Source organism: Sus scrofa, chromosome 9, assembly GCF_054392235.1.
Source record: "Sus scrofa isolate SSC_HxYL_T2T_F1_AM1 chromosome 9, Sscrofa_HxYL_maternal_Yorkshire_Landrace_v2.0, whole genome shotgun sequence".
NCBI classification, from domain to species: domain Eukaryota; kingdom Metazoa; phylum Chordata; class Mammalia; order Artiodactyla; family Suidae; genus Sus; species Sus scrofa.
In genome coordinates, this window is record NC_139391.1 from 3,723,088 (window position 1) to 3,794,249 (window position 71,162).

The following is a 71,162-nucleotide window of genomic DNA, read 5'->3' on the forward strand; positions in this document are numbered from 1 at the left end:
TTGGTTGGAGGCACACAGAGCTAAGCCTACTGCCCCAGGGATGGCTGATTGGGCAGAGGGACAAGCAGGGTGTGGCACCTGCCCTGATCAGGTGGCCCATGTTGTCCAGGGTTGCTCGTCATCCCTAAGCCTGTACATACTAGGATAGGAAATCTGATGTCCAGGGAGCTAGGAAACCTCATATTGCTCTGTAAGCTCAGACTTTTTATTTTCACAGGTCACATCCAGACAAAATACATTCTTTAGTGGACTCTACAGTTCAGTATGCTCTGTCTTCTACCTACTGTGGGTGTTGGCTGCCAAAACTCATAGTGGAGTCACTCCCTTTGGACACAGAGAGCTGACTTACCCAAGGTCACTCTTCCTTCCTGTGTGCAGAGGTTGCTCAGCAACTGGTCTATTAACAAATACAGAGACCTGGCCCTCTTTCTTCAATGTGATACAATAGCAGACAATACGAGAGGACTTTTTCAGCTCGGGAGCACCCCTCTTGAATCAGCTCAGGCATCTGGGGTAAATGGATCACAGTTTAACTTCTCCCTTTGCCCCATCCTGCTTCCCTCACTCTTGACATGTTATTCCCAAGTGTACTTCAAAAGAAGCTTCCTGCATGCCAGTCTCTGCCTCAGATTCTCCTTCTGGAGAATCTACTCCAAGACAAAAGCCACCTGTCTCGGGTGCATTGAGTGCTCTACTTATCTTTGGGGGCTGTGGCCGACTCACAGACACCAACTCCAACACTATAGCCAGTATGGGAGGAATATAGACCCAGAGACAGTCCATCCCAACAAGTTTCTAGTGAGATGAGCTAAGATCTTTTTTTTTCATTTTTAAAGTTTTATTGAAGTACAGTCGAGTTACAATGTTGGGATCATTTCTGATGCCCAGCAAAGTGATTCAGTTATACATGTGCACATCCATTCTCTCTCAGACTCTTTTCCATAGAGATTATCTCCAAATTCTGGATAAAACTTCCTGGGCTATACAGCTAGGACCTTCTTTCTTCTCATATCTTCTCATCCTCACACAAAGCCTTCCCTTTTTCCATCTCAGATAGAGCAGCTACCAGGTTAGCCCAGGGGCCACATTTTTCTTTGGGATAATGTCTCAAGCACAGGCCTTTCATTCTTTCATTCAATAAGTATTTCATCACAGTTAGTAGGGAGCCTCATCTATTCCACTCATTCAATAGATAGTAAATAGCTACCAAGTCCAAATGCTCTGCTAGAGGTTGTATTGCTAAAGCTCTTGTGCATTTGCTATGATATCAATTTCTACACGTTAAAGAGTTTTCCCTATGGTAAATGGTATGTTAATTTCCAATATTTTTAGACAATTTTTGCTGGTGTTGCCAAAACCTGGCCTCTGCTGTGGCTGAATAGAAATGTGGAGACAGAGACGGAGTTTTGGCGGAAGGAGCAAAAGAGAGCTTTATTGCTTTGCCAGGCAAAGGGGGCCACAGCAGGCTCATGCCTTAAAGACAGTGTCCTCCTTGGGTGAGATTAGGGGGTGGTTTTACAGTTTGGGGAGTTGAAACTAGGGCTGCAGACGAGGATCAGGGTAGAGGCAAGCTTGCATTGTCTTTCAAAGCTGGTGTTTCGTGGCCCCAGGACTAAACGTTCTCCTTCTTTCTGAGTAAAGAAGCCTTCATCAAATCATTCTTCCATTTGTTGGGGGTTAGATCTGCAGAAAAACTTGAAGAGATTGTTACGTATATTCCGTGACCCTACCCCAAGGCTGCACTATTGTCTCTGCACTGCTCCTCTCTGGTCTCTGCATCCCTCCCTTCTCTGATGAGCAACTGCCCTTTGGAACTTAGGGAAGATCATAGAGGCTGAAGCTTATTCCCTAAAAACAAGAAACAGAGAGGAGCTCCCCATTGTGGCACAGAGGAAATGAATCCGATTAGGAATGATGAGGATGCAGGTTCGATCCCTGGCCTCACTCAGTGAGTTAAGGATCCGGTGTTGCCATGAGCTGTGGTGTAGGTTGCAGATGTGGCTCAGATCCCACGTGGCTGTGGCTCTGGCATAGGCCTGAGGCTACAGCTCCGATTAGACCCCTATGGGAACCTTCACATGCTTCAGGTGTAGCTCTAAAAAGACAAAACACAAAACAGCAACAACAAAAAAAAACCCAACCCCCCCAAAAAAAAAAACAAGAAACAGAGGACCTGGAAAATCTTGTGCCCAGGAGCCCACAGGTCAGTTACATTACGGAGCCCCTTCATGTGCCAAAATTGTGCCAGCTGTCGTGAAGAATGACAGCTGGTGTATTGGTCACAACGCCCTTTATAAGTCCGTATGACCAGTTGGTAGTATCCGTCACCTTGTGCATCCAATTTAAGGCACGTTTCTCAGAATTATATTGCCATTTACGTTAAGGGAATCTGCATTTTCTTTCTTATCTATTTCTGATTTTGTTATCAGGATCACATTAATTTTCTAAAATGATTTTGAAAGTTACCAATTTTTAATATTGCACAGCAGTTAACACAGTAGAAGAAATATTTGCAAAGTTATTGTGGCCTCTGCCGTCATTGCTGAATGAGCCTCTGTCCACCAGTGCAAATTGGAATGTGGAGACAGAGTTTTGGGCGAAGGAGAAAACCATAGCTTTGTTGCTTTGCCAGGCAAAGGCGGCCACAGCAAGCTAATGCCCTAAAGACTGTGCCCTCCCTGGGGAGAGATTAGGAAGTGGTTTTATAGTTTGGGAGCAGAAAATAGGGCTACAGATAAGAATCAGGGTAGACGCAAGTTTTCATTTTTCACAGCTGGCATTTTTTTGTTTGTTTGTTTGTTTCCCTGCTGTACAGCATGGGGACCAAGTCACACATACATGTATACATACTTTTTCCTCCCATTGTTGTGTTGCAGTGTAAGTATCTAGACAGAGTTCTCAGTGCTACACAGCAGGATCTCATTGTAAATCCATTCTAAGAGCAGTAGTTTGCATCCGTTAACCCCAAGCTCCTCATCCCCCCCACTCCCTCCCTCTCCCCCCGGGAAGCCACAAGTCTATTCTCCAAGTCCATGATTTTCTTTTCTGCGGAAAGGTTCATTTGTGTCATATATTGGATTCCAAATATAAGTGATATCATATGGTATTTGTCTTTCTCTTTCTGACTTTTCCACTCAGGATGAGAGTCAGAGTTGGCGTTTAGTGGCCCCAGGACTGGTCCTGGTGGCCCTCCTCCCTGGCTTTCATTTGCTGGCGGTTTCAGTTCCACAGAAGGACTCAAAGATACTATTATGTGTGTTCCTTAAACAGAACCAGGACACTGCCCCAAGGCTGCACTGTTTCTGGGCTGGTTCTCCCAGGTCTCTGCCTCCCCTCCCTTGAATTTCAACCATGTCCAATTAGAGCCCAAATTCATGTTTTTGCATCTCCTAGAATACCCAAAGGATCGATTATTGGTCTTCCCGTTGTGGGTCAGTTAAGAAGAAGATGTGATGTCTGCGAGGATGCAGGTTTGATCCCTGGCCTCTCTCAGTGGGTTAAGGACCTGGCATTGCCCTGAGCTGTAGGGTGGGTCACAGACATGACTTGGATCTTGTGTTGCTATTGCTCTGGCTGTGGTATAGGCTGGCAGCTGAAGCTCTGATTCGACCCCCAGCCCAGGGGGAACTTCCATATGCTGCAGATGCATCCCTAAAAAACAAATAAAATAAAATAATAAATCACAAATCAATTATGCCATCTGGCTTCCATACTCAAGGAGAAATGACTCTATATTGTCACAGAAGGCACTTGATTACATTCTGCCCTAAAACTTGCCCTGACCGGACCTGTAGGCATGGAGTCTTGCGGAGTCCTCAAACCCAGAAAGCCCCCTCACTCTATAATCTGATTGAAAGGCTCTGCCCAAGGGGAGGGTCCGGTCCCTGAAGACCTCCAAACACTGGGGTCGCTTAGAGCTGGAGACCTCACCTCACCCCAGGGACTGTGTACTAGGATTGCATTTCGATTGTATTCAGTAAGTTAAATCTACAGGCACCAAATTAGCAACCAGACAACAAATACATTTGTTTATTTATTTCCAAAGAGTTTGGGTTTTGGAAGCTGCAAGGATGTTCACAACAGTTTGTTGTTGTTGTTGTTGTTTTGAGTTATTTCATTGGCAAGGATGCTGAAGCCCAAAGAACTCTAGGTGACATTCTCAGGTTAATCTTTCACCAAGGCCAGAACCTGAACTTAAACTTGGATTTCATGACTCATTATGCATTTCTCTCACCGCTGCACCCTGCTTGGTTTCCATGAACATATTTTTATTGTCATGAACTTCAGCTTCTGACATGTGGAGGAAGAAAATTCCCCATAAGAAAGAAAATGATTTAAGGTCATTAATAGGGACCCAACTTCTTGCCAACTTTTTTCTCCCTTTGGAAATTTTGTAGTGTCCGCGGGGTTTAAATGTGAGCATTTTTTTGGTTGTACTGCTCCTGTGGCAAACAGGTAGTGATGACAAACAAGGTAGTGATTAGTTTGGAGCCTTCAGGATATGCCTTCTAGTAGGGAGTGCAGCTTATGAGTAGTGGGGAAAATGTGCTTTGAAGGGCTGGTGTGGGAACGGCAGAGGACTTTGATACAAGAACTTCCAGGGTTTACTTCTATTTTGATCTTACTCTTGTCCCACTGAGCTATCAGGAAGATCCTCTTGGGGCTACATGTCAGTAGCTTTTAGGGTTAAGCATCCTAAGCACTCGCTCTCTTATCTGCTTTGTCCTGACCCCGTAGATAACAGGGTTGAGGGCAGGGGGAACAACCACGTATAGGTTGGCCAGAAGGATGTGGATGGAATGAGGGATGTTGTGGCCAAACCGATGGGTCATGAAGGAGAAAAGTGCCGGCAGGTAGAAGGCCAACATGACACAGACGTGGGAGCCACACGTGCTGAGTGCCTTGAGCCTGGCCTCCCAGGACGGGAGCTGGAAGACGGCCCTGAGGATCTGGATGTAGGAAAAGCCAATCACAGAGAGGTCAATATATCCCACCGAGAAGGCAATCAAGCCGTAGATAACATTGACCCTAATATTGGCACAAGCCAGCTTTGCCAAACCCATGTGTTCACAGTAGGTGTGCGGGATAATGCGAACTTGGCAGAAAGGCAACCTCAGGATGAGAAATATGAAGGGAGTCACAAACACCAACGTCCTCCCCAGGATGAGGCCGCCCAGGATGGCCATCACCTTGTTGGTGAGGAGCAGGCGGTACCTCAGGGGGTTGCAGATGGCAACGTAGCGGTCGATGGCCATGGCCGTCAGCACCACCGACTCCAGCCCGGTGCATATGTGGATCGTGTACATCTGTGCGATGCAAGCACCAAACACGATCTCCCTGAGGTGGAACCAGAAGATGCCCAGCATCTTGGGGATGGTGGCTGTGGACAGGCCAAGGTCGGTGCAGGCCAGCATGGCCAGGAAGTAGAACATGGGCTGGTGCAGGCTGCGTTCAGTCTGGATCACAACCAGGATGGTGGCGTTCCCCAGGAGGGCGACCAGATACACTGCGAGGAAGGGGAAGCCGAGCCAGACGTGCACGTCCTCCAGCCCTGGAATCCCGGTCAGAAGGAAGGAAGGAGGATGGAAGGGCGTATTGTTGGGCTGCAGCATACCTGTGGGCATGGCTTATAGATGCATGTCCGGCAGCGGGGATCTTGCTTCCGCTGGGAGACCGTAACCTCTTTCACGGTGTTGCCTATTTTCTGGAGGAATAGAAGATCCATTTTCTAATCCCATAATGCGGCAGAGGAGACCTAGAGATGAAATACGAGGCAGCATTAAGAAGCCCCTCTCACCACAAAGTATTTGTCTCATGTGCATAGAAACCCTGCAGAAAACTTGCACCCACTGCTATTCTGCACGTAGGTCTTTTTTCCTTCAGTCTCTAAGGAAGAACTTGCTTAGGGCAATAAAATGGCAAATATATCTATCTGTTCATCAGGATGTAAAGCCTACATAAGATGAGGAGGAGGATGACGTGCGTGCGTGCGTGCGTGCGTGTGTGTGTGTGTGTGTGTGTGTGTGTCTCTCTCTCTCTCGCAGGACTGGCATTCAGGGGGATGTCTCAGGGGAATGACACTTTCTTGCAAAACAGATATGAAAATGAAGAAGACTCTATGTGGGAGAGAACCCGGAAAAAGTGGAGGATTGAATAGCTGGGGTTTGAATCTGAGCTACAGCATTGGACTTACGAAATTCTGACATATTGAGAGACTATTCTACAATTTCAGCAAAACAGTAGCGGTTTCAGCAGAATTGCAAAGCCTTAGTACTAGTCTTTTCCAGCTCCAATTTCCAAAATAGTTCTTGGCCTAGATTTAATTACATACTTATTGGCTTATTTTATGATTGGTAATTCTTTTTGTTATTTTCTAGAGGTCTATTTATCTTTCTGTTATATTAGCTACCCCTGTTTATCGGTGTGTAGTCCCTGGGCCATGGGTATCAACATCATGTGCTAATTTGCTATAAATGCAAGTTATGGGACACTCGCCCAGACTCAGTAACTCAGAAGCTCCAGGGCTGGGACCCAGTAATAGGCTAATAAACCCTCCAGCTGATTCTGATGCTCTTTCCACCTTGAAAACACTACTAGACATTTACCATGCGGATACTATTTCTTTGAGGTCAAAACCTGTGTCAAATTGATCTTCAGGGTACACTTGATATACTGATAGGCAGAGATCAGCATTAATGAGCAAACGAAAGTAAAAAGCTTAGTGGAAATAATCTTTCCTATTATGATATCTAGGATCGTAGATAAACACAAACCTGGTTCTAGAGTAGTGGAGGGGTTCTCCAAGGAATTCCACTTGTATAGAAGTTAATAATAGAGGATGGGGTCAAAGGAGAACCTGACTCACCATGAGGTCGCATGTGGGGCCTCCAGTGATCCTCTGGGAAGTTCTGGAGCAGGAATGGTCCTGTGTGTTACCCCGCAGCGAGGCAAGGAAGTCAGTAATTTGTACTCGCCTGGCATCCTGTCCTTGGCCGTGGGTTACCCTGTGCAGTAGGCAGCTCTTTGGCTGAGGTAGCTCCTTGGGTCTGAGGACAATTCCGGGGAGAGGTGCAGGTGTGAGCTCCCAGAATCTGACATTCTCCCAGAATCTAATCATTTCTAGGTGCTTAGTATTGGTGTTCAAGCCACTCAGTGGGCAGAATCTAATCCACCTCCTGTTCTGAGGAACCATAGAGTCTAGCGAGTGGGGCCAACATTAATCAAATCCCTTAAACAAATGCAAAGTAACCACTGAACTCCTGGGAAGAGTTCCCGCGCTTCCCTCTGGGCTTATTTAACCCAGACTGGGGTTCATGGGGAATGCTTTCCTGAGGAGGAGTTTACTCAGCTGATAGCCGCAGAATAAGAATCCACTAATAAGTAGAGAGAAAAATGAGCAGAGGAAAAAAAACCTGTCTAGTTCATAGGAATGAGAAGTGCAAAGGCGGAGTGGTGGGACATTGCATCGTAAAGAGGAAAAGTCAGCATGGCGAGGGCTCAGAAAGCAAGCACGGTGTGGCTGGGATGAGCTAGAGGTAGGGAGAGATCATGTAAACCCTTGGGGTCAATTTTAAGATGCTTTCTTTTCACCCAAGAAATGAAGGGAAGAAATGGTAGGATTTTAAGCTGCAATGTAACGGGCTCCTATTTGCATTTCAAAACTATCCTTCTGGTTGCCCTGTCTAAACTGTAGTAAAGGCAGCTAGTGCCTCTGCAGTCAGATCCGTTAGGAGTTTTCATAGATGTCTGGGTTGAAGATGATAGCTTGTGTCATGCTCTTAGTGCTGGAGATTGAGGGAGCAGGTCAACTTTACAGCTGGCTCTTTTCTGGCGGAGTCTTCAGAAAGAGCAATCAAGTCTATTTTTTTCCCTTCACATCTGCTGAGCTAATTAAGGCTTCTATAATCTTTAACTTTTTTTATAATTCATCCCTCTTCGCCAGTGACCTTCAAAATTTTTCCTTTTGAAAAACACATGGCTGCTCAATATAACTATCAATAAAATGTGATTGAGGACTAGTGAGTCAGAGCATGAGCGATGGCAGTAGGGGCTCTGTGTAGAACGAGGGAAATGGGATGGAGGTTTTACCTATAACCTGGGACGTCCTCTGTTTGCCCCTCCTGGTGGCACTTAGGGGAGGTAGGAAGGTGGGCGTTATTTCAGTGGTTGGACTTGTCATCTTAATCTTGCAATAAAAGGTTAAGCTCAGAAGCTCCCGTTATGGCACAGCGGAAACAAGTCTTACTAGTAACCGTGAGGACGCGAGTTTGATCCCTGGCCTTGCTCAGTGGGTTAAGGATCGGGTGTTGCTGTGAGCTGTGGTACAACTGGCAGATGCTGTTTGGATCTGCTGTTGCTGAGGCTGTGGTGCAGGCTAGCGGCTATAGCGCCGATTCAACCTCTAGCCTGGGAATCTCCATATGCCATGGGTGCAGCCCTAAAAAGACCAAAAAAAAAAAAAAAAGATCAAGTTCATGTATTAAGTTTCTAAAATCTTATGTCTTACATGTGTTAATAACTGCTTCCAATTACTTACATTTTCCATCTACCGTATTTAGGATCTTCTGCCAACTTACTCTACCACCACCCTCTGCCCTCATCTGTTATATTGATAAGTGACCAGTTATTAAGCCTTCAAATCATTTAACAAGTATATCAGAATGCTCATGATCTGCCAAGTACTGCTGCAAATGTGGACAGTTCCACGGATTGAGTCTCGGTCGCCAATTCCACAAAGCTTAAATTCTAGCGAAGCCAGTATTTTGCTTCTTGGCCTCATAAAAGGCTTGTCCTGTCATGGCTATCCTTACATTTTTAACGATCTGTGTGGGGAAACATTCTAAAAAGTGCTTTGGTGTCTACATTCCATTACGGATTCAGAACGTTTATCGTCGTTGGCAACAGTCTTTGTCTTCCTCCCTCCACTGCCTCTGCGGCACCCTCATCCTTATCGTGGCCTGGCCGTTATCAAGGCTGTGACCTCTGCGGTGTTGTCATTTCCCCCTTTTGTGTGCTTAACATTTTCTTCTGTTTAATAAGCGCGTCCATGTGTACTTTTAAAATTCATCTCTGCTGCTACCCTCTGATGCTCTCTCCTTCTCTCCCTTTCTCAACCCCTCTTCCCTTTCAGACACTCAGTTTCTCAGGTAAACTGACGAGCGGCTCCCAGGTACTGTTCTCCATCCTTTGCTGCACAAGGAAATAACTCTTTGCCCAGGTTTTCGGGTTTCCATTCTCTCAACCCTTCTGTGCCCACTGTTCACCTACGCTGCAGCATCTCACCAGGATGACTGTGCCCAGTGTAAGAGGTTCTCTTCTGAGAGGGCAAACGAGGAGGATACAGGGAAGGAAGGACTTCATCTGTGCCAGTTAATGGGAGTTACTTCCGTCTTTCACGTGTGCCTAGAACGTTCTTTGTATCTATATACACACTCTGGGTTTGTGGATAGCACTTTGCACCCTTAGCGCTGTGAGTGCTTTGCTTGTGCTTGTGTGTTGGTGACTGATGTGCAGCTATAAATTCAAGTTCTTCTGCCTACAGCTCCTGACTCTTTCTAGCTATGTTGCTTGGAGACGGCCTTCTCTACGCAGACTGGCTGAGTCGCTGGAATTCCACCAGCCCACGAACCACTTTAGTTCCTGTCCCTGTGATCCCTCTTCCAGCGTAACCAGAACCTGATTCACCTGTGACAGCAGGAAGATAGCTAGGCCTGAGCAGAGAAGGGGCGCATGGGGCCAGATGGCAGGGAACCACGCATCATGTGAACAGCGGTGTCCACGGGCAGGCAAAGAAAAGCTGAATCTCCAGCATCTGAATGTAACCTGTTGCTCAGTATGCCCTCATTACAATGAAATTATAATAATACTGCTGATAAGTCCATTATGCTCCCATGCACCAAAGCCATGACACCTCTGATCAAAGCTAAATAAGGACAAAAATCCCTTCTTCCTTTGGGAAGGTGGAGCTTCAATGAAAATGAAGGAATATTAAATATTAAGTGAATATTCCTCCCATGCCATTGGATGCCCCTTATAACAGGCGTGCCAGAAAAACGCAGAGCGGCTGCTCCTCTCTCTGCCTAACTCTCTTAAAGAGGTATATTTCTCACGTAAATAAATCCTTATTTTTCTTTCTCAATTTTTGTCTTGTTTCTGAATTCCTTCTGTGACAAGATAAGAACCTTCCCTTTGGGGACACACTTACCCCTGGCAAGCGTCCGAGAAATGGTCCATGAAGAACTGGATGCCACAGACTGCAACCTGCATGTGCCTGAGCTCTCACTTCCAGTGCCAAGTTGTTATACAAGAACTCTAGTCCCCTGGGAAGGGTGTTCCCACTGTGGGTTGTGTCCCTGGACCTGCAGTATGGCACAGAAAACTTCCACGGCCCGAAGTGTAAAGTTCTGTACCTTCTGGTCGGAGATGCCTTCTGGTCACAGATCATCCACAATTTGCATCTTTAGCAAGTACCCTCCTGAACAGGTCCTGGGAGTCTCACTGGCCAGAGGCATAATGACCTCTGGTCAAGAATTTAAATCACCAGGTAAACAGACAGGGCAAGAGCACTCCAGGGAAAAAAATCCAGCATGGTCTCAAATTCAGCTCAGAAATACAGGTACATTTAATAAAGAGCAGAGTCAGGATTCTCATGTCAGTTCCACATACCCTGAACTATATCTGTTGTAAGAATTATGCTAATGATTTTTGTGAGAGCATAGTGCCTCTAACACTTTGTATGATATTAATTAATGAAAAGACAAAGATACATATATACTTATAAAAGGGGAAAGCAGCTTATCATCTACACAAAGAACATGACCTTTTTGTCCGGCTCTTTGTTCCATGACTTTGGTCAGTTTGAATTGCCATTCTAGCCTTGGTTATCTCACAGGGGAAAATGAGAAAAATATCATATGACTTAGGAGATTTTTGTGATGAGATCTAATAAGAGGATGCCTAAAAAGTGCTCAGTAACAGTTTATTAGAATTCTAATTAATTAATTAATTAATAATAAACACTGGCTATTAGAATTGTTTTATGGCATCGCTGGAGTTGATGTTTTAGAGTAAAAACTTTAATTTTTTTTTCTGCAATGCACTGGCTGAGAGATGTTAAGCACCTTTCTTCTCTGAGCCTCACGTCCCCCCAATAGAGTTACCAGGGTGATGAAAATGACAATTCACTTGTCACATGCTTTTTCTCTGAATTCAATGAGACAATGCATTTGCCTGGAATAGCAGTGTTCGATAATGGATCCCAGCTGTTATTAAAAAGTTATTTATCTTTATTACTTATGTTTAAATAGATGTTTTTGATGTAGAATTTGACTAGAACAACTACGCTACTCTTTAGCTCACTGGATTGCTCTTACAAAGGACTCATTTATTTAAGAAATGCACTTCGCATGACTGCTAGATGTCAGCAATGGCCACGTGACAAGCAAATATTCCTTGATTCAACCTACATTTGCTAGGCTCCTCCTATGAGTTAGTTAGCACATTATTTAGGTGCTCAATAAATATAAGCTAAATCAATAAAAGTTTGCTGGTAATTTTTGCATTATATGTATACAAGGGTCAAATCAACTACATTTCTTGAGCAAATAACAGGATATCTCATGTGAGCTGTCAGGTAACTGCAATTTTTCAGGGTACTTTACATATATCTTTACTTGTATAACTCCAAAGTGAATAACCATCTTTTCTTCAGGAAGCCTGATTTATTTTCTGATAAAAGAGTGTAAAGTATAAAAACGTAGCGACTCTTCTTGATCATTTATAATATTCTCCACAAAATGTGTTACATCTGGCTACATCATTTCATATCAGTTGTTTTTGAATTTCAATGCTAGTTAACACTTTAGAAAGCAAATGTTTTTTTTAATAGTCATGCATCTTAGAAAACATGCATCTTAGAAAACAAGTAAAAGAATACTGCTGGTGTGTCTTTGGGCACCAGGGGAAGAGTGATATGAGATTATATGAGAACATTTGGGAATATAAACATAGAACATGAAGACAAATACATGATTATTTTATTCATTCTTTTAAAAAAAATTAATCCTCGGGGTAAACATGGACAATTTAATTTCCAAGCCTATTAGTAGCACGATTTTTAAAAATCAGCAGCATTTTGGATAATGCCTGGTTTGTCTAAAAGGGTAAAAAGAAATTCAAGTCTCCTCTAAGGGGACTCTGAGAACAGACAGAAGGACAGAATCAGATATCATTGACGTAATCCTGAAAAAAAAAGAGTACAGAATGGCATCTGAAAGAAGAATATATAAAGATGCCTGTTCTCAAGGTTTTGTTCAGGATGGTTTTCCAGCTCTTCCTCTCCGTGGCCCCACAGGCTGGATGTCTTCTCCTGGCCTCTCCAGGACTGCTCCGTACTCTGCTCCCTGGAGTACTCAGAGTCATGGTCAGGACTGGTGGCCCCCTTTGCACTTTGGCACCTGGTTGAGTTCAGAAAGTAGCGCTAGCAGGAGTGGAGGAGGGAGGGGAGTCAGGCTGTTCACTCTGGCTTCCACCTGGTCTCTCTTTGCAGGTGACCTGAAGGTCATTATGGCTGGGTGGGTCCCTCAAAATAAATCCCAACTCCTGCCAGGTGGGTTTCTCCACGACATCTCGGAATCTCTAGATTTTAGGAACTGCTTCTCTTCAGGCTAGGAGTTCAAATATTCCTCATGTTTCCTATTTGTACTGTCTCTTGTGTTTTTTCTACACTGTGCCCGTAGCCTACCATAGCTTAGGGGTCCCATCTTGAGTCTGCCAAGTATTTTTTCCAAAACTGACTAATACAGCCAAAAGGCAGCCTTTTCATTTACTGCATATTTTTCTATTTAAACTTACCTTATATCATAATATACTATACATATAGCATATAACCTATACCTATATATATATATTTTACTGGTCTTACTTTTAACGCAGGCAGTTTTCTCTTTGAACTCCAATTGCTCAAAGCCTTTCGAACTACACTTGAATGTATACAAAGTAGCTAATTTTGTAGTTCTTGGAAAAGACACTTCACAAATGAAAATTTTAAAATGGCCAATAAGCACTGAAACTGTGATCAACACCATTAATCCCCAGGGGAATTAAACTCAAACCTACAACGAGATACTGATTCTCACTCACTAGAGTTGCTAAAATTCAAAAGATCAAAAAAAGAAAAGAAAACCACACTGGTGAGAATGTGGAGCAGCTGGAACTCTCATGCCTGTTGAGAGGAGTAAAAAATCACGAAACCATTTTGGGAAATTGTTGGTAATTTTGTTCAAAATTTCCAGGTTGGCCCCTGGAGGATGGAAGTGTCTGAGAACATCTGGAATTTTCCAAGTTTTTTTTCCCTCCCTTAGGCCAGGCTAACATCAATGCTCTGACTAAATAGTGTGAGCTTCGGATTGATGAGCCAAGTGAGGGCATCAACATTGGAAGAGATTTGAGAAGAGATTGTACCTGGATTACATATCATGAAAATGTGCTTCTTTAGGTTAGACTGAGTTGTGTCTGCTCTCAAGGCTGGTGAGGAATATAAAGTTGGAGAGAAAGACCACTAATATTTGATGAAGCTAGACGGGTTTCTGTATTCTGAGAAGTTCCCTGGGATTCATAAAGGGTTCCCATAAGCAAGGAGTATCTGGGAGAGTAAGGGATGCTATGGGAAATGACTTGTCCTGGGACATTTAATAAAACAGAATAGAATTAAATATGGAGTTTTGTCCTTCTGCCAGTATTTCCTCAACTATTTTTATGTTTTGTATATTTTTTCTTCTTACCATATCATATACATTTGCTATTAAGCCTGTGTGTAAATGCACTTAATATTGAGACACTGGCAGTTTCATGCCATGAGCTGTCATATACGAAGCATGTGTGCACACATGATATTACACACACCTTCATATACAAATCAATAGTCAAACTGCATACATATTATTCCCAGAACACTGGGGGCCTGCTCCAGGTCCAAGACAGTATTATTCTGACACAGATCATAGGAGTGAAATGGGAAGGTGGAAATTAGATACACGGAGATTGAATGTAAAAATGTACGTAGGACCTGACCTATCGCTGCATGCGGTGCCTGGGGTAAATTTTTTTTGGGGGGTGGGTCCTTGAAAACATAAATTATATAAAAAATGTATGATAAAATTCATGGACCTAGTGATATCTAGTAATTTATCAAGGACAATTTAAGATAATGAGAATTAATTATATATTTGGTTATGGTCCAGGCACTGCACATAAGGATTCTTTGTAGTTTCCAGATACTATTTCTTTCCTTCTTTCTGTTCAGCCCCATGAACTAAAACAGGCTATTTCTGGCCATTTCATTTCTCATGCCACAAAAAGAAGGTACTAACATGGTTATTACTTGCAAGGCCATGGATGTTCAGAGCAAAACAGGTCATCCTGCCTCTAGGGCTTCGAATTTCATTCCTTTACTTCTGACTGCATCGTGCCTTAGGATGCAGCATCTCCAGTACATCATCCACGAGTAACGGCTGCCAGTGACCCTCTCCAAAGTTTTCTCTGCTTCACTGGAGAGCACCACAAATGCCAGGCTTAACCAGATCTGCCAGGAAGATGTAAATGATTATTCTTTTCTATATACATTAAATCATGTTTACATTTCATAGCATGAATGCAGAAAAACAATCTTTCAACCACTTGAAATATTAGTCCCTAATGACTGCATTAGTTGACTAGAAGGCACACTCTTTCAATTCTGAGTGCTTTGCTCCTTTCACCCAGTGTCACCAGCTTGCTGCAGAGGTGAGGCTTCTGTGGGCAGAGAACAGTCTCATTCTTCCATGTCAAACCCCTACATCATCTGGAATTGTTTACCATTGACTCAGGATGGCATGTCATCATATGGATTGGATATTAAAAAAGGACATAGACTGAAAATTGTCAGTGGCGTGGCAGAACAAAGGCCTTAAACCCTTGGTAGGGGACAGGTGCCCCCACTTGAGGAGGAACGGCGGGCAGGTAGTGTGGAGTCTGTGGAGGCAGTGGGAAGATCACTCCGGGTACCAGCGCCAGGATGAGGAGGGCAGTGAGGTAAAGGATGTCTGTTGATTGTGCTGCCACCTGTGGGTATTGTAGTTGGAGGCAGCATGAGAGTTAACACAGAACATAGACAGTGAGAGGCAGTGAACAGCTTTCACACAGGGAACAAGCCCTGGTTTTGGGAAAGGACCATTGATAGACAAGAGCCCTGAACTCACCATCCATCTGCCATGAGTCATGAGTAAAAGTCACCTCCCGTCAGCAGGTCAGAACACTTCTGGTGGCTTCGTTTCATGTGATTTCCTGAGAGGAGGTCTATGCCATTCAGGAAGAGTTACCTGCTCACCAAGGCACCCTCCTGAAACATGGTTCCAGCTATGAACTCTCAGGAAAACCCGGTAGACATGGGTTGCAAAGCACCTTAACGCAAATGAACGAGCCAGTGGGTACTGGAAAGAGAGAATCTTAGAGATCTCTGCAGAAGAGAGATGAGGGCTGGGCCCAGGTATGCTTGGTCAACGTTCAGGGCACCAGCCTGGGCACAGACAGGATTGCTCTCCCCCAGCCAGGTCCAAGAGCCAGAAGTGGACTTAGACAATTTTGAGGGGACTACTCCAAAGGGCAGAGGTCCCCGGAGAAGGGAGCTTAGGACAGGGTCTCTGGTTATCCGGGTCCAGGCAGGGTGCGGCCGTTTGACAGTGAACCATTTCAGGGCCCGCGATCCTGTGCAATTCGATGCACATTGTGTACAATATTATTGCACATTAAATTTTCTACATTGACTTTCCCCCAATATCTTAATTAGGTTTAACCGGAAAGTTTCATTTTATGTGCCACATACCACTTCATGTCATTGACAGTAGAGAGAAAACATTGTCTTTATTTAGTCTGCTTATACAAGGTGCAGATATGGCCACCACGGAGCTGGCCAGGCTTTCTCACTCAGAATTCACGGACCATCACGAGGAATAGCATATACCATTTCAGTCACTCTTTGCTGCTTGCTCCTAAATTCAGAGCTTCTGTTGTCTCTTTTTTTCTCTTACCAACACCAATCTCTGTGCCCCACTTTCCTAGCTGAATCCCTACTGGAAGCTAATGCTGGATCTTCACTTATATACATGAAGTATTTTTACCCATTGTCTTCCAAGACTTAAGAGTTTGTGGTCAAAAAGCTGTAGCTGAGTGATCTTCTCTTGTTACATCAAAATGACGGTACATACCTGGTAGATTGCATGGACACAAATTCCCGCCTTTCCTTGAACCTTGGTTTTCTTGTTTGCAAAATACAGGGTTTAGATTAGATCTTTCCATCTTTAAAATTCTAGGTTCCCAGGAAATTTTAGGAGCATGAGGCAGAGGCCTAAAGTAACCCAAAACAGCTTATAACCCATGCACTCAGACCTAAGGATATTCCACAAGGTGTTAAGAGTTTGCAAGAGTTGTACTTAGTCAGTATTAAATTTCAGGGCAAGAGCTACCAAATTTACATAAATTGCAAAAGATATTGCTGTTTTCCATGTCTTCTTGGCTCTCTCTGTCCTCATCCCCTGATGTGCTTGGACCTTTCGCCTGTCTTTGTCCAACCTAGGCAGTGGTGCTAAAATATAGGATGTATGTGAGACTTCTGATTTCTAAGCAAGGGTCGTAAATTGCCTGGTCAGTCACAAACATCAATTTGGTTCCCTTTTCAATTAGTTTAACCAAACCACACTCTCCAGCTATGTCTAGAGTTTGTGAAAGAGACTACATCTGCAAAATCTACAGGATTAATAAATTAGAGTGAGATTATTTTGAGCTTGATTCTGTAAGTGGCCTTGTTCTTAAACCGTAGAATGATTTTGATTCCTTTCCAAGCTTTCTGAAGCACCGTGTGGCTGAACTGAAACGGTGTAGCAAACAAGGAAACGTTTAAGTAGAATTCATTTGGAGTTAGAATACATAGGATGTACAATAATTCACATCTAAAATGCCTTTGCTTCACGGGGGGGAAAACCATATCATGGATTCCTTATGTTCACAAGGTGGGTGCACGTATCCTTCCATCCACAAATCTTACTTTATTGAAGAAAGAGAGCGGGAGAGAGAGACGGAAACTAATCATAAAGGCAAAGAAAAAAAAATGAAAAGATTGAGGGATCGTTCAAACAAAACCGAGTCCATGACTCTAGAGAAGGAAGATAACATCTGAGGGTGACTGGGAAAAAACTTTATGTGAAACAATATATCCTAATTCAGGCATCATGACTAAACCATGGTGTGAGTATTTATTTATTTATTTGTTTGTCTTTTTAGGGCTGCACCCGTGGACTATGGAGGTTCCCAGGCTGGGGGTAGAATCAGAGCTGTAGACACCAGCTGACACTACAGCCGCAGCAACACCAGACCCGAGCTGTGTCTGTGACCTACACTACAGCTCGTGGAACGCTGGATCCTTAACTCACTGAGCAAGACCAAAAACGGAACCTGCATCCTCATGGATGCTAGTCAGATTCGCTTCCACTGAGCCAGGTTTTCTCGCTCTATACAATGAGATCGGCCTTCCATCAGATTCTAAACGTCCCTAAAGAGAGGACGTGGAGAAATGGGAGGATTCTCCCTTTTCCACCAACATTCCACTCCCGAACCACTGCTGCTCCAGGACACCTCCTTTTCTGTGAGTCCTTTCCCTTTGTCCAGATATATGGGAGGGGTGAGCAGAGTGGGCAGCAGTGGTAGCTTTGCTTTATCTGGTAAACTGAAGCCATTCCAAATAAAAATGAAAAATTTGGTTAGCACTATATAAGATTTAAGAGAGCTGGGATTATTAAAGTTTGAGTTGTATATGATTCTATTTCCCAGTCATGTCACATAACTCTTATTTCTGTACAAATATTTTTACAACCCGCTCTCGGATGTGCTTGGTCCTGACTCCATAGATGACTGGGTTAAGGGCAGGTGGGACAACCACGTAGAGATTAGCCAAAAGGATGTGGACGTACCGGGGAATATGATGACCAAAGCGGTGTGTCATGAAAGAAAAAAATGCCGGTGTGTAAAAGCAGAGCATGACACAGACGTGAGAACCACAAGTGTTGAGAGCCTTTAGTCGAGCCTCCCGAGAGGGAAGACGGAAGACAGCTCGGAGGATCAGCACGTAGGAAGAGGCAATCAGGACCACATCTACGATGATATTAGAGATCACCATGAGCCCATAGATGACGTTGACCCCGATGGGTGCACAGGCCAACCGGGCAAGACCCATGTGCTCGCAGTATGTGTGAGGAATGATGTGATGCCCACAGAAGGGCAGCCTCAGGATGAGAAACACAAATGGAGTCACAAGAATTAAGTTTCTTCCAACCACAACAGAGGCTAAGATGCTGACGGTTTTATTGGTGAGGATGGCGGTGTACTGGAGAGGGTTGCAGATGGCAACGAAGCGGTCATAAGCCATGGCCACCAGTAGAACCGTCTCCATGCCGGTGAACATGTGGATGAAGAACATCTGAGCAAGGCAGCCCCCAAAGCTGATCTCTTGGAGGTTGAACCAGAAGACGCCCAGCATTTTGGGGATGGTGGAGGTGGACAGCCCCAGATCTATCAGAGACAACATGGCCAGGAAGTAGAACATGGGCTGGTGGAGACTGTGTTCAGCCTTGATCACGGAGAGAATGGTGATGTTTCCCACGAGGGCGATCAGATACACAGCACAGAATGGGAAAGCAATCCAGAGATGGACCGTCTCCAGTCCCGGTATTCCCAGCAGGTGAAAGAAGGGGGGATGGAACGGGGTGTCATTGAGAGAAGGCATCCTCCTGAGGTGTCGCTGAACTCCGGTTGAGAAGCAAGATCTCACTGTCCTTAAGATCCGTTCTTATCAGAGTCCTGGGAAGATGGAAAGACCTCTACTCAGTACAGTGGCCGTGTTGGTAGAAGCAGTTAATTTAAAAACATTAGAGATTCTTCTCTTTCCAGAGGCTAATTGAGCAGTGCCCTGAATCTAAGTTATTGTTCCGAAATCCATCATAGGTAACGGTATTTGTGGCTTTTATTTTTTTGCAATATATGAGATCTTTGAAGGAACTGGGAATATTTCAAAAAGAAGTACATGCTTACCTTTCATGGCATTGCCTTCCATTCTGTCTCCAAGCCTCTTCTTGGTTACTTTTGAGAAATTATTGTACACGGTGGTTTTCAAAGTGCAGTCTGGTGTTAAAGAATCTTCCGTCCCAATTAGAACTGCTAACTTATGCCCTTGTGTTTTGATATAACTGTAGGATCTGCCTCATGGATCTGGTGCAGTCACAAGATATAAGGGAAGTTAATCAGAGGTTCTCTCTTAGAATTTTCCTCATTCTATTTCTCCCAGGAAACCACGTCTATGTTTGAGGCTTGCTAATCTTAACGAAAGGTGAGTTTCCAGTCCCCTGACTCCAGACTCCTTTAATTCTGTGATTCCTCGTGTTCTTACAGTAAGTACAGTATGTTGCCTTTTGCTCATCAGCTGTCCTGTTCTTACTCCTTACAACTTGTAACATCACCAATTACATGCAAAATTACATCTTGCCTCGGATATAAATTGAAAAAATATCTAGAAAATTTAAATGGCACCAAAATTAAAGTGCTGTAAATGAATCTTTCCTGATGTTTGAAAGTAATAAAGAAAATTATTTTAAGTTACAATGTCTCTAGAACATTGTACAAGTCTGCAACACCTAACATAACATGACTTTATTTATGAATTTATCCATTCTCTACCAACAAGGAGGCTGCTACTGTGGGCAAGGAACCCTGGGATATTCATTTTTTTTTTTTTTTTTGTCTTTTGTCTTTTTTGTTGTTGTTGTTGTTGTTGTTGCTATTTCTTGGGCCGCTCCCGCGGCATATGGAGGTTCCCAGGCTAGGGGTTGAATCGGAGCTGTAGCCACCGGCCTACGCCAGAGCCACAGCAACGCGGGATCCGAGCCGCGTCTGCAACCTACACCACAGCTCACGGCAACGCCGGATCGTTAACCCACTGAGCAAGGGCAGGGACCGAACCCGCAACCTCATGGTTCCTAGTCGGATTCGTTAACCACTGCGCCACGACAGGAACTCCCTGGGATATTCATTTTAATATCCCCGACACTGCCGGCAATATAAGGATATGGTTCCCTGTTTTCAGAAATTAGCTTTTGAATAGAATTAGGATTTGTAAATATGCATATCTTTGTGTATGTATGTACAAGAATGTATGTGAGTGTGGGTTTGTGTGTTTGTGTTTCTGTGTGTGTGCATGAGAGAGAGAGTGAGGGAGAGGGAGAGAGAAGGCCTACGCACTGCTCACTGACATGTCGCTCTTTTCTCACCTGTCGTAATCGTACGTGCTCTGTCGTGTTTCTTTGTGGCGAGAATGGAGAATGACACTTTGGAAAACTTCTCAGCAAAGCAGAGGCGACTGTCTCTTCTCTCCTCATTTGCGTCTTTTCTCTCTACACTGTCTCATTTCCGCTGTCCATACATCCTTAGTTTTCTAATATATGACCCCCGCCCGGCCCTCACTTTGGCAATATCACAGCATAGGCCCTGGGACTAAAGAAGGTGATTGGAGTCCCATCGTGTCCCTGGGACCCAGGTCTGTCTGTCCTACGGAGGAAACTTTATAGTGAGTGAGGGCTTCGCTCAGTATAGGCATGCTCCAGAATCCCTGAGCTAAGCCCTCAAAGTCCTCTGGGCATAAACATGGGCTCCTGGGTCCTTAAACCCATCTAACTATTCAGAAGTCTGTCTCCATGATGAGAAAACAGTCCTACAGAATTGCGTGGCCCTCAGTATTCTAACATGATCTCAAGGGGGCACTTATGCTGTAATACACACGGAATATTGTGTTATAAGATCTGATGAGTCTTCTAATATAACTCATCTTAGGATACATATGAAGAGTCACATTTCTGTGGCGAATGATCCTCTTCCCAGTTTAAGGGAAATACTAGGAAAAAAGTTTGGTTAAGGAGAATCCTGGCTTAAATAACGACGCTATTACTCCTTTTGTCAATTTTTTCCCCCACACCCACAGAATGTGGGAGTTCCTGGGGGCTGCAGTGACAATGCTGGATCTTTAACTCACTATGCCACAGGGGAACTCCATATGGGCAATTTTGATTACTTGTGTAAAGTAATGATATTGAAACAACTTGAATTATTGATCACATCTATGGTTCTCTATAAATTAATTAACATGCACAATGCACATACACGGTATCATTGGCATAAGCCCTAACTGACAAGTTGGAGTTGACCATCAGTCTTACCAGACATCCTACCAGTACAACCTACCTAACAGAAAAGTAATAAGCAGACTTTTTTTTTTTTTTTTTTGGCTGCACCCGCAGCATGTGGAAGTTCCTGGGCCAGGCATCGAACCCTCACTGCAACTGCGACCAGCATCACACTGTGGCAATGCCAGATCCTGCATGGGAACTTCCAAAGTAATCGGACTATTAAGACTTAACACTGAGGGACATGATGAATCCAGGTAAGCACCCACCTGCCATTGAAGGCCCAAATATTTGATCACCGAATGCTTTCTATCGAAAAGGGGACTTGATGAAATAAAACTATTTTTAAGGCGGGACAGGAAAAATTCAACATTATCGTCGCTGCCATTTGAGCCACCAACCCCTTCCCTTCCGTGTACATTGTTTACCTGGATTATACATTCACTAGATCCCCTTAGAAGACACAAAAATGTTTACTCATTGAACAAAAGAAAAAGAAAGTCCTTTGGAGATAGCATTTCTCGATTCTGTAGAGTTAAGATGACTCACTACTTGCTTTGTTGGACCATATAAACTATTAATATGTTACTTTGATGAATAACCTTTTGTCTCAAAAACCGTGCGTTGACCTCTTACAGAAAGAACAGTCCCTAGAATTTTCTGAGAGTATCTCCAAAGTTATAATACTCAGGTTGGCGCCAACGGAATTTTCTGTTCCTTTCTTAGATTGTCTATTGATTGTTTTCATTGACACATGATAATCAAAGGTTTTGGAACCAAATGCCCTAAGTTTAAATCCACACTCTTTCACTTACTGGACGGGTGACTTTCCCTCAGTTATTCACCTCTCTGTGCCCCAGTTTGCTTGCCTGTAAACTGAGCATAAGGTAATATTTTCAGTTGTGTTTAGAATGAAATGAGTATACAGGCTTACAGAAAAGCCCCTGAAAAATGAATGCTAGTTTGGGTTGTGGTTTTATGCTTATTGTTTTCCTGAAAACCATTCTCTGAGAGGAAAAATGATCAACCTTTGAGAGAGTGACCATGGGGAAGACACTAGGAGTCTCCACTCTGCAGGGATGACTTGAATGCTGAGGCGTTGGAGTGGGGAACTGAAGAAGTGAGTGGAAACTGGGAAAGTGGAGTTGATGTGGAAGAGAGAAGAAAGTTGGAGAAGAAAAAAGAAGTGAGGAGACATAGATTCTGCTGGAGAGCTGAGCCTTCTAGGAAGGTAACGAATGGGGCTGCAGCTGCTGGGCAGTCAAGGGTAATTCTGAGAAGAGCAGCACGTGGCAGGCCTGGGCACTATGCCCAAACTCACAGACAAGGCACCTGCTGACGAGGCCTCTGTCGATTCTGCAGCAAATCTTTCACTCCTCCTTCTCTATTACCTCCAATCGTCCTAAAACATTTAGAGCCCAAAACTTGTTATTCTTTGTTTAGTCCCAATATTTAGTATATAAATTTTCATTTAAAAAATAATCCTTCTCCTCTTCTCTTTCTTTTAAAATACTTAAATGTATGTTGAGATTTATCTCATATATGATCTTTTCTGTAAAAGGTTTACTTACTGATTCCAATAGCTATTGATAGGCATTCCAATTTCATTTTAATAATCACTTTTGGGGAGTTACCTTGTTATTTTATTTTATTTTTTAAATTTTTTTTTTAAATGAGAGTTGCAATGTTTATTTCAGATTCTCTCTTGTTTTTTTTTTTTTTTTTTTTCTTTTTTTTTCTTTTTTGCCACACAGGCAGTATGTGGGAATTCCTGGGCCAGGGATTGAACCTACGCTACACAGCAGCAACCAGAGCCACAGTGGTGAGAACGCAGGAGGCTCAACCCGCTAGGCCATCAGAGAACTCCCACCTTGTTATTTTATAATAATGACTCCATTGCATTTTTTATCTTCTATCAGATTAGAAATTTATTAGCGTTTTTGTATCCCTTTATATTTTTCAGTGTACAACATGAAGCCAGTCACATGGAAGGTATCCAGAAAAATAAACTGTTAACTAAATTGATGATAGGTTTGTGAAAACTCAGTGGAAACTTGCCCATATAAAATTGATTTTGTACTGCCTACGCAGGTAGAAATATTTCTCCTTGAGCTACAATGTTCAAAATGAATCAGAGTTGAACCTTCTAGATGATGATAATAATAAGAATAATATCAGATTCAATGTATTTAGTGGTTAGTATATATCAGAAATTAGGCTATTTTTGGCATTAGAGTATTTAACCAGCCCAAAAGATCATTATGGCAACCCCCCCCCCCATTTAATAAAAAGCATAGAAGCTGAAATTTAGAGAGATTAAATAGTCTGTCAAAATCTAGTAGCTAGGAATTAAGACATAAAATTTAAACTTTGGACCTATCTAAATTCAAAATTCATTTTTCCCCAACTCTTTCTCACTCACTTTTTGTTCCCTCCCTCCAGAATCTGAATCCATTTTTTGTCATCTCTCCTCTTTCTTTCATGTATATTTCCTCTCATGATCCCTGGCTAGATTCTAGATTCTGAGCATCATGAACCCAGGGGCTGTGTCATACACAACTCTGCTTCTCTTTCATCAAAACTGAGATATGACCAATAATATGACCTAAATAAGAAACTGAAAAAAAAATAAATGAGTGAACGAGTACATGAATTATAAGACATACAAGCAATTTAACCAAGGCATTTGTCTGCTTGACTGGTAATATCACAATTATATTTTTAGGTGCATTTTGAATGGAGGTGCCCTTGATGAAATGGAAAAAGACAGAACTCTTAGGCATGTCCAAAATGAAACGAAGCATATTGAAAAAATATTTAGTGAGTAGTTAAAGTTGGGAGATTTCACAAAACATCTAAATTTAGCTTGCCTTAAAAAAACACTGTAAACTATTGTAACCCTGGGCCCACATTACGCCATGGTGATAATGTGCTTAATTTGAGTGGAATTTGTCCTGTATGGGGAAGGCGTGCTTGGTCCAGAGCACCACAGACTCCGGGTCTTACACACAATGCACACGCTGACATTAGGCTGCATTCATTTCTTTACCTTCATGTTCACAGTAGACATGAGTCTGCAGACCTTTAAGTAAAACAAAATCTGTAAGAAATTGGTATGGTATTTCTTTATTCTGCATTCTCTTTTTTGGCAGAACTTCACACAGAAGAAATATTTCATAATATATACTTGAAAAGGCTTCAAAAAATCTGCATATGACAGGACTCGTGTTTTTAATACCATTTTTACAACCATCTCATATCTTTTACAAATGTCTTCTTTTGACTTACTCGTATCTTTTACAAATTTCTTCTTCATTCTATTTTTCTCCCCCCCTTCGCAAGCAATGCATCTCTTTTATTTATTTATTTATTTATTAGATGAATCTGCAGCATATATATATAAAAGTCCCCTGTCCAGGGAACAAATCTGAGCTGCAGCTGCAACCTATTATACAGTTGCAGCAATGCTGGATCCTTCACCCACAGCGCCAGGCCAGGGATGGAACCCACACCTCAGCAGCAACCCAGAAGGCTGCAGAGACAACCCTGGATCCTTAACCTGCTGCACCACAGAAGGAGCTGCTATGCGTGTATTTTGTGATTTATTTGTCTTGAGTAAAGAGAACCTTGTCTCCAAGTAAAAATTTGATCACACCTTCCCGGATCTGTTTGGTCTTGACTCCGTAAACAATGGGGTTCATTGTAGGAGGCAGGAGCAGATAAAGGTTGGCCACAATGATGTGTATGTGGTGAGGGATACTGTGTTCTCCAAAACGGTGGGTGAAAAAAGTGAAAAAAGCTGGGACATAGGTGATCACAATGGCACAGATGTGAGATGTGCAGGTGCTGAAGGCTTTGTGCCGAGCATCTGCCGAAGACAGGCTCACCACCGCCCGCAATATCATAGTGTAAGACACTGAAATACAGCACATGTCAAACACACCAATGAGGAGAGCAACCATCAGACCGTAGACAGCATTGACCTTGACATTGCCACAGGAGACCTTGGCCACGGACATGTGGTCACAGTAAGTGTGGGGAATGGAGTTGCCACGACAATAGGGCAGGCGCTTGGTAAGGAAAGTGAAAGGGACGATGAGCATCACACCCCTCAGGAACGTGGCAAGACCAGCCTTGGCGATGACAGGGCTGGTGAGGATGGTGGCATAGCGTAAGGGGTAGCAGATGGCCACGTAGCGGTCCAGGGCCATGAGCATGAGCACCCCGGACTCCATCCCCGTCAACATGTGGACAAAAAACATCTGAGCCAGGCAGGCATTGAAGTCTATCTCCTTGAGGTTGAACCAGAAGATGCACAGCATATTGGGTACCGTGGTGGTGCACAGGGTGGCATCGGTGAAGGAGAGCAGGGCCAGAAAGTAGTACATGGGCCGGTGCAGGGCCTCCTCGTGGCCGATGAGGTAGAGGAGCCCACAGTTGCCCACGACAGCAACGATGTACATGAAGCAGAATGGCAGGGAGAGCCAGACGTGTGCGGCTTCCAGCCCAGGGACACCACTCAAGATGAAGAATCCCGGGGTCAGACTGGAGCTGTTGGCTCCAGACATAATGACGGCCAGGAGGAGGGCATTTTACGTTCTTTAAAAGTGATAGTTTCCTGGACAAGGAAATGGCTTAGAGGTGAGTAGAGGGCTTGGAAACCAAAGGTAAAACAACAACAAAAAAGGTTTTTAGGAATGAGAAGTAGTGTTGAAGTTCCCTTGGTGTCACATTATCTAGATCATACTCCATCTCTGGTTCTTACCTAGTATGTGATGTTGATGAGTGGTTTAGCCATTGCGTACCTTCTTTCTCAACATGAAATGAGCATATTAGTTGTCTAAAGCTCAGTAACTTGTCAATATCATTCAATAAGATAATTTGCATATTGTGCTAAAACTGTGAATAATACACAGTGAATACTCACTAAATATTAGAGCAACGCTATTGTTGTTATTACTATTATTTTCATTTCTTTCCTCGGTATAAGCATCCCATGTGATCAACTCACCTTGATTAATAGATGTAAATGCGAATGGAGCCACTCAGACCTGCTAGAACTCAAGTGCTATTGTGCATTTTAGGGCAGGAGAGGTGGTGTGAGATTTTGAAAACCTCAGTTACATTTGGTGGTTGAGAAAGAAACTTTAGAAAGCAAGTGGTAGTTACTAGGGACTCCAAGAGATTAAAACATATTCTCCTATCTTACCTGACCTCACTCCGGTCCGCCAAGCACGGACCCGGAAGAGCTAGCCCATAAAAGCCTTGTGAAACCCTTCTTTGGGGCGCAGGCTCCAGAGAGTCATCTCCTCTGAGCCCGCCGACATAATAAACTTGAGTTCCCCAACTCAAAAAAAATATATATATATATATTCTCACATCTTAGGAAAAAAATTATAAATGTCTCAACCCCTGAATGAAATCCAGGGACATCCCATCCAGCTAAAGCCCCACAAGGCTCTCGCTAAAAAGGTAGCAGGTGAGCATGCGGCAATTGGAGCTCCTGCAAAGAGAGCTGGGGTATATGAGATGCCACCTCTGATGTCTGCCTTCTTCTAAGGTAACCGGAGGGCACAAAAGCTGCAAGACTGAAAAGACTGAGATACTAGAATATCAGAGGAGGGAGAATCTTAGGGTCTGCTCATCTGGCTTGTAAACTAAGACTGCTGGTGGAAAATTCTCAGGCTCTTCCAAATGTCAATGTCACATAACTAAACAATCTATCCATCTGCTTTGAATCCTAAACAGAAAAACAGACCAACTCAGTGCCAGTTCTCTCCCCCATGCTTCAGTAAGATTTCTCTTTACACCCTTTCTGCCAGACGATTCTCAAAGAGGCACGTGAATTCTGCTATTGGGTGAGCTATTTTTAAACTTAAAATATATTCAAAAGAAGAAAAATCTAGATGAATCAGGGTTTTCTCTTGGAAAATGTGAGAGCAGTGTTTTATTGCATCCCTATTTCTAGAGACATGGACACTCAGATTCCAGGCGTTTCCAGGACTAATTAGCTGGATGGACTTGAACACATCTCAAATCTTCCTGTTTACAATTTTCATGGCTTTTAATAAAGGGATGATAGTGATAGTACATATTATGGAAGTGTTAGGATGGTTAAATGAGAATTAGTCCTCCAGGTGGTGCCTGGTATCTAGTAGGTAATCAGTACATGTTATCTATTATAATAATAAAAATAATTGTCAGATTATATGTTAAAGTATTATTTATTTAACAGAGATTTATTGATGCCCTTCTAGTTTGTAGAGATACATTAGTGATCCAAATGTACAAAATCCTCTCCACCCACGGAGCTAATATTCTGACGGAGGTTAATTTCCATAGTCAAATTTATATTAATGCCAAGGATATATGCTACTGTCCTCATTTTATATATGAAGAAATGTTAAGTTCAGGGTAGCTAAATAAAAATTGCATCAACAAAATTTAAAAACTGGTAGAGTCAGGGTTCAAATCCAAGTTTGTCTGACTTTATAGGTTTAATCAATCTATATCCATTGCCTTAACTTACTGATTTTTGAGGAATTGCATAAATGGGGCATAACTAGCTTAATTTATGATGACATGGGAAGAAAGAAAAAGCTTTCTCTTAATAGTGTCTTAGAGAAGAGACAGAATATATGTGCAATGTTACAGAAAGTCAGTCTTTAGAAAGGGACCTTTGGAGATAGAATTTATTGGTGATATAGCCAGATTCTTATTCCTGGACTGTTTTCATAGACATCATATGAAACCTAGTAGGGGAGTTGCATGAGACTATTTCTATGGGAAGGCTCTTGGAAGTTCCTTACAAGTGCCTTGTAGGAGTCAAGTCTAGTCTTCAGTCATATCCCACTGCCCACAAGGACCATCCCAGTGGAAGCAGTTCTGAATGTAGACATCTATCTGTTAAGGCAAACAACACCCTCCCTTTGGAGCTCGCTCTTACCTGGGCTTCTCTATCTTCAATCAACTCTAAGATAGTTTTACATTTGGTCTTCCCATCGTAGCTCAGCGGTAACAAACCTGACCAGGATCCACAAGGATGCAGGTTTGATCCCTGGCCTCACTCATTGGGTTAAAGGATCTGGCGTTGCCATGAGCTGTGGTGTCAGTCAGAGACAGAGCTCGGATCTGACGTTGCTGTGGTTGTGGTGTAGGCCAGCAGCGGCTGCTCCAATTTGACCCCTAGCCTGGGAACTTCCACATGCTGTGGGTGCGGGCCTAAAAAGACAGAAACGAATTATTTCACAATTAGGGGAATGTTGTTTCTTAGTCCCAAACAGATGGTCCTCTATTCTGGCTGGATTTAGGAAGAAATGCTGAGCTTCCAATCAACTATGTCTCAAACACTTGCCTTTCTTGTACTAAAACCTTTACATTTTTGGAAGGTGCAAGTCTTCGGGCATCACCCAAACTCACCTCAGTGTGGGCAAAGATGAGACTCATGAACATGCCTGAGACTCCTGAGTGTCAAATGGTTCTACAACAACCAGCTTCCACCTCTACATAGCATCTCTGTATCCTCTGAGGATTCTGCGGACTTGAGGGTTTACAGCTAATTGGAGTTCCACATTTGGTGTCTCAGAGGGCTCTGGTTAGAGGAAAGATCCTTTGGGACTTTTGAAATTACTTCTATATTCATCAACTTTTATATCTATATTTATCAGCAGAAGTGAAGATACAAAACAATAGGCATATCAAAGTTAACTATCTTTCCTGGCTGTGGATTCTAACCAAGAGACCTAATAGTCATTAGAATTTTTGTTTTTCATTTATCTTACTTTATAAAATAATGGCTTAAGTCAGTAATCATAAAATTCCAAAAATACTAAAACTTATTAATGCATGTAAAATATATTGCAAATATGCTCATGATAATATTTTTAATAGAATTGTTTCTATATATATGTATTTATGCATAATAAATTTCATGAGAGAGAGAGAGACAAAGAGAGACACAGAGACAGAAACTGAACTGCACCTGAGGCATGTGGAAATTTCCAGGCCAGGGATTAAATCCATGTCACAGCTGTGACCTGTGCTACAGCAATGACTCTAGCCATTGCAGTGACAATCCTGCATCCTTAATCTGCTGTGCCACAAGGGGGTTCTCAGGAACCTTTATAGATGCACCATCATTTCAGTTGCTTTCCAGTTATTTCAGGATCAGTCTTCTTCACAGAAAAATAATAATAGGGAAACTCAGGTAAGACAATATACGTAAAATAAATGCAAAGCTGTTCTGTCACAATCTCCATCCAAACACTCACATACACACACCCTGTGTTTGTGTGTGTGTGTTAAACTCAGAGCAATTGTGGAAATCCTCTTAAGTAGTCACTGAAAGTGTATCACAAAACTCCCCTGATACTGTAACTCTAACACAGTTTTAGGGAAAGTTTAAAACTGTACCACTCTTCTGCAGAAAAGTTCATTAGTTTCTAATTAACTTATGTATGTACCAAGTCTATGACCCAGCAATTCCATCCTTAGGTTTATCATGAAGATTAATAAAAATATACGTTCATGAAAGACTTACCTGCCAATGTTCATATAACCCAAATGTTAATGAAGGGAACTTGAATGCATGGTATGTTCCTTATGATGGAATGCAATGCAGAAATCATAAGGAACAAACTGTTTTTTCATACAACATGGATGAATTTCCAAAACATATTGAGCCAACAAACCCAGACACACAAAAACAAATTTTATGATTCCAGTTGTATGCAGTCCTGAGCAAGCAAAACTATAGAAATTGCCCTCTGGGGATTAATAATGACTCATGGGAGGAAAAGGGAAATTTCTAGGGTGGTAGACATCTTCTTTACCTTGTTTCCTGTGGAATTATAGGGGAAATGAATGATGAGAGGGTTCAAACACCCAGTTTGAATTTGCAGGATCTGGTGAAGGCATATAAATTTAAGAATTACCCCTGAGAAGGAACAAGAAGTACGCAGCAGTGAAACCATAAAAAGATCTGAGAAAGCCACCAAATTCTCCACGAGATTGGCTGGTTCAGGTTTTTCTCTCCTGAAGTCAGTGAGTAAAGTTAAGTTGTTACCAACTTAAAACAGACTGCTATAAAACTATAAGGTGTTTTTTGTACAAGCAAGAAACTACATTACATACTCAAAAGATAAAGGGGAAGAAAGCAAAGTATTTGACTATGAAAAAAATTTTAATCACAAAGGAAGACAGCAAGAGAGACAGAAATTAACAAAAGGACTAGCAGGAAAATGATGAATAAGATGGCAATGATAATTCCTTACCTATCAATAAATGCATTAAATTGTCCAATCAAAAGACAATTCCTTATGATGGAATGCAATGCAGAAATCATAAGGAACAAACTGTTTTTTCATACAACATGGATGAATTTCCAAAACTAGGAATAAACCAGACTAAGCATGTGAAAGACTTATATGCTGAGAACTATAAAACAGTGATAAAGGAAATTGAAGATGAGTCAAAGAAATGGAAAGGTATCCCATGCTCTTGAATTAGAAGAATCAATACTGTTAAACTGAACAAATTACCCAAAGCAATGTACAGATTCAATGCAATCCCTAAAAAAATACCAATGGCATTTTTCACTGAACAAGAATAAATAATTTAAAAAATTGTATGGAAACACAAAAGACTCCAAAGAGGCAAAATAATCTTGAGAAAGATGAACAGAGATGGGGGATGTCATGCTCCTGGACTTCATACTATACTACAAAGCTACAGTAATCAAAACAGTGTGGTACTAGCACAAAAACAGACACACAGATCAATAGAACAGAATAGGGAGCCCAGAAAAAACCCACTCTCTTATGGTTAATTAATCTACAACAATGGAGGGAAGAATACACAATGGAGAAAATATAGTCTCTTCAGTATTGTTGCTGGGACAATTGGACAGTTACACGTAAGAGAGTGAAAGTAGAACATTCTCTAACACCATATAGAAAATAGTAATTGGGAGTTCCCGTCGTGGCGCAGTGGTTAACGAATCTGACTAGGAACCATGAGGTTGCGGGTTCGATCCCTGGCCTTGCTCAGTGGGTTAACGATCCGGTTGCCGTGAGCTGTGGTGTAGGTTACAGACGCGGCTCGGATCCCTAGTTGCTGTGGCTCTGGCGTAGGCTGGCAGCTACAGCTCCAATTAGACCCCTAGCCTGGGAACCTCCACATGCCGCGGGAGCGGCCCAAGAAATAGCAAAAAGACAAAATAAAATAAAATAAAATAAAATAAAATAAAATAATAATTAATCATTTATCCTTCATTAATCATTTATCCTTCCATCCTGTCTTAATTTCATCTTAAAATTTGGGCTTTTTAGTACCCTATTTATAACATCTCTGCCTTTTCCAATCCAGTTCAGCACTAAGAAAACCCACAAGAGGCAAGGAAGTTGGCATTTAGATACCAACAGTTCTATAACATACATTAGGGAAAATAGGATTTAGATCTTCAGTCAGAAGGGCTTGTTTATATTTTGCCCCCAGTTTAGGCAGACTGGACCACCCAGTCTCTAGCACAGAAACATGCAAACCTCTAAGGGGGTGGGGCTGACTACCAACAGCACCCATGTGGACCGATCAGAATGCAAGGTCTGTTTAGACGGGGGATTGACCAGTAGGAGGGAATCAGGGCTTGGCGTATATTGCACTCATATCAGACACCAAAACCTGAAGCTCTTCTTATTCAGATGAATGGGAATAAGAACAGAAAGTTAAGAATGTTGGTCCAATGAGGTCCCTACACTTGAAGTAATAATAGTGGAGAATAATTGTAACCCCCCCCCCAAGTCTCCTGTCTTCCTTTCCTTACAGTTTTTGCTATTTGCTCTTTCCCACCCTACCGTGTCTTTTGTATAATATTCAGATTCTGCTAACCTTCCTTAAATTTTCTCCCTCCCCTTCTTTTCTTTTTCTTCTACTTTTCTCTCTTTCTTTTTTCATTGTGCTGGTTTTTCCTCTTTTATGACCCTCAAATCCCAGCTTTAAGAGCAACTGGAGTTCTGATCACTGCCTCGGGTTGTAGGGCTTTCCTCTCGGGAGCAGTACTTTGCAAACTACCCCATTCCACACACAAAACTCTCCCTAGACAGAACATCCAGTGCTACTTTGCACCCTCAGCCCCATGCACAATAGCCTATAAACTATTTACGCCCTATTGTTATCTGGGGGCTTAGGGTGTGTTTTGGTGCATGGAAATAGCATTGCTTGGATAAAGAAATCTGTGCCTTGATCATTTAACATGTAACTACCCAACGTGTACACAGATATGCACAACTGTCTAGTTCCTATGGATACGCATTGCTCCAAAGGAATCAGGGGAAATCCTAGACCAATAATCAAACCTCTTTTCAATCTATTAAAATGCCTTTGACTCCTTATCTCCAATGTAGTAATGTTTCATCTCTAATTATCCCACAAAATATTGAAGCCACCTTTGTGCAATCTCGTTCATTTTTCAGCACTTCTATAACTGCTTTGGAAATGGCTTCACGTTATTTTGAAAGACAAGGTGTGTCTGTGGTATTTTTCATTTCAAAGAAAAATGAACATGTCATTTATTGATCCTGAGAGACAGAACTCAGGGAAATTGAACTGAGCAAGATTTTCTTCCATCACTGTCTACTTTAAAATTATTTAAAAATCTCTCAGTGATTCTGGCCTGCTGGCTTGAATTCACTTGTGAATCTCAGTGTTCAGAATTATGCTGTTGTAGTTGTTGGTGGCAGTGGTGGTTTCTTTCTGTGACACCCATTTTTGAGTTTGTAAAGGGAAGATGATGTAAAATTAATTGGAGATTGTTACCTGAGTGCCTCGAAAAATTTATTTGTTGTATTTTATTTTTCCAGATTTTAAAACCGATGCTCCGGTTTTACTTTGCAATAATGGTTACCTCCCTTGCTCTGTCCCCACAGCTTAGGCCTATTAACATTATATTTAAATTTTAATTTAAATGTTCTGAGATTCAAACAGTCTGGCTGTCTGTGTAGCTCATGTGCCTCATTTATAAATTGAAGATAACTGTAGGTAGGTCATTTTGAAGTAAAAGTTCAGTGAAATATTGTATATGAAGCATTAGTATAATACCTGATATATTTATATTTTAAAATGGCAGTTGAGGTGATGTAATTTCTTGATCTGTTTACTAGGGCTTTGGCGTGATTTAAATAAAAATATCTAATGAGTAAAATTTATCAAATCCAAAAACATAAGTCCAGGAGAAAGAAACTTTTCTGATTATCAGCTTATAATTTTTATTACACAGAAACACTTACATAATGTTCCTCTTCTTAAAACTCAGGTTTTGCTTCCAAGCATGAAAATTTCTTGCAAAAATACATGACGTGATTAATATATTTCACCATGATTTAATAATCCATAATGTGATATTAAAATATATTCTTCTACTAGCAGACAGTAGGATTATAATGCTAATATTATTAGTATCTCTACCTCCTTGTTTGTATCCATTGCCTGATCACCTTCTATTGCTCCAGTTTTCTCTTGGGATTCCTTCACTCTTCATTTGATATTGCTGTTTCGGACCACCACACTTATTATTCCTCTCTCACTTCTATTTTCTCCTTGTTTTTTTCCAGATATCTAAATGAAGTACCTCTCTTCATCATTGTCCCTGATCATTTGTCTGTTACTTCTTCTATGCTAATGCTAAGGAAAACCATTAGCCCAGACATCCTTGGTTGGCAGAATATATAACTTTTCTTTAAGTATCTTTTGCTGTATTATAAAGCCTTTCCTCAAACAGCTGTCAAGTATTGTTTTGTGTACCTTTCAAACATCCTGCTTGAAATCAACTCAAAGGAGTACATTCTAGATTATGGTGAACACCTGCAGTCACATTCTTCTGCTTCATTTATGTCTACATGGTATAGTTATAGATAGCCACATAATTTCTGAAGAACCAGGATGCAAAAAATAAGTTAACAGTCAAGGTTTTTTTTTCCCCTTAAGATATGCAAATTTCACATAAATATGGTATTAAAAGGATGACAAAGACCTCTGGAATTCGGCACAATTTGGGTGCTTCTGGCTTCCCTGGAACTCCGAGGACGGTCTGCTTCTGTGCCCTCCCCAGTCTCCCGGAGCCTCCCTGGGCACCAGACTCCCCTGGTCTTTACTCTACACTCCCTCCCAGCGTCTAGACCAGTGCCTTCATCCTCAAGAGATGACTTCCAGCTGTATATTCCCGGTATTCGACGCTGTGTGTCCATTCAACAAGGTCTAACGAAAGTTCAGCTATGTGGGAGAAGTTCTCACTGTGGCATAGTTGGTCAAGAATCTGACTTCAGGGGTTCAGGTAAAAGCTCTGTCTCGCCTTCAACCCCTGGCCCAAGACCTTCCATATGCTAGGGAGAATCCATCAAACAATAAAAAATAAAGTTAAACTCTATTTGGGAGATGGAATTGTTTCCTGCCTATTTTATTTTTCCAGTAAGTTAGAAGTCTCAGATTAAAAATTTTGGAATGATTTCCTAAATATGACAGCAGAGTATTCTTAGGTATTTCTTCTGACATCTGGGCTGCTGAATTGTGCACTTCTTTTCTTCCTGCCTATAGCTGTCTTTGTCTTTGGGCCACATGCAGAATTCCACATCGGAGATTTACCTCACACGGAAAGCATCTTTCTCTCTAGTAAACAGTTTGATGACTCCCTCACGGATCTGCTTGGTCTTCACTCCATAGACAATTGGATTCAAGGTGGGAGGCAGCAGCAGGTAGAGGTTGGCTATTAAAATGTGGACGTGGTGAGGGATGCTCCGTCCCCCAAAGCGGTGAGTGAAGAAATTGAAGAAGGCTGGGACATAGGTGATGACAATAGCACAAATGTGGGAGGTACAGGTGCTAAAAGCTTTGTGTCGGGCATCCGCAGATGCCAGACTTATTACAGCACGAACAATCATGGTGTAAGACAGGGAAATACAGAACATATCAAACCCTCCTATCAGTAGGGCAGCTATGAGACCATAGACAGCGTTAATCTTGATGTTGCCGCAGGATAACTTGGCCAGAGACATATGGTCACAGTAGGTGTGTTGAACGAGATTGCCCCTGCAGTAGGGAAGCCGCTTGATCAGGAAAGTGAACGGCATCATGAGCAACACACTTCGTGTGAAGGTGGCCAGCCCAGCCCTGGCAATGGTGGTGTTGGTGAGGATGGTGGCATAGCGTAGAGGGTAGCAAATGGCCACGTAGCGATCCAGAGCCATAAGCATGAGCACCCCGGACTCCATGCCTGTCAGCATGTGGATGAAAAACATCTGCACAAGGCAGGCGTTAAAGTCAATCTCCTTGAGGCGGAGCCAGAAGATGCACAACGTGTTGGGGACAAAGGAAGTGCAGCCACTGATGTCTATAAGGGACAGCAAGGCGAGGAAGTAGTACATGGGCCGATGCAGAGCCTCCTCGTGGCTGATGATGTACATGAGCCCACAGTTCCCTGTGACAGCAATGACGTACATGAAGCAGAACGGCAGGGAGATCCAGACGTGTGCCGCTTCCAGCCCAGGAATCCCACTGAGGATGAAGTGTGTTGGTGTCAGGCTGGAGCTGTTGGCTCCATGCATGGTGGTCAACTGCAAAGCATGTGATTTTCAGGGTCAATAAAGATGTCCTGTACAGGAAGATAACAGTGAGACTGCTTCCGGTCAGAGCAAAAGATGAATGAGGGTTTTTCACAACACAAAAATAAATTTAAGGGAAAACATCTTTTGATATCCAGATACCCAGACTATGTTATTGACTCCTAACAAGTGGTCCCAAGTCTGTACCTGAATCAAAAGAATGCAAACATAGTTCAGACATAATGACAACGACCTGGTCTTGCTTGGTTTTATACTCTAGACTCTTTCTATATCTACCTGCTCATAGTCCCTGGCTGTTTGCCTGTCTTTGCTTTTGTCCCGTTGACCTAGTTCCAAATGATGGACCCTGTTTTCACAATGATATTCTTCTTCACTCATGTAATTTCCCTCCTTCCAAGATGGCCTTTCCTTTGTGCCACTGGGTTTTCATCAAATTACGTGAGCATCCGATTATCGTATACATACATTATGAGTTTAGACTTTCTATAAAGCTGGATTTTCCAAGTCAGAATAATCCCGGACATAATATTTGAAAAGCCAAAAAGTTACATAATGAGTCACAGCTTACAAAGCACAGCCAGAGGCATTTTCATTATATCTGCAATTGTTTCTTCTTGATAACAACCAAAGATTTCAGTTTATATTATCCAATTGCATAGTTAAGCTCTAATTAGTTCTCATGGTGTCTATTGATTCTCTCAAATCTTTATGTAGATAAGCAGGGCATATACATGTATAAATGACCATATTTTTATGTCTTCTTTTAGTATATTATTTTCTACCCTCAAGTAACTATGAAGAATTATATTGGTGGAATATAATTTATAATTTATAAGTAATTTTTTTTTTGTTTTGGGAACAGTCAGCTTTCTATTTTTCTTCTATGTTCAGGGACATGGATCTAGCCTGAAAGCTTTTTGATTAAAATAAAAAAAAATTTTAAGATCTCTTTTTAATTTTTTTTTTCCTTAAGGCGGCACCCACGGCACATGGAGGTTCCGAGGCTAGGGGTCCAATCGGAGCTACAGTTGCCGGCCTACACCATAGCCACAGCAACACCAGATCCAAGCCACATTTGCAAACTATACCATAGCCCACGGCAATGAGAGATCCTTAACCCACTGAGGGAGGCCGGGGATTGAACCTGCAACCTCATGGTTCCTAGTCAGATTTGTTTCCACTGCACCACGAGGAGAATGCTCCCTTTTTAATTTTTTTAAGAAAAAATTTTCACTAATACTTTTCAACATTCTTTACTTATTTTTAAAAATCATTCACCCGAGTTATTCATTTTCCCACAGCATTATATTGTATATGTTATTTCATGTTAAAATTATTTTATGTAATTTTGTTACATTTTAATCTTCTCCATAGTACAGATTTTTCCAGAGTTCTAATTTTGTGTGTGTATTTTGCAACTTTTATTCAGAATGAATCGCTTAGTAAGATTAACCGAGCCCCATCCCTTTTAGAAACTACAGCAATGCGGCCTTCCACAGAAAGAGTAGAAGTTTTGAGTTCCCGTTGTGGCTCAGTGGTTAACGAATCCAACTAGGAACCATGAGGTTGCAGGTTCGATCCCTGGCCTTGCTCAGTGGGTTAAGGATCTCATGTTGCAGTGAGCTGTGGTGTAGGTTGCAGATGCGGCTCGGATCCCACGTTGCTGTGGCTCTGGCGTGGGCCAGTGGCTATAGCTCTGATTAGACCCCTATCCTGGGAACCTTCATATGCCGTGGGAGCGGCCCAAGAAATGGCAAAAAGACAAAAAAAAAAAACAAAAAACGAAAACAACAACAACAAAAAAAAGAAAGAGTAGAAGTTCTACTAAGTGGACAGACACCAAGACCCAAGACAAGGTCAGCTGGAGTGAGTTTATTAGTAGTTAGAAAGACACAAGTACACACATCACTGAACACTTAAAGATTAGTAGAGAAAAGCAGTGCTGCTCAAATTGTTCTTTCTCTCTCATTTTGTGAGATCTAGCCTAGGGGTCTCTGCAGGACTTTTTGAACCATTACTCTAACTTATGGAAAAAATTTTAAATGATGCTGTATACATAATATCCATATATAAATCAAGATAAAAGCAAATTTTTCTAGAAAGCCTAAAGGACTAGAATGGCAGACCTTTTTTTTTTTTTTTTGCATTTTTCGGGCCACACCCACAGCATATGGAGGTACCCAGGCTAGGGGTCAAATCAGAACTGTAGCTTCCAGCCTACACCACAGCCACAGCAACACAGGATCCGAGCCACATCTGTGACCTACCCCACAGCTCATGGCAATGCTGGATCCTTAACTCACTGAATAAGGCCAGGGATCGAACCTACATCCTCACGGATGCTAGTCATGTTTGCTAACCATGAGCCATGATGGGGACTCCCAGAATGGCAGACTTTTAAAAGCAATTTTCTCAACTGTAAAATCTTTTAGCATTAAGAAGAGTAAACGTGGGGATTTTTTTTTACCACAACCTGGAACAGTATCAGCAAAATACTATCACAATTATTGTTAGTATGAGTGCCATTATTTTGCTTTATAAAATACATGTGCGTAAATCCACGTCCAACCATCCCCTTAGCCTCCGATGCATTTCCATCTGTCTCAGATCAAAAGACAATATCCTTATATTTGTGTACAACCTCCCATGCAATTAGGAGGCTTTTAAATCTCTGAATGTGTCTCCTATTCCTCTGACTCTCTCAGTCCATCTATACCTACTGAAGGGGTCTCACACTCAACAAAGATGCAAAATTCAAGGCATTTTCACTGCCTCTTAAGTTCTTCCCCAGGCAATACATTCATGGCATGTGTGTTCAAAAAGCTTAGCTCTTTACTCAGGGTCCACCTCAACGTGAAGTTTTTTTAACCTTCCAGTTGAAAATGCAACCCTCAGACCCCTGCCATTCTCAGCGTAACATCTCCCTTTACCAGCTTTTCCCTCCAGTACAGCAGTTGGTGCTGCCTGCGACCCCTCAGCAGAAGGTAAACTCTGTACGCACAGGAAGTTCTGCCTATTTTATTCATGGCTATGTTGTCTCTTACACTTAAAATAGTGATTGGCGCAGAAAATAATTGCATTTTGAGTGAACAAATGATTTTGAAAATCTTTTTTGGTTGATCTTCTTGCTTTGCATAAATACCTTAACAAAATAGCATATTGAAAAAGAAGCATGTTTCTAGAGGAAGAAAAACATGGTTTTGAGATGTCTGGAGTGCTAAACATTTTTTTAAAAATAAATAGAAGATATTTAGATTTGGGACGTATCCATGGGATAGATGCAAATAATTGCCTTTGTGTTATATTTATTCACCCTAAAGGCATACATATGGTGAACAGGGAAAGTTATAGGAAAGCAGATTTGGGTTGCATGTGTTCCTTTATGCAGATGGAAATATCTAGAAAGATAACAAGATCACTGTCATCAGATATATTCAAACAAAGGGAGAAGGACCTGTATCAGGAATGTTGTCAGGAAGTTGGGCTACGTGGTTACTGGAATTCCTTCCAACTTTCTTTTTTTAATTGAAGTATAATTGATTTGCAATACTATATTCAGGTGTACAGCGTAGGGATTCAGTATCTCTGCAGATAATTATACATTAAAATTTATTACAAGATGATGGCTGTAATTCCCTTTGCTTCACAATATGTACTTCAGCAAAAGTCTTACCATTTCCTAAGGAAGACTCCTCCATCTATGGAGCGCAGAGAAGGTTTCCATTATTGTAGAGAAACGTCCTTGCCTGTAACATGATCAATATGATCGTTGGTCTTTGTCATGTCAGCATCGTGTAGTCGTCTTCCTCCAGGGCCCAAACTACATTTAAATCTTTCCCCCCACTTCTGCTTTCTCTTCATGGCAGTTTGCAAATCCCTTTGGTGTCAGAAGTCTAAAGACGGAGATAATCCAATCGTCCTCATTCAACCACCCTCGGATTTAAATCTTTCATATTTAGTAGCATCTGGGCATCGTGTATTTTTTTTCTTCTGAATCACCCAAACTCACTATGATGCCAGATGTCTTTATGACTCTACGTATGATTCATCTTGCTCAGAATCACTGAACTGTATTGGTTGGTGGTTTCTCTGGGGATTTTCCAAGCAAAGAGAGAACATTTGTTTTGGAGCTTCACAGACGGATACTCCGTAGGTCTCTGATGAGAGAGGAGGTCCATTTAGTTTTGTAGAAACTAGATCTATATTTAGAATATAGTTGAGAAGGGAGAGGGGAACCTCAATAATAACCTTTAAATTTTAACATCTTTTCTCTGATGGGACATATGAGGTGTGTCTGTTATTCACTGAAATATAAACCTGGAATTGTATCTGACTTCCCAATGTGCTTCAATTCTACCTAGCCTCATAGCTTTTGTCATAGCTTTAGCTACATGACATGCATGAGGCTCAAAGCTTTCTCACAAATGTTGAGTGAACAATTCTAGAATGTTCTGGGCTAGAGGCTCATTAAAATCTGTTTTCAGGGAGTTCCCATCATGGCGCAGTGGTTAACGAATCTGACTAGGAACCATGAGGTTGCGGGTTCAGTCCCTGCCCCTGCTCAGTGGGTTAATGATCCGGCGTTGCCATGAGCTGTGGTGTAGGTTGCAGACGCGGCTCGGATCCCGCGTTGCTGTGGCTCTGGCGTAGGCTGGTGGCTACAGCTCCGATTCGACCCCTAGCCTGGGAACATCCATATGCCGCGGGAGCGGCCCAAAGAAATAGCAAAAAGACAAAAAAAAAAAATCTGTTTTCAGTAATAAGGCACATTATGTTTATTTGAGATACTGCACTCTTCCTATCATTAGAATAAGAAAATAGTTCTGTTATTTCAATTCTTAAGGTAAAATTTACTTTTTGAGGATGGGTTTATTTTTCTCTTTAGTGTTGGTCATGAAAACTTACAATTTAAGTGTAGTGGACATAATTACTATCTATGAGCAATTTCTCTTATATTGATAGTTTCACTTGTACTAAATGTAGGAAATTAATAATTATAGGCATGAATATTTAATTGAAGAACTGATTACAGAGGCTTTCCTACTTGTTTTGAAAAACAGAAATTCATTCTAAGTATTTAAATACATTGTAACATGGAGTTCTTGTTGTGGCTCGGTGGTTAACGAATCCGACTAGGAACCATGAGGGTGCGGGTTCGATCCCCGGCCTTGCTCAGTGGGTTAAGGATCCAGCGTTGCTGTGAGCTGTGTTGTAGGCCGGCAGCTACAGCTCTGATTAGACCCCTGGCCTGGGAATCTCCATGTGCTACGGGAACAGCCCTAGAAAAGGCAAAAAGACAAAAAAATAAATAAAAATTAAAAAAAAATACATTATAACATGAATCTTCTCAGGCTGTTGGTAGGATATTCCAGACATCATAATACTGTTACTTGCTTGAAAAATCTTGTTCTTGGCTATGGGAGCAAATGAAACACGTGTTTATCAGAATAATTTAAAAAATCAGCTTGTATTGAAACAGGGTTCCTTACAACCCAAATGAACTAATATTAGATTGTAAGTGGCTCAGTTCACACGAAATATCGATCTCTTAAATGCATTGCTTTTCATTCCTGCTCCCTCTTCCTCACTAGAAACAGAGCACTCTTTAAAGCTGTAATTCCATTTAGCAGATAGACCTTTATCCAATCTAAGGAAACAGAGACTGGATGAAATATCATACTTGGATTTGTAAAAGGAGTGCAGAGCTAATGGAGGTTGAAACAGGAAGTGATCTGGCACAATGGCACATCTTTCTTCTAGAACAGGCAGCAACAAGGCGCAGAAACCCAGCACACTGAGGCTTTTCATTGGCAGTGAATGAACCCACTTTCCAAAGTCATAAAACAAAAAGAAACTCTAAGCATGCGCCCAGGGCTGTTTCAATTATTAGAAATTTGGTGAAGTGTAGCTTCATTCCAGAGCAGATAGCTACAATAAATGAAAAGCTTAGAGGAAAAATTTCCTCTTGAAATATGCTGTTACAATATTGATAGTATTAGGTAAAATTATATTTATATAAAATGAATAGTAAACTGGCAGGTGGCAGATGTGCTTCAAGTCTTAGGAAGTCCTAGGCTCTACTAGGCAATTTCTGAAGGTAGGAAATGTTTGAATGTCAATATATGCATTTAGGAGTTCCCATCATGGCTCGGCAGAATCAAATCTGACTAGGAAGCATGAGGACACAGGTTCGATCCCTGGCCTTGTTCAGTGGGTTTAGGATCCAGTGTTGCCGTGAGCTGAGGTGTAGGTCACAGACGCTGCTCAGATCTGGCTTTGCTGTGGCTGTGGTGTAGGCCAGATGCTACAGCTCCGATTCGACCCCTAGCAGGGAACCTCCATATGCCTCCAGTGTAGCCCTCTAAAAAAAAAAATATATATATACATATATATATATATATGCATTTAAAGACTTTTTTATTTTGTTTTGTTTAGTCTGTTTTACTGATTAAAAACTATATTAAGCAAGTATACATGGTTACATGTATTATGCATATGTTATAGTTTCTTATATTCTTATGATATAAATGACGCAGGTGTGAAAGTTTAAACAAGGTCTGTTTATCCACGTAGGAGTTACTACGTACATCAGCCGGGAGGGGGTGGCAGCACATGGCTTGATGTCGTGTAACCACGATTCTTCTGTGTTTATGGGTGGACTGAAAAAGAAAGGAGTGGACAAGAGATCCAAGTGATGAGAGGAAACTAGACAGGCTTTTTTTTTTTCACGTCGTATAACCGAAACTAGGCTTACTATTAGGTAAATGAGGTAAGACTCCTGGAAGAGAATGGGAAAATGCTCCCCAACGTTGACCTTGCCATTGATATTTTGGATATGGCACCAAAAACATATTCACATTGGAAATTCCTGTAGTGGCTCAGTGGTAACGAGCCTGACTATTACCACTAGTAATAGTATCCACGAAGATGTGGATTCGATCCCTCACCTCATTCAGTGGGTTCAGGATCTGGCCTTTCTAGATTGGCAGCTGTGGCTCCAACTGGACACCTGGCCTGGGAACTTCTATATGCCACAGGTGTGGCCCTAAAAAAGCAAAAACAAAAAAAAAAATCACATTATATATAGTATATGAAATCGCCATGTTTATTTATACTTTAAATATATACCATTTAATCAGTCAAGTATACCTCAATAAATTTGGAAAAAATAAACATTAAAATAAAATGCTGATAACCTAATTTACTTTGAAAAACAACATGGCACCAATAGCCTGCACAATGCTTTTAGAGCAATAAAAGCAAATGAACAGAGTCAGGGCTGCAGAATACACAACTGCAGGAAAATACCACAATTTAGTTATTCTTTGGTTGATAAAGGTGAAGTGTGGGCTTTGCATTTTTGTATTTTTGGGTTTTTTATGTCTGCACATTGTCATATTGCTTTTTGAAGAGAAAAATCATACACTGATTACTTTATCTACTGAATATTGAGGTTCATTCTAAAATTATCATAATTAATATGATGTAGACCTGGAACAAAATAAACCCTTTGAACAGAAGGAGTGTCCTAGAAAGTAATTTACACATGTGTGAACATTGAATATTCTCCAGATTAGTACTGCTAAGTGGAGAAAGAATGTTTTACAATAAATGGTGCAAAATCAACTGGATACTCACATGCAAAAAATAAACTTTTCCCCTGACTCGTGTTATACACAACCAAAATAAGCTGTATGGTAGTTTGTAATTAGAATGATAAAACAATATTCTTAGGCAGTAACATGTATTTGTGCACTTGAGAGTTTTACCCCCTAAAACTTTTCTTAAAAATGACACAAAATCTAAGAATGTGTAATTTTTAAAACTGTTTCCTTGTTTTTATGTTGACAAATTGGTATGATTTTTTTTTTCAAAATTTCTTTTAAGCTTGAGTCCACACACATTCTATTTTTCCTACCAGTTCTTCTGCCTCTATATCATAGAGGAATATTTATTTTAAGTTCACAAGAAATATTTACAGAAATGTTCCTAGAAAAAATTTTTTGGTATAATAAAAAAAAAGCAGAAAAGTGAACTACAATAAAATTAAGGAATTTTGTTCCTCAAAATACAACATTTTATGATAAAAATGGAAACCACAGATTAGAAGAAAATACATGCCAACATATGTAACTGACAAAAAGACGTCTAAAAAACATTAAAAAAAAAAAACCCTATATGGAGTTCCCGTCGTGGCTCAGTGGTTAACGAATCTGACTATCAATCATGAGGTTGCGGGTTCAATCCCTGGCCTTGCTCAGTGGGTGAAGGATCCGGCGTTGCCGTGAGCTGTGGTGTAGGTTGCAGACTTGCTAGGATCCCGAGCTGCTGTAGCTCTGGCGTAGGCCAGCAGCAATGGCTCCAATTCGACCACTGGCTTGGGAACCTCCATATGCCGAGGGAGTGGCCCAAGACATGGCAAAAAGACAAAAATAAATAAATAAATAAACCCCTATATGCTAATAATGAAAATAAAATCTAAAGATAGATGGGCAAAAGTCTTTAGGTGCCACCTGCTCTCCTCACTAAAAAATATTCAATAGCCAGGAATTTATGACAATGAATTCCATCTTCTTTATCATTAGGAAAATGCAAATTAAAACACTAATGAGTTCCCACTGTGGCTCAGTGGTTAATGAACCCGACTAGTATCCATGAGGATGTGGGTTTGATCCCTGGCTGCTCAGTGGGTTAAGGATCCAGTGTTGCTGTGGCTGTGACATAGACCAACAGCGGTACCTCTGGCTCTACCCCTAGCCTGGGAACCTCCATATGCCAATGGGCACAGCTCTAAAAAGACCTAAATAAATAAATAAACAAACAAATAAAATCCTAAGGGGATGCCATAGCTCTGATAATACAAAATATTGGGAACAATGTAGAATACCTAGAAATCTCATTCCATTGATGAAGTTTAAAGTTCACCTTGGATCCTATATACCGAAAGTGGATATCATGGGATATAAAGTTCACCTAGATCCTATATACCGAAAGTGGATATCATGGGATCCAGAAATTCAGCTCTTCCGTAGTGAACTAAAGAAATGCACAAAAGATACAAACAAAAATGTTTGTATCTTTTGCTTCAAACAAAAATGTTTGTATCTTTTGCTTCATAAGATACAAACAAGAATGTTCACAGTAGTCTTAGTCATAGGAGTTTACCCCCCAAAACCCTCAAGAACATACGCGTGAATTGCTGTAGATTCACAAATCAGATTATTATTTAGGAATGAAAACGAACCAAGTAATGCTTCCCAGTGCAGCATGGATAATTTTAAATACGACTGTTGCCATTTAAAAAAATCAGAAGAAAATTGACTCTCTTCCGAAGTTGGGCATTGCAGCACATAAATCTATATTTCTTGTTCATCGTCTCTCCTTTCCTTCCCTTCCCTCTCTCCCCTTCCCTCTTGTTCCTCTTTTACCATTCTTTTCTTATCTTTTCTTTTCCTTACTTGTAACCTGCTATTTCCTGTTTATATCTCAACCGAATTTAGGTTTTAATCATGATTGTAAATCAAATGTGCAACTATCTATTGCAATGAGTCTCTTGAAGTGCTTTTGTCTTTGTGTGAGATACATTAGCTTTCTAAATTATTTTATTTGCTCCTTAATCATAATTTTAATTTTTACTTTTTCTATCTTTCCTAATTAAACTTTCCTTTACTCATTTATCATTGTTTGATACCAAGCTGTTATTTTATCATCGCATTCTCTAATCTGGCCATCTGCTATCTCTGTTATATGATTTTTTTCCCTCCTTCTTCATGGATTATATGGAATTATGCCCATTTTTGAAAACTTAATAAGCAGTCTTGTCAATCCATCAGTAAACATTTTCTATACCTGCAATAAGGTTTTCATTGTCCTGCAGGCTACTTCTTCTCTCTTTATCAGAACCTTACTATAGGCTCAACACAATTGTGATTGTCTGTGGGGGTATTGCTTTCCCTCTGTGTTCATTTCCAACCAGAGGCAGACCCATCTCTTCTCAAACATGGAATATTCACATCTGTGCTGCTTCACTCTTACCCTTGTCCTATTTAGCCATGGAGGGCAGAATGCTATACAGTCTCCTGCACTCCTGTCGGTTTTAGCCAAGTTGGATCAGTGTCTCTCTCTTTCTTGAGGGGTTAGTCACCACCCTGGCGTTAAATGTACATAATCCCCAGGAGTTATTTCCATCAATGTTTACCCTCCCCATATCCCGCCTGTGGTACTTATTAGTGAAGACGAATGGACTCAATTTATTAACATATGCACTTACCTATTTCTTCTCCTTTTCAATACATACTTCTGATCTAAATGTTTTCTATATTTGCAGTTGTCCCCAGTCCGTGGAAAGTAGGTGTGTACATTTATCTGTGTGGGTTAAAGAATCAAGAGAGATGCATGAAACGCCAGAATGTGCGCTGAGGACTCCTACTGCCATGGGGATAAAATAATGGGAAGCAGGGAGGAAGATCACTGCTGGAAAAGTCTTTGTAGGTGTCTATCTTTCGGGCTCCATCTGTAGTGATATGTGTTACATTAATGCTTCTCAGACTATCAGAGTACTAACATTTATTTTTTTTTTCTGTCTGGGCTCGTGAGCAGAGCTATTTGAGTTCCCAAAGACAATAGAGTGGTTCCAGATTCTAGGCTTCATGTTACCCAACTTTTAAACCTGGGCAATAGATTCCAAACACTGAAGTCATTCAAGTAAAGCTTTTTTATAGGCTGTGGCGTCTCACCTTCTGCTTGCCTCCGTGATCTCCCTTTTTTATTTCTAAAGTCTTGACTTCTTTTTTGCTTTTCGTTTTACTTTCTATAATTTCAGAAACATATTTAAGTCAGTATTTCCGTGTGTCTGGAGTGTCGGGGAAACCCTATGCTCTTATTTATGTTTACATTACTACCCTGGCTGTAAATCCTCAAAATACTCCATGTAGTAAAATATCCTAACACTTACACTAGCATTTTTAGGGTAATCTAACTTAAAAAAATCTCTGTATTACATGTCACAATGTGCAAAGTTTCTAGCAGAGATATAGCATAGTTTTCTTATTACGTTCAATGATGACTTTTTTGGGGGGTCTTTTTTTGTCTTTTCTAGGGCTGCACCCGCAGCATGTGGGGGTTCCCAGGCTAGGGGTCTAATGGGAGCTGCAGCTGCCGGCCTACACCACAGCCACAGCAACGCAGGATCTGAGCAGGGTTTGCGACCCACACCTCAGCTCACGGCAACGCCGGATCCTTAACCCACTGAGCGAGTCCAGGTATCCAACCCTTAACCTCATGGTTCCTAGTCAGATTTGTTCACCACTGAGCCATGACGGGAACTCCTACTTTCAATGCTGATTTAAATATGTGCTGTTCCCAGTTCCCAGTAATGACGTATGGTTTGGACTGACAATAAAACTTATTACCCTCAGAAGGTTTTCATACAGAACTAGACTTCCTTAGTTACGGAAGGATATGGGTCATGGAAATCAGTATACCATGTATCTTCGGGTCGAAAGGCCCAGCAGTGATCCAAATGCAGCTTCTTAGCTTTCCCCCTTTTGCTGCATGTGGACAGGGCCTGGTTATAGGAAACAAGGCCAATCAATGCTTATGAATGACATAATGGTGTAAACTTTCTTTGAGAGGTCAACTTCACCTTGGCGTCGAAATTTAGAAGATTTTCAGCTGTGGCATCTCAGCTGAACAAAAGTCTGTAGAGCCAGTCCAACTCCAGTGTTTATAGACTTTGCTGTTCCATCTCCTGTGTTGTCTACTGAGACTCTGCAATTATTTCAAAGACTTGTTCCAGGTCTGCTTCAAAACCTCCTAGAGTTATCCCTAAGAAATAATTTATTCTATGGTTTTGTGGCTCTATTCCCTTGTTTATCCTATTTTTCATTTAGAGCATATTGACTCAAATATATGAATATCATTCTCCCTAGTAGCAGAAATTCAGTACAACTTAGGTAAATATGAGATATTTTATGTAACAGAACGAAGCTCTACACAAATTATGCAGTGACAAGCATAACTGAGATAAATGAAGTCACTAGAACACATGAGAACTTTATGAAACAGACTCTGATAGTTTTCTCTTTCTATAGATTTCCTCCAAGACAGGTGAACCCCTAACAGAGTATCAGGAACTTTTTATTTTGTGTGGGTCCATCCCATTTGAGATTTGTTCAATATGCAAAACACATTAGGATTCTAAGTAACACAATCATTTACAACAGCTTTGAAATTACTGTGGGATTCCTTTTAAGGAAAAAAAAATCCTCAAATCCAGAAGGCATGTTATTTATTTATTTAATTAATTTCAATCATCGATGAGTTCGACCCCAAATTCAATTAACCTGATAGCAGATATTCAATGAATATTGCTTTCTGCAACGGGAGCAGTTTATTTAAAATCTATACTCAAGACTCCGTCTAAACCATTTTTGTCTTTTCTTGCGTTTAAATAGTCACAGCTTAATCTATTTCATAGCTGAGATATCTTTCTCCTTAAAAAGTAACTTGATGACTTCTTCCCGGATCTGCTTGGTCTTGACTCCATAAACAATGGGGTTCAGCATAGGAGGTAACATCAAATAGAGATTAGCGATTATGATATGGATATGGTGAGGAATGCTTTTTTCCCCAAAACGGTGAGTAAAAATGGTGAATAAGGCTGGAACATATGTAATGACAATAGCACAGATGTGAGATGTACAGGTGCTGAAGGCTTTGTGCCGAGCATCTGCCGAAGACAGGCTCACCACCGCCCGCAATATCATAGTGTAAGACCCTGAAATACAGAAGATATCAAAGCCCCCAATCAGGAGCGCTGCCAAGAGACCGTAGACAGCATTGACCTTGACATTGCCACAGGAGACCTTGGCCACGGACATGTGGTCACAGTAAGTGTGGGGAATGGAGTTGCCACGACAATAGGGCAGGCGCTTGGTAAGGAAAGTGAAAGGGACGATGAGCATCACACCCCTCAGGAACGTGGCAAGACCAGCCTTGGCGATGACAGGGCTGGTGAGGATGGTGGCATAGCGTAAGGGGTAGCAGATGGCCACGTAGTGGTCCAGGGCCATGAGCATGAGCACCCCGGACTCCATCCCCGTCAACATGTGGACAAAAAACATCTGAGCCAGGCAGGCATTGAAGTCTATCTCCTTGAGGTTGAACCAGAAGATGCACAGCATATTGGGTACCGTGGTGGTGCACAGGGTGGCATCGGTGAAGGAGAGCAGGGCCAGAAAGTAGTACATGGGCCGGTGCAGGGCCTCCTCGTGGCCGATGAGGTAGAGGAGCCCACAGTTGCCCACGACAGCAACGATGTACATGAAGCAGAATGGCAGGGAGAGCCAGACGTGTGCGGCTTCCAGCCCAGGGACACCACTCAAGATGAAGAATCCCGGGGTCAGACTGGAGCTGTTGGCTCCAGACATAATGACGGCCAGGAGGAGGGCATTTTACGTGCCTTGGCAGCAACTGCTTTCTGCACAGGAGAGAGAACTGGGGTTGGACTAAATGCAAGAGAACTGTTGGGATAATGATAACCACAAAAGTCACAAACGTTCACCGTGTTAGGATAATCAGGCTCGTTTGTTTGTCTGTTTGTTTTCCCCAGCTCTAGCAAAAGGATCTTTGAACTAAGTTATCTAAAAATTATTGACCGGTGCAGCCGTGCTTCCCTCAGTGTCCCACTGTGTCCTCTCTAAGTAGCTGTCCTTACTTTCTGCACCTCTTCCAGCATGCCTTTGCACGCTACCACATTCTGCTAAAAAACAGTAAACGGGGCCCTCGTGGTTTTCTTCCTTTAAAATAAGCTGTTTCTGGAGTTCCCTTCGTGGCTCAGTGGTTAATGTTTAGGATCCGTGAGGTTGCAGGTTCGATCCCTGGCCTCTCTCAGCGGGTTAAGGATATGGTGTTGCCGTGAGCTGTGGTGTGGGTTGCAGATGGAGCTCAGATCCCACATTGCTGTGGCTGTGGTGTAGGCCAGTGGATGTAGCTCTAATTCGGTCCCTAGCATGGGAACATCCATGTGCCACAGGTGCGGCACTAAAAAGCAATAAAATAAACTATTTCTAGGAGTTCCCATTATAGCTCAGCAGAATCAAATCTAGCTGGCATCCATGAGGACACAGGTTCAATCCCTGGCCTCGCTCAGTGGGCTAAGGATCCAGCGTTGCCATGAGGTGTGGTGTAGGTTGCAGACGTGGCTCTAGGCGTTGCTGTGGCTGTGCTGTAGGCCGGCAACTACAGCTCCAATTTGACCCCTAGCCTTGGAACCTCCATATGCCACAGGAGCAGCCATTAAAAAAAAAAAAAAAAAAAAAAAAAAAGGCAACAACAAGCTATTTCTCTTCTCTCACCTCAGTTCTTCCCATGCTAGTTGTACATGAGTCATGTCACTAAAATCATGTCGGTATATTTAGAGGTTTGCCTTAATTTCACTGGTTCTTTTTCAGCAGGACTTTTGTCCTGCCTTGAAGATTATGAAGAAAAATAGTTATCCATGTAAATGTCCTCAATAATATTCCATGTAATCTGCTTAAGATGATACATTGTAGATATTCAATAAAATACATGTGAAAGAATGAATGCTTAATTAGTAAGGAGTCCATATGCCTGAACGTCAAACTCTGATGTCAATATTCAGTTTTTCCACACTATGAAATTTCAGAGGGTGTTTTTAAATCATTAAAAATTAAATTAGGAGTTCCCGTCGTGGCGCAGTGGTTAACAAATCCGACTAGAAACCATGAGGTTGCGGGTTCGGTCCCTGTCCTTGCTCAGTGGGTTGACGATCCGGCGTTGCCGTGAGCTGTGGTGTAGGTTGCAGACGCGGCTTGGATCCTGCGTTGCTGTGGCTCTGGCGTAGGCTGGTGGCTGCAGCTTCGATTCAACCCCTAGCCTGGGAACCTCCATATGCTGTGCAAGCAGCCCAAGAAATAGCAAAAAAAAAAAAAAAAAAAAAAAAAGAAAAAATTAAATTAAATCTTTTTATGGAATCTTAGTAAAAAAATGTATGAAAAGTTTGAATTCATTTTGATACAGCATCCTTTCCTTTCAGCTTCTCTCTCTTTCCACTTTTTTGAAAAATTAGTTCTGTATGTATTTTCAATACAAAATTTATACTCAGAAGCCCGTGAAGTTCTAAGGATTACTGATTATCTCTACGACTTTAATTCAAGCAATATTTCTTTGTTCTAACCGAATAGGTAATCAGTACAAAAGATAAGACCATATCTTTGGATCGCTATATTTTGTAGGGAAAAGCAAAGGACTTTGAATTATATTTGAAGAAATTTATAGATCCAGGGATATTTGAGAAAAGAAGAAGGGTCCAAATTGTTTTAATATTTCTTTCATCTGAAAAAAGAAAATGACACTGAAGCTCTGGCATAAACCTGAGACTTCCTACAGCAAAGCTGGTACCAAACACCTCCACCGTTTAGCAGAAGTAAATAGATATTTGCCATGCAAGGCAAGTATTACATGGCTGTGAAGCCACATGGATGCCTGTCACCTAAATATTCTAGAAAGCCCTGTTGTGTTTACTTCTATGGGCCAGACTATATAGAAGCCACCGGAATGAAGAAATACAAAGGAATACAAGTTTCAGAGGCCCACCGTCTGTCTCCCTTAAGCGGATTCCATCTCACGTGTGAATGGCTTTGTCCTAAACACAGAGTTCTCCCAAACCTCTCCAGAAACGCCACCACGTGGGAAACTGGCATCACTCGGTCCTCGATCAGAGACGTTTAAAGACAAAACCTCCGGCGTCCGCCATCTTTTCTGTGTCCCCACGAGGACAGCAATGAGGTAGGAAAGGAGATGAGATCTGGCAGAAGCCATTCGGAAAGAAAAAAGGCCCGTATCTCTTAAGACGTGAAAGGGAAAGAGAAACACACTGCCTCTGGCGAATTTGTCCTTGTTTAACTGTGCTCTTATTCTAAGCCACCGAATTTTTAGCCAGCAATGTCTCTACCTTTTTCAAAAGAGCTAATATGGAAAATTACACAAACTCACCTCAGTGTTAGGCACCTGCAAAGCCTTATTCATGGCTGAGAATCCCTAGGAGTTCTTTGAACATTGGGCTGGCATCGTCTTATATGGGATTTTTCCTTTCCCTGGGGAGGTTTCGGCAAGATGCCCCAGGCTGATTGACTCTCCACAATTGGAAGTCTCAGAGCAATCAGTCTGAAAGGGAATACACGAGGCTCGGTCATACCTGTATTCAGAAGCTTTTGCATAGAAAAAGAAAGAGCAAAAACACATTAAAGTTTAATGCTTTTTCCCAAGTGAGAAAAAATGAATGTCAAGCCTGGTGAAGGTGAACATCATTTAAAATTTTTGTCTCGTATTGCAAAATAAATACATTTTTAATGTAGAAAATCTAAAAGACTGTAAAAGAGTATAACAAAAACTTAGAAAATCACTTGTAAGTCCAATGAAGCAAGAACCACTCTGAAAAGTTTTTTCTGTTGGTCCAATCATTTTATAGTTATTAAGTATAATATGGTGTTTTGTATAAATTTCAGACTGTGAAGTTTTGCACACCTTTTTCCCTATTTAATATTATTTTATGTACTTCCTCATGTCATTCTGAGTGTCTTGAAATTGAAATTTTCAAGAGTTAAATTAAATCTTCTTTCCAGCCAATAACGGCACCAAAATTCATTAAGCATTTCATTACTCTGGAATATTTCAATATTGTCTAATTTTTACTATCAAAAATTCTTCTATGGATAGCCTAATCTAGTCTGTTTGAACGACTAATTATTTCTCTCTTAAGGTAAGCAGAAGTAGAATTGAAGTTTGTGGGATCAAAATGTGTGGACAACTCAAAAATGTTGGAAAAAGTCATCTCCATAAAATATGTATTGATTTCCACTTCCATATACAGTTAGGGGGCTGTCCATCCCCCTCTAAGTACGAATTATTGTGTTTGCTCTCATTTCTCCAGCTGAAATGATGAGAACGCTAGCTTTTGGGTATTTTAGCTTGACTTAAAATTAGCTTCACCAGTGCTTATGAACATTTTTTAAGTGTTTCTGGTCAGTTGGTTTTCTCACACTTTTCTCATACCAGGCACTTTCAATACCAAAAGGTGAACACGTTTTCTGCCATAGGTTGCCATCTTTCTTAAAAGTAGCACTGACACTGGATTGAATTGGGACCCACCAGCCAGAAGGGCTGCAAAGCCAATCTGCTGACCCTGGGTTGTGGTGAAGGAAAGGACAGTGTCTACTGCAGGGCACCCAGCAAGGAATGAGAGCAGCTCGTACTCAGAAGGCCTGAGTTCCCCAGTGCCTTTCAGGGAAGGATTTTCACGGGGTGCATGAGGAGCTGGGTCGCGATTCTCTGATGGGTCGATGAGGAAGTAACAGGTGATCAGCATTATCAGTCTGGGATGTACCTGCTTGTGCTCAGGAGCTTCCATGCGGTGGGGGTGTGATTTTAGTAAATCAGTTGAGAAATGTGCATCAGACCTTTTATCTTCCAGAAGGCATGGAGAGTCCTGTGACTCTGTTTTATGGCCAACATTGTGTAAGTTATTATAACTTTTCTTGCCAGACTATTTTGCCTCTGCATCCCTCTTTCTGGAACAAGTTTTCTCTCCTAACCCATTCCACCCAGTTGACACCAATTTATTCTTTAGTATCAGCTTCAACACTAATTTCTTCTGAAAACCTATTCTGATGTTTATAATTTGTGCCAGGATGTATCTTCGTTGTACCATTAGAAGATATAGCTTCCTTGTCCCTGTACCATTACTTATGTAGTTGTGCTTTTTTTTTATTCGATCTTTCCTTTTAACTCGTTCATTTTCCTTTCCATCGTTTCCTCTTAAAATGAAGGGCTCTTCAATAGCCTATTTTTAACAACTCTGTCTTTCCCACCACAGTTCCGCAGTAGCGAGACACAATGGAAGCAAGGAAGTTGCTCTCCCGATGTTAACAATTTTATGATAAACAACAGGTAGAATAAGGCTTTGGACCATCTGTCATTTGTTTATATTGTTCTCCCAGTTTAGGCGGACTGGCTCACCCAGCCTCTGGCATAGATAATTGCAAACCTCCAAGGGAGAGGCTGGCTACTGACACACCAATGGGCGGATCAGACAGGGAGACTGACTAGTGCGAGGGATCAGGGCTTAACCTGTATCTCGCTCATATCAGATACGAAAATTAGAAGCTTTTCCTACTCAGATGGGGGGCAGTTAGAACAAAAGGTTAAGAATATTAGTCTAAATGACGTTCCTATATTTCAAGCAATAAAAAGTGGAGACTGATGATACCCCCGCCCCAGGCGCCCCCCCGCCCCGTCCTTTCCTTTTACAATTATTGCTCTTTGTCCTTTCTCATCAGACCACTTCTTGTGCAATATTCAGATGGTGATAACCTTCCCTAAATAGTTCTTTTTTCCCTCCCCCTCCTTTGCCTTTTCTTCCTAACCTTCTTTCCGTTTTATCCATTTTCTACTTTTAAGATGCCAAATCTCCCAACATGAACTGTGACTAGCGTTCTGACCACCACCCCAGATTGCAGTAGTTTACCTTTGGGAGCGGCACCTGGCAAAATGCCCGAGTCCACAAACACAGCTCTTCCTACACAGAAGTTCCAGCACCACTTGGCACTCTCAGCCCGATGAACAACATCCTACACACTCTTTATATGCCCTATGGTTACCGGGGGGCTTAGGGGGTGTTTGGGTGCGTGAAGAGAGCGCTGGTTGGATAAAGAAATCTGTGCCTTGATCATTTCCCACGAAATACTCAACAGGTCAATAGATATTCACAATTGTCTGGTTTCTACAGCTATTTATGGCTTCAAAGAATTCAGGAAAAAATCTCAGACCTTTATTCAACCTCTTTTCTGTTGACTGAAATGCCTTGTACTCCTTATCTCAAATGTAGAAACATCAAATTCAAATTTCTCTAATCATCTCACAAAATAATTAAACCATCTTTGTGCAATCTTGTTCATGTTCCAGCTCTTCTATTGGAAAAAGCTTAATGTTATTTTGGAAGACAGGATACATCTATGGTATTTTAAAGAAAGGTAAATGTTTTATTCATTGATCCTGAGACACAGAACTCAAGGAAAGAATGAAATAAGGTTTTGGCTTACTTTGGAGAATTCAGTAAAACATAATACCCCACTGGTGATAGAAGCTTGTGAGGGGCAATGCTCACTGAACTTTATATTCTCTGATCTGGCCTGCTCTGTTCTATTTTCTTTATTTCTGTACATTTACGCATGCGACCAGTTGGAGGGGTTGGCCACAGGCTTCTGGAGATTCTGCAGCAGCAAGATAACTTTCACGACATTTGGTAGCAGCTTGCAATTTCATTCCACTAACTTTCCTTTGGGAATATGAATACCCCACAGATGAAAAGGAAAAATGATTAAACTACATTTAAATCTGAGTGTGAGCTCTTTGTACCTGAGAGCTTGGTTCTAGATATAATCAAACTCTGTGAGGTTGATGTGGGGCACTTGGGCCTTTTTCACTAAACCCAGTGAGTTCTGTCTCATAACTCGGTTTCTAGGACATGAGATGGAATTGGAAATTTCATCCACTTTTTTCTCCCACCTCGCATCTCTTCTCTTCGCCTCAATTCCCTTCCCTTCTCTTCTCTCTCTCTCTCTCCCTCGTTCCATGCATACGGAATAGAATTTTCTTCCATCACCAACTGTTTTATAATTATTTAAAAACTTCGCAATGATTCTGGCTGGCTGGCTCTAATTCTGTTGGGAGTCTTAGTTTTCAGAATTATATTGTTGTTGGTGGTGATTTCTTCTGTGAAACCCATTTTTGAGTTTGCAATGGGGAAGATGACTTAAAATTAATTGAGAATTGACACTCAGATGCCTCAAATGAATTTTATTTATTGCACTGCATTTTTTCAGAGATTTAATTTTATGTTACTATTTTGCTGTTTTTTTTTTTTTTTCCTTTCACACTCCTCAAGCATAGGCCTGTTAACATTATTGTGTTTTAATTTTAATCTTAATATTTTGAGATTCATCTAGTTTGGCTATTTGTGTAGCTCACGTTCCTTGTCTCTAAAATGAGAATAATTATAGCTATGCTATCGTTTTGAGTACAATTTAAAAGTAAGGTCTTATATGAAGTATTGTTATAATATTTAATAAATATATATATTTTAAAAATGGCAGTTTGGGAAAAGGAAGTATTTGATCTGTTTACTAGTGTTTTCGTATGGTTTTGGTATGACAATATCAGATGAGTAAAATTTTCCAAATCCAACAACATAATTTCAAGAGGGACCAAATTTATTGACTGTAAGCTAATACTTTGTATTTTATAAAGGCACTTTTATAATGTTCATATGTTTTAGATTTAGGTTTTGCTTCCAAGCATGAAAATTACTTTGCAAAAATATATGGAGTGATTAATATAGTTCACAATCATTTGACTACGCATAATATTGTAATAAAATATATTCGTCATATTAGCAGAATATAAGATTAAAATCTTAGTTGCTATTACTAATAGCGCTACCTCTTTATCGGTTTGTATCCATTTCCTGATTCCATTCAATTGCTACAGTTTCCTTTTGGGAAATGCTCTTATTTTCTTCGCTTTTCATTTATTCTTCCTATTCCGTACCACCACATTCATCATTCCCTCCCCATGTCTTTTTTCTCTTTTATTTCCAGAAGTGTAAATAAGGTCCTCTTTTCTTGACTGTATCTGATCATTTAACTATTTCTTATATATTTCAGTTAAGAAAAGCAGTGAGCCGAAGCGTCCTTGATAGGCACTGTATATATTTCTTCTTCAAATCTCTTTCCCTCTAGTTATAAAGCCTTTCTTCAAAAGGTGTCAAAGAGTATTTGCTGTGTTCTTCAAAATTCTACTTCATATCAACTCAAAGGAGTGCTTCCCAGATTATCATGAACTTCAATAATCATTTTTACTCCTGCGTCATCTATATTTACACAAAGTTAGAGATATCCAAATAAATTCCAAGGAAACAGGATGCAAGAAATAAGTTAACAGTCAAGGTTTTTTTTCCCTTAAGATATGCAAATTTCACATAAATATGGTATTAAAAGGGTGACAAAGACCTCTGGAATTCGGCGCAATTTGGGTGCTTCTGGCTTCCCTGGGACTCCAAGGACGGTCTGCTTCTGTGCCTTCCCCAGTCTCCCGGAGCCTCCCTGGGCACCAGACTCCCCTCGTCTTTACTCTACACTCCCTCCCAGCGTCTGGACCAGAGTGCCTTCATCCTCAAGAGATGACTTCCAGCTGTATATTCCCGGTGTTCGACGCTGTGTGTCCATTCGACAAGGTCTAACGAAAGTTCAGCTATGTGGGAGAAGTTCTCACTGTGGCATAGTTGGTCAAGAATCTGACTTCAGGGGTTCAGGTAAAAGCTCTGCCTCGCCTTCAACCCCTGGCCCAAGACCTTCCATATGCTAGGGAGAAGCCATCAAACAATAAAAATAAAGTTAAACTCTATTTGGGAAATGGACTTGTTTCCTGCCTATTTTATTTTTCCAGTAAGTTAGAAGTCTCAGATTAAAAATTTTGGAATGATTTCCTAAATATGACAGCAGAGGATTCTTAGGTATTTCTTCTGACATCTGGGCTGCTGAATTGTGCATTTATTTTCTTCCTGCCTATAGCTGTCTTTGTCTTTGGGCCACATGCAGAATTCCACATCGGAGATTTACCTCACACGGAAAGCATCTTTCTCTCTAGTAAACAGTTTGATGACTCCCTCACGGATCTGCTTGGTCTTCACTCCATAGACAATTGGATTCAAGGTGGGAGGCAGCAGCAGGTAGAGGTTGGCTATTAAAATGTGGACGTGGTGAGGGATGCTGCGTCCCCCAAAGCGGTGGGTGAAGAAATTGAAGAAGGCTGGGACATAGGTGATGACAATAGCACAAATGTGGGAGGTACAGGTGCTAAAAGCTTTGTGTCGGGCATCCGCAGATGCCAGATTTATTACAGCACGAACAATCATGGTGTAAGACAGGGAAATACAAATTATATCAGACCCGCCATTCAGTAGGGCAGCTATGAGACCATAGACAGCGTTAATCTTGATGTTGCCGCAGGATAACTTGGCCAGAGACATATGGTCACAGTAGGTGTGTTGAACGAGATTGCCCCTGCAGTAGGGAAGCCGCTTGATCAGGAAAGTGAACGGTATCACCAGCAACACACTTCGCATCAAGGTGGCCAGCCCAACCTTGGCAATGGTGGTGTTGGTGAGGATGGTGGCATAGCGTAGAGGGTAGCAAATGGCCACGTAGCGATCCAGAGCCATAAGCATGAGCACACCGGACTCCATGCCTGTCAGCATGTGGATGAAAAACATCTGCACAAGGCAGGCGTTAAAGTCAATCTCCTTGAGGCGGAGCCAGAAGATGCACAACGTGTTGGGGACAAAGGAAGTGCAGCCACTGATGTCTATAAGGGACAGCAAGGCGAGGAAGTAGTACATGGGCCGATGCAGAGCCTCCTCGTGGCTGATGATGTACATGAGCCCACAGTTCCCTGTGACAGCAATGACGTACATGAAGCAGAACGGCAGGGAGATCCAGACGTGTGCCGCTTCCAGCCCAGGAATCCCACTGAGGATGAAGTGTGTTGGTGTCAGGCTGGAGCTGTTGGCTCCATGCATGGTGGTCAACAGCAAAGCATGTTATTTTCAGGGTCAATAAAGATGTCCTGTACAGGAAGATAACAGTGAGACTGCTTCCGGTCAGAGCAAAAGATGAATGAGGATTTTTCACAAAGCAAGTAATAAACTTAGAGGAAAATCATCTTTTTGTACCTAGGCTGTGTTATTTGATCTTACTGAGTCTGTTACTAAATTTTGATTGCTTTGGATGGCAAACATATTAACAAAGACCTGGTCTTGCTTGGTTTTATACCATAAACTCTTTCTCCTGCTCATATTCCGTATTCGCTTAGTCTTGCTTTTGCCAATTGACCAGTTTCCAAATGATAGACCCTGTTTTAGTAACAGACTCGACTAACTGGTCATATAATTTCTCTTCTTCCAAAAAGTCCTTCCAAATGTGTCCACTGGATTATAATCAGTTAAATTATGTGAGAACCTGCTTATTTGGAACATATATTATGAGGTGAGCATGATCCACTCTACAAGTCCGGGTTTTCCGGTTAGAACAATCTCGAACAAAATATTTGGCAGACCTAAAGTTACGTAACAAGCTGCAGCTTACAATGCACAGCCATATATGCCTTCTCCATTATATCTCTAATGATTTCTTCTTGATAAACATGAAAGATTTTAGTTTTTACAATCAATGACATTTTTAAGTTCTAATTCTCCAGGATTCTAGTATGCTCTCAAATCTATGTAGATAGACAGAGAATTTGTATTTATAAATAATCACATTTAATTTCTGTTGCATTATTTTTAGTCCTCAAATAAATTCAAATAATTATATTGAATTGTTTATCATTTTCACAGCTACATATTATATATTTAATTCCATTAAATTATTATCACATATTCTATTATACTTTAATCTCCCCATAACAGACTTTTTTAAAATTCTAATTTTGATTGCTTCCTCTCTCTCTTTCTCTCTTTGAAATTTTGCCTAGGGATTTATCTGAGCATCTTATTTTTTATTTATTTTTTTGTCTTTTTGCCTCTTCCAGGGCTGCACCTGTGGCATATGGATATTCCCAGGCTAGGGATCTAATCAGAGCTGTAGCCGCCGGCCTATGCCAGAGCCACAACAATGTGGGATCCGAGCCATTTCTGCAACCTACACCACAGCTCACGGCAACACCGGATCCTCAAACCACTGAGCAAGGCCAGGGATATAACCCGCAACCTCATGGTTCCTAGATGGATTCGTTAACCACTGAGCCATGACAGGAACTCCTAAGTGTCTTATTTTTTAATTTTTACTTTTAAACAGTGGAAATTTTTTTATAAAGATGCTGTATACATTAAATCAACATATAAAAAAAGCATTTTTTTTTAGAAAATAGTAACAGATTAGAACTGAAGACTTTTTTTTAGCTTTTTCAGGCTGCACCTGTGGCATATGGAAGTTCCCAGGCTAGGGGTCAAATCAGAGCTGCAGCTTGCAGGCCTATACCACAGCCACAGCAATGCGAGATCTGAGCCATGTCTGCAACCTACACCACAGCTCATGGCAACCTTGGATTCTTAACCCACTGAACAAGGCCAGGGATTCAACCTGCATCCTCATGGATACTAGTTGGGTTTGTAACCCACTGAACCACAATGGGAACTCAAACACTGAAAACTTTTTAAAGAAATTTTCTCAACTGTAAATATTTTTGGCATTAAGAAAAGTAAACTGAGAGTTTCCTTTGTGGCTCAGTGTTAATGAACCCAACTAGTATCCATGAAGATTTGTGTTCAATCCCTGACCTTGCTCAGTGGGTCAGGGATCCAGCATTGCCTTGAGCTGTGGTGTACGTTGCAGATGCGGCTTGGATGCCTCTGTCGTGTTGCTGTGGCTGTGGTGTGGGCTGGCAGCTGCAGCCCCAATTTGAGCCCTAGCCTGGGAACTGGGAACTTCTGGCCCTAAAAAAGGCAAAAAAACAAGCAAACAAACAAAAAGCCCAGTAAACCATAGGAGTTCCTGCTGTGATCCTGTGGGTTAAGTCTCTGTTGCTGGGGAGGCCTGGCTTCAGTCTCTGGCCTGGTGCTATAAGTTAAAGGATCTGGCATTGCTGCAGCTGCAGCGTAGGTCGAAGCTGTGGCTCAGATTCCATCCCTGGCTTGGGAACTTCCATATTCCACAGGTGCAGCCAAAAAGAAACAACGTGACAGAGATTTTTGCCACAATCTGGAACATTATCAGCAAAATATAAAATGGACAAAAGTAAAAAATCATTATAAAATAAAAATTTTTTAAAACAATTGTTTTTAGTATATTACCATTATTTTCTTTGTAAAATACATATAAGTAGGGTCATATCTAGCTACCCCTTAAAGCGCCAGTATCTTTACATCTGACTCGGATCGAAAGCCGACATCCTCATTTGCTTCCAACAGCCTGTAGGGTTAGGACCCTTGTTAATCTCTGCATGTGTCTCCTGTTACACCAACTCTTTCAGTCCATCCATTCCTACTGAAGTTGTCTTGAACTCAACACACACGCACAATTCAGGGCATTTTCCCTTGTCACTGTCCTTGCCTGTTACGCTTTTCCCCACTCAATGTCATGGTACGTGCCTCCCACAATTTCAGATCTCTCTTCAGTGTCAATGCAAAAGGGAAGCTTTTCCTTACCTCCCAGTTTCAGATCGCAACTCCCAGACTTTGTCGGTCTTGGTGTTAACATGTCTTTCCAGCTTTTCCTTCTGGAGGAAAAAAAACAAAACAAAAAAAACCCCTATAGTTATAAGATATCTGGAATCTCAAAGATTTTTTTAAAACTCAGAGAAATTTAGAATTAGGAGAATATACAAGGCGCAGAAGGAAATAGTTGCCTTTGTATTGTATTTACACACCCTAAGGACATACATATTATGAATAGGAAACATTTTAAGAACATAGACTTGGGATCAAGGAACGTTCATGCATGCTGATACGAATTTTAGTGAGATAAGAGGATAGCAGTCATCAGATGTATATCCCGTCAAAGGGAGAATGGCACGTGTCATGAATGTGTCAGAAGCTGGGCTACGTGGTCACTGGAATTTCTTCCCACTTTGGTACTAATTCACTTCTTTGGTAGAAGTCTTACCTTTTCCTAAGCAAGACTCTACCCTCTATGGCAAACAGAGAAGGTGTTCTACCATTGTACACAAATGTGCTTACCTATTAATTACCACTTTGGTCCTTGTCACATCAGAATCACGCATTCTTCTTCCTCCTCTGCCTAAATTACCTTCAATCTTTCTCCCACTTCCCTTCTTTCTCCTCATGGCAGTTTGCGATTCCCTTTGGTTTCAGAAGTCTAAAGAGGACGATAATTTAGTCTTCTTTATTCCACCACCCTCTGATTTAAATCCCCTCTACTTTTTAGCATCTGTGCTTCTTATATATTTTTCTCTTCTGAGTCGTCCAAACTCACCCTGTTGCCAGATGATTCTGTCTCTGTTCATGACTGATATTGCTCAGTAATATTGTCCTGCATTGGTGAGAAGCCCTATGTAAGAGCATGTCTCTGGGGATTTTCCAAGTAAAAGGAGAAAACTTATTTGTAGATTCCCAGATAGAGATGTCCCCACAGATCTCTGATGAGAGAGGAGGTAAAATTAACTTTGTGGGAAGTAGGTCTATATGCTTTGAATATATTTGAGTAGGGGAAAAATACTCAATAATTACCCTTAAATTTTAACAACTTTTCTCTAATGGGACATATGAACTGTGTCTGGTAATCATTAACGTATAAACCTAGAATTATATCTAACATCCCAGAAGGCTTCAATTCCAGCTTCATAATGTTTGTCATAGCTTTATCTGCATGGCATATATGGGGCTCGAAGCCTCCTCAAAAACATTGAGTAAAAAATTCCAGATTCTTCTAGGCTAAAGACTCATTAAGATATATTTTACATACTCAGGCAGGTTGCACGTTCATTCGAAACGCTGTATTTTTAAACACACTGTTTTTCCTTCCTGATCCACTCTGTCTCACTAGAAATACATCATCCTTTAAAGCTGTAATTCCACTTAGTAGATCTTGATCAAATCTAAGGAAAACTAGAAGACTGGTTAAAATTCTCCCATCAGTGAAAGGATTTCTGGGAAGAAGCAGAGATAGCATGCCCGCAATTAATACCATCCCTGGGCTTGTAGAAATGAATGCCAGCTAGGGGAAAAAGAGGGTAGAAAGAGGAAGAAGTGGTCTGGTGTAATGGTGTAGTTTTCCTCTAGAACAGGCAGCAATAAGGGGCAGAAACCTAGCAAATCAAGACTTTTTATTGGCAGTGAATGAACCCTCTTTCCAAAACACATAAACCAAAAGGAAACTCTCACCACAGATCTTTTTTAAATTTAATTTTATTGAGGTATAGTTGACTTATGATGTTGTATTAGTTTCAGGTGTACAACAAAGTGAATCAGTCATACATATAAATATATCCATTCTTTTTTCCTATATAGACTATTACAAAAATGTTCTTTTTAAAAATGTTTAAAAAACTTTTCAAAGTTTTATTGAAGCATAATTTACAACATTGTGAAAATTTCTGCTGTACAACAAAATATTTCAGATACACACACACACACACACACACACACACACACACTTTCATTCTTTCTCAGATTCTTTTCCCATATAGATTATCACAGACAATTGGGTAGCTTTTCCCTGCTATACAGCAGGTTCCCATTGGTCAATTATTCCAAATATCACAGTCACCACAGATCTTCTGACCTGAGTGGAAGTTTTTGATTATTAGAAACCCGGTGAAGCATAGCTTCATTCCAGAACAGACAGCTGCAATAAATGAAAAGTCTAGAAGCAATGATTTCCTTGATATATGCTGAGTTCCATAGTGATAGCATTAGGGAAAATAACATTTAAATCAAATAAATAATAAACTAGCAGATGGCAGATATGCTCCCAGTCCTAGGCTCTGTTAGGTATTTCTTCAGGATAGAAAATCTTTGAATGAAAACATACAGGTTTCAAGTCTTCGGTGTGTGTTTGTGTGTGTGTGTGTGGGGGGGTTCTAATTAAAATTACATTCAGAGAGTACACATGCTTGTAAATATTACACATGTGTTATATTCTTATTATATAAACAATGTGTATATATGAGAGATTAAATGAAGTCTGAAAATGAAAATGAAATTACATGGCTCATAATTTTTACATCAGCTGGGAGGGCTTGGCCATGTGTGCCGAGATGTCTAGTAAAGATAATTCTTCCACATTTATGAGTAGACTTAGGCGTGAAGAAATGGACAGGAGATTCAACTGAGAAGAGGGAATTAGAAAGTCCTTTGTTTTTTCTCATCATATAACTGAAAATAGATTTACTGTTAGGTAAACGACACTGAATGGATGTGAGAATGTCAGAAATTTACATTAATATTCCTCTGAATGGATGTGAGAATGTCGGAAATTTACATTAATATTCCTCTCTTTGAGAGAACCTCTATGAGTTAAGCTCGGGCTTAACTACTGGCTGACAAACATCAAATTCCCAAGAGATTCTCCTAATATTATGTTAGAAAAATTCCCTGATACATGAGGCTCAAAGGATTGTAAGGATTGGTATTGGTTATGACATAATAGGAGACAGAAAACTGGTGTGTTTAAGTCAGTGAAATGCAGTCGAGAGTAACTGTCTTTGGTGAATGATAATTCTGAATTTAAATCCTTCTATTCCAGAGTTCCCGTCGTGGCACAGCAGAAAAATCCAACTAGGAACTCTGAGGTCATGGGTTCGATCCCTGGCCTCGTTCAGTGGGTCAAAGATTTGGCGTGAGCCGTGGTGTAGGTCGCAGACAGGGCTCGGATCTGGCGTTGCTGTGGCTGTGCTGTAGGCCGGCAGCAACAGCTCAGATTAGACTCTAGCCTGGGAACCTCCATATGCAGAGGGTGCGGCCCTCCCCCCAAAAAATCCTTCTATTCCGTTAATATCTGTATGAATTAAGTTTGTTTTCATCTGTAGACTTCTGGTATCAAAACTATTTTAATCTCTATAAGATTATATTAATATAATCTATCTAAAAGTAATGTTTCAAGTTTTAGGTGATATAATTAATCCAAATATAATCATGTGGCTTTTTAGTTTTACTCTGCTAATATCAAGAACAGGAGTTCCTGTTGTGGCTCAGCGGGTTAAAGAACCCGGTGCAGGGTCTGTGAAGGTGCGGGTTCAATTGCTGTGTTAAGGATCCACTGTTGCCACAAGCTGTGGCACAGGTCACAGATGAGGCCCAGATCCCTCATGGCTGTGGCTGTGGGTAGACTGGCAGCTGCAGCTCCGATTCAACCCCTAGCCTGGAACTTCCATATGTTGCAAGTAGAGCTCTTAAACAAACAAACAAAAACCAAGAACGGCCTTGACTAATATTTAAAAGTTAATTATACCTCACATTCTCTGGGATAAACTCCAATGGATTATGAGTTACTATATTCTTTTCATGGATTACCATATTTAATTTTTAATATTTATATTTCATTTGTGATTTTTTACATCTGAATTATTATAAACTTTGGTCTCTAAATTTTCTTTCTTATAATATGTCTTCTTAAGGTTTTAATATTGAGGGTCCATGGCTTTATTAAACAAGTTTGGAAGTATTATATCTTTATTATCTGAATTTATTTCATATATGTGTATGTACATATAATTAAATATTTTAATTATGTGGAATAACCAAATGTCCATCAACAAATAAATGGATAAAAAAGATGTGATATATATATGTGAGACACACACACACACAGGACTCTTAACTCATCTATCAAAAACAGAATTTTACCTTTTGCCATAACATGGATGGACCTGGAGGGTAACATGCTTAGTATAGTAAGTCAGACAAAGAAAAGAATAAAAAAAGACAAAATAATGTATGTTATCACTTTTATGTGAAATCTGAGAAATAAAACAAAGAAATCAATATAAGCCAAAACCAGTTTTATAGATACAGAGAACAAACCAGTGGTTATCATTGGGAAGAGGCATGGGGGGGCAAGTTGGAGGCAGGGATTAAGAATTCCAGACTATGGAGTTCCTGTCGTGGCGCAGTGGAAATGAATCCGACTAGGAACCATGAGGTTGTGGATTCAATCCCTGGCCTGGCTCAGTGGGTTACAGACCCGGTGGTGTTGCCGTAAACTGTGGTGTAGGTCATAGACGTGGCTCAAATCCTGCGTTGCCGTGTCTGTGGTGTAGGCCCACAGCTGCAGCTCTAATTCGACCCCTAACCTGGGAACCTCCATATGTCGCGGGTGTGGCCCTAAAAAGACAGAAAAAAAAAATTCCAAACAACTATGTATAAAATTAATCATTCACAAGGAAGTATTGCACAGCACATGGAATGTAGCCAATATTATAATAACTTTGTGTATAGTCTGTAAAATATTTAATCAATATACTGTACACCTGAAAATAATATAATATTATAAATCAACCGTATTTAATACAAAAAATCTAATGTATATCAATATGTTCAATGAGATGGAGATTAATCAATGGATGTAACTTAATAATATTATAACTTTCAATAATATGATAAAAAATCTAAGAAATCACAGAACAGAAATAAGCATTTTTTAGACTTAATAAGTATATCTATCCAAGTGACATCATCACTTGAACACTCTCAAACTCATTTCATGAGGCCAGCATCACACAGATACCAAAGCCAGATAAAGATTCCAAGAAGATAAACTGCAGGCAAATATCCCTGAGGAATATAGATTCAAAAAGTATCAACAAAATACTGGCAAACTCAACAACATATGATCCAGTGGGAGTTTTCTCTGGATTGCAAGGATATTACTACTGAAGAACTGGGTTCTTGTAGGCTTCCTGGTTCCACAGTTAACGATGCTCAACTGTACACTTGAAAGACGCTATGGGCGTAGGACTATATATGTCCTCACTGTAGTGACAGATAAAAAAGGGTAAGTGTGGGAGGTGAATGATGCACTAACTAACCTGCCTGTGATAAACATTCTGCAATATATGCATCAAATCATCCCATTACATACCTTAAACTTACAGTTATATGTCAATTATATCTCAATAGAGCTGGAGAAAAAAAGTATCTACAAAAATCGATAGTCAGTATCACACACAGTGGTGAATCATTTGACGTTAACCCAGGGTTTATTTTCTCAGGAATAAATTACACTTTCCTGAACATCTCAAAGAGTCCCCCTTGGGGGTACGGTGGAGAGAGTATCTGAAAATTGAAGAAAGTCTTTTCAACCAGCAGTTTCACGTGCGTTATTACAGATTAGTGTATGTTACTACTAGCAGTTGATCAATACAATTTACTCTGGGCGAATGACCTGTATTTGCTTTATCATGGATTTTATTCCTGCACAGCTGTGCTTTTGCCCTGGAGCATGGGTCCATGTCTTTCATGTGACTGGAGTGAGATTTCTTTACCTGTGGTGGACTTCACACCACTCACTCTTCAGTAATGAAACAAACATGTCCACAATCACGCCTCCTGTGTACAGTGAGCTGCTATATATTTAGATAATCCAAAATGATCCACACAAAAATTATTACATAAGTAAATTTATTAGGGATGCTAAGTGTGAGGTCACTTATAAAACACAATTGTTTGCATACCAATGAATATTACCTAATTTTTCCCCCCAAATTTTTTTTTCAGTACTGATTTTGAACATGAAAACTTAACTGATTTTAAGTTTTGCAAAAGGTGGACAGATCAATGTCTTCAAAGGATTTAATTCTGAAAGTTCAAAAGATTTCAGAGCTACATATTCTCTGTTGTTCCTTTAAAAAATTGTGCTGCCAAGAGTCCAAGATTGTGGTTTGGGACAAAATAATTTCTAAAACAATTCCCGACTGCTGACTATGGTCCATAGGACCCAGTATCTGATTCCTGTCTTTTTTTTTTTTTTTTTTTTTGTATATAATGTAAGTATACATACACGGAAATCACCTCCTCTGAGGCCACAGTAGGAAAAGACAGTAACAATTAAGTTTTCCCAGCTCTCTAATTGCAGAAAAGATCATCACACACACACACACACACACACACACACACACACACACACGCGCGCGCGCGCACGCAGAATAGAAATGTTCCCTCCTCCCTCTGCCTACTCAAGGACTCAATATCAGTCTTATATTTCTCCAGCAGGGTCAAGAGCATCACCTAGACATGAATACGACTTAATTTATAGCTACATCTTCAGTTTCTTGAAGAATTCCAGTAGCTTTCAGGGTAAGCGGATTTCTGAATTGGCGGTGCCTTCTTCTTATTAATGGAGTGGGTGCTGATTATGATAACTAAGCGGGGGGGGGGGAGAAAGAAGAGAGTGAACAAATAAGGTTATTCTCTTAACTTTTGAAAAGGTACCATGTACCCTGTGGTAAGGCTGCGTTTAGATACCAGCTTGTATGCTCCACTTTCACAATGGATAAAACATGCTTGCCTCAGCTACGGAAGCCTAACCCTTGTGGGGAGTGTTCTAGAGAGGTCATCCATCCCAATGGCCATGAAAGCTAAAAACAGCAATTCTAAGAGAAAATCATTTATACCATGGTGGGAGAAAAGATATTTATTTTATTCCATGTTTATTCCATATTTTCTCTGTTCCTCATCTGCTTCTCCTTTCAGGGAATTGCTTCATTTCATGTCATAGTTATGACATTTGAATTGCTTCTCCATTCAAAGGGGCCCTAGGTTTCATCCACTCAAACGTTTAAGAACTAAGGATATAAAATTTTATAAAACACACATATGAGGAAAGGAGGATCTATTTTTCATAACCTTAAGTTTTCAACAGAGACTCCTTTGAAGTGGCAGGTGAGCTACCCCTCATATGTCGAAGAAGTACTATAAATCTCAATACTGATAATTTTTATTGAATAATTATTTTTCTCCAATAGCCTCCTCCATTGGACTATCCCCATCATCACACTCCGTTTACATTTCATCCCCTAAACCAGCACATTCCAGCCCAACATAGCTTGCTTCTTCAGACTTATACATTCAATTTGCATGCATCCTATGTCAACTTTGTTCTTATTTCTTCACAATATGATATCACATCAAATATTCTCCTTCTTACTACTCATAAGTATTTCGCCGGTCCTATTCTTCCAATTTCTTTCTCCACGGACTTCAAAATATACAGAGCACCTTGTCTATGCTGTGAAAAGAGCTTTGGAGATAATATAGACCAAGAGATATTTGATTTTGTGGTCCTCTGAGGTTGTGATTTGGGTAGAAAACAAACACTATATTCTAAGGAAATATCAGTTGTTTTCATTTGAAAGGATGAGTATCCTTGTTCTCATTGGAATGGCCTCTGGAGGCCATAAGAAAAATAGTGCTTTTCATAAATCATTGCATTTCCAGTGATGCGTCACCACCTATTCACTTCAGTACAGATGGAAGGAATTGACAGGGGGGCTTTCGGTGATGTGGGGAAGGGAGCTATTATTATTTTTTACCTTTAAGGTCATTCTACAATTTTGCTTAAAGAAAGCTTATGGCATAAGAGTATAATTCATAGTTTTCTGGATTTAATTTTCCTGCAAATCCAAAGTGGGAGATTTGGGCTAAAACTAGGTGGAAATTGTTATCAGTGTGCCCACTAGATAAAGCTGATTAGCTTTGAAAAGTGAGCCAACAAGAATCACTGAAGATTGCTAACATTTCAGAAAGAAACAAGCATCTCTGATGAAGATGGCAATCACCTAGAACACAGCAAATATTTAACCAATCCTTGATCGTCCAGCTGGCCAGTTAGTGGTCAACTCCATCCTGGAGAATGGACTATATGATTAAAAAAAATCAACACATCCAGGAGTTTCCGTTGTGGCTCAGCAGTAGTGAAACTGACTCACATCCATGAGGACACAGGTTCGATCCCTGGCCTCACTCTGTGGGTTAAGGATCCAGTGTTGCTGTGAGCTGTGGTGTAGGTCGCAAATGTGGCTTGGACCTGGCATGGCTGTGACTGTGGTGCAGGGGGGCAGCTGCAGCTCCGATTTGACCCCTAGCCTGGGAACTTCCACATGCTGCACGTGTGGCCCTAAGAAGACAAAAAAATAAATAAATAAATAAACCCAACAGATCCAGACCCAGCATATCCACTAGACACAGTCAGTGCATCTTGCCAATATCTAATGCTTCAGGAACGGACCCAACTAGAGTGTACAGTCACATATTCAACATAAGAGAGTACAAAGGGTGATGGATTGACAAGAAAGACAAATTATCAGTTCAGGGAAAGAAAATCTTACTTGTCAGCTACTCTGTAAACACTCATTTTTTTTCTGCCTACAGAGCAATTCCATAACTGATCTATCATGTATTTCCAACCGTCGTTATGTCGTTTCTAAATGGCTCCAGACTAACTCCAGCCTCATTCATCCTAAATGGCATCCCTGGTTTGGAAGAAGTGCACCTGTGGATCTCCTTCCCTCTGTGCACCATGTACGGCATCGCCATCACAGGGAACTCCGGCCTCATGTACCTCGTCTACTCTGACGAGGCCTTGCACAGACCAATGTACATCTTCCTAGCCCTTCTCTCCTTCACAGACATGCTCATGTGCACGAGCACGCTCCCCAACACCCTCTGTGTCCTGTGGTTCGACCTCAAGGAGATTGACTTCAAGGCCTGCCTGGCCCAGATGTTCTTCGTGCACACTTTCACGGGGATGGAGTCCGGGGTGCTCATGCTCATGGCCCTGGACCGCTATGTGGCCATCTGCCACCCCTTACGCTATGCCACCATCCTCACCAGCCCCGTCATCGCCAAGGCTGGGCTCCTCACGTTTCTTCGAGGTGTAATGCTTGTTATCCCTTTTGTTTTCCTTACCAAGCGCCTGCCCTTCTGCAGAGGCAATGTCATACCCCACACCTACTGCGACCACATGTCTGTGGCCAAGATATCCTGCGGCAACGTGAAGGTCAATGCCGTCTACGGCCTGATGGTGGCCCTCCTGATCGGGGGCTTCGACATCCTGTGCATCACCGTCTCCTACACCATGATCCTCCGGGCGGTGGTCAGCCTCTCCTCGGCAGAAGCTCGGCAGAAGGCCTTCAGCACCTGCACTGCCCACATCTGTGCCATCGTCATCACCTATGTCCCAGCCTTCTTCACCTTCTTTACCCACCGCTTTGGGGGACACTCCATTCCCCCACACATACATATTATTATGGCCAATCTCTATCTACTTATGCCTCCCACAATGAATCCTATCGTCTATGGGGTGAAAACAAAGCAGATACGAGAACGTGTCAGTAGGATCTTGCTTAAGGAAAAGGACAGCTCTTCTCATAATATTTAAGTAGAGTCTTCTGCGAAGTTAGAGTCCTCTTAGCTTGAGAGCATCAGGTCAATGGGGAGCCCTCCCAGTGAAAGCAGGTATCTGGTCACTGGCAACATTTGTAGGTGACTTTTATTTTTCTACTTCTACACATGCAGGCACAGACCTCTTCTGAAATCCCATGTTCTCCAAAGCCTCTTTCACTCATAGGAGACTTCCACGTTCAATGCATCTGATCTTCACAGACAGATGTCTTCTCTCCTGAACGACAGTCTACAAAATGATCCAGTGGTTGGCTCATGAGGACTGGAGTTGAACTTTTAAGACATATTTAAATCCCTGGCAAA

The 71,162-nt window shown here is 41.2% G+C and overlaps 7 protein-coding genes across 13 annotated transcripts; 1 reads left to right on the plus strand and 6 right to left on the minus strand.

Annotated features, from left to right (window-relative positions):
- Positions 1–4,020: 4,020 nt before the first annotated feature.
- OR52E5 (olfactory receptor family 52 subfamily E member 5) lies at positions 4,021–14,581 on the minus strand. 6 transcript variants are annotated; one of them, XM_084978309.1, is made up of 3 exons: positions 8,537–9,556; positions 6,866–7,046; positions 4,021–5,755 (listed from the first exon to the last, which is right to left on the minus strand). In XM_084978309.1, the coding sequence occupies exon 3, from the start codon at positions 5,622–5,624 to the stop codon at positions 4,671–4,673; it is 954 nt and encodes a 317-aa protein (XP_084834435.1). In that variant the 5' UTR covers positions 5,625–5,755; positions 6,866–7,046; positions 8,537–9,556; the 3' UTR covers positions 4,021–4,670. The 6 variants fall into 6 exon arrangements, 5 of the variants coding, with proteins under 5 accessions (XP_084834435.1, XP_084834437.1, XP_084834438.1 ...); XM_084978311.1 differs by having other exon boundaries at positions 4,021–5,704; positions 6,975–7,046; positions 8,537–8,824; XM_084978312.1 differs by lacking the exon at positions 6,866–7,046 and having other exon boundaries at positions 4,021–5,506; positions 5,615–5,755; positions 8,537–8,819.
- On the minus strand, positions 12,014–20,817 carry LOC100521811 (olfactory receptor 52E4). 2 transcript variants are annotated; one of them, XR_014816712.1, is made up of 5 exons: positions 20,349–20,817; positions 19,117–19,293; positions 18,000–18,885; positions 14,370–14,581; positions 12,014–12,455 (listed from the first exon to the last, which is right to left on the minus strand). XR_014816712.1 is itself a non-coding variant. In XM_021102649.2 (3 exons), exon 3 carries the CDS (start codon positions 18,809–18,811, stop codon positions 17,876–17,878), a length of 936 nt encoding a protein of 311 aa, XP_020958308.2. In that variant the 5' UTR covers positions 18,812–18,885; positions 19,117–19,293; positions 20,349–20,817. The 2 variants fall into 2 exon arrangements, 1 of the variants encoding a protein (XP_020958308.2); XM_021102649.2 differs by lacking the exons at positions 12,014–12,455; positions 14,370–14,581 and having other exon boundaries at positions 17,876–18,885.
- Positions 20,818–24,859: 4,042 nt separating this feature from the next.
- LOC100515396 (olfactory receptor 52N2) lies at positions 24,860–25,825 on the minus strand. The gene has a single exon (XM_021102650.2). It carries the CDS (start codon positions 25,823–25,825, stop codon positions 24,860–24,862), a length of 966 nt encoding a protein of 321 aa, XP_020958309.2.
- Positions 25,826–34,885: 9,060 nt separating this feature from the next.
- LOC100521984 (olfactory receptor 52N2-like) lies at positions 34,886–35,848 on the minus strand. The gene has a single exon (XM_003129476.2). It carries the CDS (start codon positions 35,846–35,848, stop codon positions 34,886–34,888), a length of 963 nt encoding a protein of 320 aa, XP_003129524.2.
- A 12,485-nt stretch (positions 35,849–48,333) lies between these two features.
- Positions 48,334–49,296, minus strand: LOC100515562 (olfactory receptor 52N2-like). Its single transcript, XM_003129441.2, has one exon. It carries the CDS (start codon positions 49,294–49,296, stop codon positions 48,334–48,336), a length of 963 nt encoding a protein of 320 aa, XP_003129489.2.
- Positions 49,297–57,560: 8,264 nt separating this feature from the next.
- Positions 57,561–58,523, minus strand: LOC110262260 (olfactory receptor 52N2-like). The gene has a single exon (XM_021102651.2). It carries the CDS (start codon positions 58,521–58,523, stop codon positions 57,561–57,563), a length of 963 nt encoding a protein of 320 aa, XP_020958310.2.
- An 11,347-nt stretch (positions 58,524–69,870) lies between these two features.
- On the plus strand, positions 69,871–70,836 carry LOC100515742 (olfactory receptor 52N1). Its single transcript, XM_003129442.4, has one exon. It carries the CDS (start codon positions 69,871–69,873, stop codon positions 70,834–70,836), a length of 966 nt encoding a protein of 321 aa, XP_003129490.2.
- The last annotated feature ends 326 nt before the right edge of the window (positions 70,837–71,162 follow it).

What these genes read in the sequence shown, in the direction of transcription:
- LOC100515742 (XM_003129442.4), top strand. Translation starts at nt 69,871, where the DNA reads ATGTCGTTTCTAAATGGCTCCAGACTAACTCCAGCCTCATTCATCCTA.
- LOC100515562 (XM_003129441.2), bottom strand. Translation starts at nt 49,296, where the DNA reads ATGTCTGGAGCCAACAGCTCCAGTCTGACCCCGGGATTCTTCATCTTG.
- LOC100515396 (XM_021102650.2), bottom strand. Translation starts at nt 25,825, where the DNA reads ATGTCTGGAGCCAACAGCTCCAGTCTGACCCCGGGATTCTTCATCTTG.
- LOC100521811 (XM_021102649.2), bottom strand. Translation starts at nt 18,811, where the DNA reads ATGCCTTCTCTCAATGACACCCCGTTCCATCCCCCCTTCTTTCACCTG.
- LOC110262260 (XM_021102651.2), bottom strand. Translation starts at nt 58,523, where the DNA reads ATGCATGGAGCCAACAGCTCCAGCCTGACACCAACACACTTCATCCTC.
- OR52E5 (XM_084978308.1), bottom strand. Translation starts at nt 5,624, where the DNA reads ATGCCCACAGGTATGCTGCAGCCCAACAATACGCCCTTCCATCCTCCT.
- LOC100521984 (XM_003129476.2), bottom strand. Translation starts at nt 35,848, where the DNA reads ATGCATGGAGCCAACAGCTCCAGCCTGACACCAACACACTTCATCCTC.